Below are 71,124 nucleotides of genomic sequence, written 5' to 3'. Positions count from 1 at the left end.
GGGAAACCTGTGCAGGCCACAGAGGCCCTTCCCTCTGTGCTCACTGCCTTTTCTCCCAGGACAAGGGGAAAGAATGAATTTCTCTTTCAGCAACTCTCTCTTGAGGACAAGACTCTACCTCAACCTTCCATTTCTCCAGTACCTATCACAGGATCTGGTATATAGCAGGCTTCACAAATATTTCATGACTGATGAATAATACCTAATAATTCTATAGTGCTTTAGAGTTTACAGATGAACCCACTTAAATGTCAATTCCCTGATGCAGGTATAATTTGTACTTCTGTTTTTCAATGAAGACACTGAGTCTCAAAAAGATTATGAAAATCAGCCAATGGGGGAAGGAACTAACACTTATGGAGTGATGGGTTTTATCGTGCCTATTTTATGGGTAAAAAACTAAGGCTCAGAAAATCTAAGTAACCTGTTCAAGGTCATGTAAGCATTACCACAGTGCTAGAATGAGGCCAACTGACCTCAAATTCCATTGTTTTCCATTATATCAGGTCCTCTCTCAGATATTGGTTATCTAGGAACCCTCTTCCTCTCCTATCTTCATGTATAAGAACCCCACACACAGGGAAAGATGTTGTAAAATTATGTCTGAAGTAAAGGAAAAGGTGTATTCACTGGTCAGGGGTCCACAGCAAGCAAACCTTGAGACTTGTGTCCACCTGCACACCCTCCCTGCCTTGGGCCCACCTCTGAAGGCTGCTGGGGAGGGGAGCCTGCAGGCAGAGAAGGGTCTGTCCCCACTCCCAACACTAAGTCTCACCAACACTAAGTCTCTTTTCTGCTTTACTGGCCATCTTCAGGGTCAGGCTAATGTCACTCTTCCTCCCCCAAATGTTGGAGTCTTCGGAACCAGCACTTTGGGCCCTGTCTGTCCTGGCAAACAATCATAATACCAGGCAGTATTTAACCAGCACCCAACGTGCAGGCAGGCACTTTGCTTATTTGCTATAATCCTCATTTTATGAGGCAGGTATCACTACGATCTTCATTTTACAGATGAGGAATTGGGGCTTAAACCAGTTCAGTAAAATGGGGGAAGGAATATCCACCTCATAGATTTATTGAGAGAATTGTTAGCTGATATAGTGCTTAGAACAGTACCTAGCATAGCTTAAGTGACATCTAAATATTAGCTAACATTATTATCATTACCATAGCTGGCTTACAGAACCCTTCCCTTCTTTCTTCCTTCCTCAGATATTTCTTGCTCATTAATTCACTGCGCTGTGGTAGGCATTGGGAAAGTCAGTAAACAAGGTTTAGTTCCTGCCCCCAAGGAGCTTCCCACCTCACAGGGAAGACGGGCAAACAGATGACAGGTTATGTAAGCATTAAGCACTGGAGAAATTTTGACCCGTTGGGGAGCATCTAAAACCTAGGCTTGAGAGGGGGCTGCAGGGAAGATTTCCCAGAAGAAGTGACATCTAAGCTGAGTCAAAAATGATGAGCAGGAGTTAAGCAAGAGAAAAAGGGAGAGAGTGGGGAGGAGGTTTATTAGCAAGCACCTGGAGGTGAAAGACTGAGTGGGAGAATTCGAGAAACTCAAATGAAGTGTAAGAGCTACAGAGACATGATGAAGGGAATTTTTCTCTTGCTGTCCTTCTGCTTGGAACCTCCTCTCACCAGCTTTTCCTTCAAATTCCAATTTTGGCCGGAAGCCTGGCCTGAGCTCCCTCATTAGGTCAAATCCCCTCTGTCATGCTTTCACTGCATCCGATACCTCTCCTTTGAAGCATGATCCTGGTTACAGTGTCATAATCACATTGTGTAATTGATTGCTGCTTCCAGCTGAAGGGCATATAAGAGAAGGGACCCTGTCTGTTTTTACCTCCACCTCCTCAGCACCTAGCTCAGAAAACTGTCAATAAGTGTTGGTTCAATGAATGAATCGAGTCAGGAGAAGTACATAAAAGCCAGATCACAAAGGAGCTCTGGATCATAGTGTGAAAATGCCCTGCCTCCCCTTGAATGTCTCTCTTCAAGGAGATGTCTCCTCTATTCTGGGGCACTTTCCCTCTTGCTCCCTCTGGCAAATGACGCTTGGGTACTGGTGCTCCCTCGGGTGTGTAGGAGAATGGAATGTCACTGGTCACCATGTGGTTGCCGAAGTTGCTTACCCTATAGCTCAGAGGTCAGCTTAGCTGTCTTATCTTCTGGGGCTGATTCCCAGATGTGGCTTTTTCCACTCACTCACTCACTCTATGTCTACGGAGGGGAAGCTCAGGGGTGTGGCACCTCTGAAGGCTTTGCCTGTAACTGTGACTCATTACACAGCACAAGGCAGTTTATTTTCAGCTTTCCTCGGCAGTTTATTTTCTTATGCCAATCTCTTGTGATTTGAAGTAAAACATTATGCCCATCAGCAGAGCAATATGCTCAAAAATGAAATTCATAAGCCACACCATTACCACATAACCACACAGTTACCAAAAGAGAGTAACTTTTCACCAACAAGCGGGGAAGCATTTCTTCTTTCTACCATGAACACTTAATATAGGTCATTCACTGGCTGAGAGGGCATTGAGGGCGGACACCCAGCTCTTTCTCCACTTGTTCTTATCAGCAGCTACACAGGCTCTCTTAGAATGTGGGGATGGAGAATGCATGCGGCTTTATAAAGAACAGCCATAAGTGAACAGCTTGTCCAACTTCACCTGGGTTAAAACCTAAACAAGCACACTCATTGCTCACCCCAGGCTGAGTCCAGGCATGACATCCATTCCTGTCTGTCTGCTTTTTGCTTCCTTGGGTCTGGAATCCAATCTCCAGTTCTGGCCACTTGACTGGATTCCACTTTCATCATCTGTTCCCTACAAGATTCCTTGTCACTGACCCATTCTCTGACGGTGTCACATGCAGTCCTCAAAGCCTCTTCCCACCACCTCTGGTCTGACCTACCCTCAGAACCCTTTTTGGTCTAAGCGACTCAGGCTTGGGGCCAGGCCAGTTGAAGATCTCTTACTGCCTTCTCCACTGCCCAGGCTGACCCCACAGGAGATAAAACTAAAAAGCTGGCGAAAACTGACTTGACTAAATGAATTAAAAGTCATTCCTGAGCAGAGAGTCTCCTTCTCATAAAGTGTGACTTTGTCAACAAAAAGAACAGTTTCTCCTTTTCATTCAAAAAAATATTCACTTCTCATGTCTATAGATTTTTTGATATCTGAGATTTGGAATATACCCGAAGTGAATAAAAACGGGAATACAATGTTCAAGCATTTATTTCAATGTTATATAAATTCTAGGAATATGCTCTGCTTTTATCCGCATTCAAGAAAATAAGAGTTATTCAATTTCAGTAACTGAAGAATCTAAAGCACATCTTTGTTCATTGTCTGAATCTGCAGTTTAACCTGGCCCCAGAAGGCCTCCCTGTTTCTTTTCACAGAGTCTGCGGGTAGAGCCCCACAGTCGAAGCGAGTAAAACACGCAGTTGGTGTCAGGAAGTCAAGAGATCTGGCATCTCGAGGAGTCCAGGAAAGTTTTGGATTATTTCCTCTCGGGCTTTTCTTTCAGCTCTTCAGCAATCTCATTTAGAAGAGGGAAGTATAGTCCACTGCGTGGCTGGGCTACAAAGATTATGCGCCACTTTGGCTTTGCAATATTTATGAAATAGATCAAGATAAAAAAGCGAGACAAATTGTAAAGACTAAGAATTTGAATAAAACACAGAGTTTGCCAAGGACCCAGATGGCACATTTCATACGTCCCTTATCCCATTTTCTTCACAGTTAGACTTATTTTCAAAGCAAAGGAGTGAAGCGGATGGTCCAGATAGGGTCTGGGAAGTCATCCGTGTTGGTTGTCACCACCGTGCCAAAGCCCGGGGCGCTTCACTTCATTTCTAGTTTCCTGAATTCTCCCCATGCAGTCTTTCACCTCTGGGCTTTTGCTGTTAAGCCTCTCCCCTACCCTCACTGTGGCAAGAACTCTGCAGATGACCTTATACACAGAATCTCCCAAAATGAATGGAAAACGAGAACTACTTTTAATGATAACCGAATAAAGAAAATAGGAGAAAAGGTATGAAATATTCCTCATTTGCAAAACAGACACAAAATGGCCTTCTATAAAGTATTTTTATATCTATCATACTCCAGATACTATATAGCATCATGTGGATATAAGATATTATCATTGTTACTTATTTACATTATTACTTATTATACATTATTTTCCAGAGAAGGAAAAAAAAGAGAAAGAGAAAGCAGAAATGTAGGGGAAATTTTTTAAAGAGAAGAAAAATAACCAAGGAGGCTCAGAGAACGATAAATGGAAGTAGAAGCACAAAATCTTGACCCTGTTCTTCCCTGGTCTCCCCTGTTTCCTTCCCACTCTGATTCTGTCCGCAGTACGTCTCGGATGCTCCCGGGCTCCTCCAGATTCTCCCGCGGCTCCTGCTCTGCTAACAAGGGGGGCAGCTCTGTTGGATTTCCTTCCGCTCCTTCTGCGGCTTCTAAGACTCTATTTCACCCAGCAGACCTGCAAAGAACAGGAAGCAACTCCAACCAGTTGAAAGATCTGGCATTTGGGGGATTAGGGCTCCCCCTTCTGTTCTCAGGGTGCAGGTACCTGGGGCTCCGAATTTCCTCAGACAGAATTCTCCGCAGACAGAATCCACCGGCACACACCTCCCTTTCAGAGTCACCAAAAGCTATTTAGAGTAGTGCTTTTCAAACTTTAATGTGCCTAAGAATCACCTGTTCGAATACAGATTCTGACTCTGTAGGTCAAGTTGAGGCCAATATTCTGCACGTTTACCAAGCTCCCAGGTGATGCTGAGGCTGCTGGTCCTTGGGCCACCCTTGCAGTAGCCCGCATCAGAAGAGCTCCCGGGAGTGTCCGGGGATTTACTTCATGACTACAGCCCTTACACCAGAAAAGAGGCAGTCTACCTAGTCTTTAAACATATTTTTTTTACCTTCTTATGGGAAAAGCCTGTGTTTTCTTCAGAACTCAGGAGAAAAACATTGCATTAATTGTGCATTTTTAAGGTGACACCATTGTTTAAATATACCTTGTAAAGAAATAACTACAGAGTACAGAGTTCAAAAAAAAAAAAAAAAAAAAACCAACACACAGAAATGTAGGTTTTAGATTCTTAAAAGTCATAGTCTCCTCTCTATTATTAAAGGCCCTGCCTCAAATTCAATCTCTATTTTTTCACTGATCATTATGGGTGCCATGGTAAGATTTCTTTAATGATCTCTAATATATAGCTTCAAGCAAGTAATTCCCAAGGATGTACCTTATTCAAACAGGGACTGCTTCATTAACTTTTACTCTTTTTTCACTTACTCATTCATTTATTTACTCATTCAAGAATAAAATTGTGGCAAATATACCTCAATAAAGCTGTTAAAAATCTAAAACTGTGTTCCTACTGGATGCCAGGCAGTGGTCTAAGTGCTGGGCATGAGTGAATGACACAGGATCACATCCCTGTGCTGACAGAGTTGACATTCTTGAGAAGGGAGAGAGACAACAGACAAATATAATGGGGTATCTAGTGAGAGTGGTATGGAGACTAAGAAATCAGGGAAGGGAGAGAGGCAACAAGAGGGTGGAGGTTGGGGTTTGCTATTTTGCATCAGTGATCGGGGAAGGTCTCACAGATAAGATTATCAGGAGCGAGGGAAATGCAAATACCTGAGAAAGAAATAGTGCAGGCAGAGAGAAGAGCATGTGGGAAGCCCTTGAGGCTGGAGGGTGCCTGGAGTGGAGTGAGCACAGGAGAGAGTGGTCAGAGAGGCCATGGAGAGTCCCTGGACAGGAAGCAGCTGTGGCGTGGAGGCCTTGTCTAGCGCACAGATCACATAAGGCTTGCAGCTCATGGCAAAGGCTGTAGTTTACTTGTGAAATGGGAAACCAATGGTGGATGTGGAGGAGTGACACGTTCTGACTTTCAGACTTCTTTATTGTGAGGAGGCCACGGGTGGAAGCAGGGATCAGTGAGGGAGTTCTTGCTGAATGCAGGTGAAACAGTGGAGATGGACAGATCTCAGACAGCAGTTTTGACTATCTTCTTTTAGCCTTCTTTCAGCTTTCTAGGGGTTTCCATTCCTCTCTCTATCAAACATTTTTTCTGCGAGGGTGAAATAAAAGCCCTTCGGCTTGTAAGCTTATTAAAAGAGGAATCAAGGAATACTTCCTCACCTTCCCAGAAGTGCCTAGCACAATGCTGACTGACAACAGAAGAGAGAAAGTGAGAAACAATGACATGAAAATAATTTGAGATCTGTAGTTGTCTGTCGTCAAATAATGCAAAAATATAGTCCAAGTTTAAGTTTATAAGATAAGGCCATGGTTCTCTGTGCCTCTGTAACTGGTCCAAAAATGGTAGCTATAGTCATTATTATTAATATAATTATCAGTTATTGTCATCTGGGACCCTTATTCCTCAGAGATCTACATATAATTGGCTTTTTTCTATGTCAATTCCATCGCCTATGGAAGACCAAGCCCTCCTTCTAGATTTCTGCAACTAGCTGGACACTGGTCCAGTATATATATATACTGGAGAGGAAGATTGTCCCTGAGCTAACATCTGTGCCAATCTTCCTCTACTTTGTATGTGGGACGCCACCACAGCATCACGTGACGAGTGGTGTGTAGGTCCTGCGCCTGGGGTTCCAAACCTGCAAACCCCGGGCCGCCAGAGCAGAACAAAGAACTTAACCACTGCATCACCGGGCGGGCCCCAACACTGGACATCTTAAAACTCCTCTTTCCTAGATCCACATGTGCTGCTTCTGTGCTGAGACTATACTGTCTCATATGTAGTGTTTTGAGTGTTTTGAGTTTTCCAAAGAAACACGTACATATTGTGTTTGTGAACAATTTAGGCTTCATTGAAGAGTTCATAGAGGTAGCTAAAGAGGTATGAGTCACAGAAAAAATAAAACAAAACTTTTACCAGTCACTGAAGGCATTAGCATTCTTTAAATAATTTCCCACAAAATGTGGAGCTCCCTTGGTCCCCAAGTTCCCTCAGCCTCTTTCTATTTTGAGAAATCTTCACCTCACTTCTTTTCTCTCTTTTCCTAACTTTCAAGAACAAAATTAACCCACTAAGCAACAACAACAAAAATCCCTGCCTGGCCTCAGACAGAGCCAGTGCCCTGCTCCTCTGAGTCCTTGGCACCCCCAGAAACCAGGCAGGGTTAGAAGGGCTCCCCTCCAGCCTCAGACGTTTATTTAGGAAGTGTTCCCCCTGACAGAAATTCTGACCAGTAAGAGATTTTAAACACTCCTCTGGCTTAGGTGCTCGTCTTCCTGGCTGGCTTCAAAAGCCATGCCAGCTCATTTCTGTTTCTCCTCCTCTAAATTCAAAGACAAAATATTTATTTTTCTCCCATTCCTTTTCTTGTGACAGTCGTGGCTATTTCCTAAAGTTGCTATTTCTCCTTTAACTGGCTGGGCACAGCCAAGGTTCCAGAGTTCTTCCCGTATCCTACAGAGCCTAACACCCTGCCTGGATCCCAGTTTTCTTGAATAACCTCCTATTGTGACTATTTCAAGAGTTTTAGCTGTGGCCTGCTCAAAAGTCCCAATGAAGGCCCTGCTTAAACTGAGACCGTCTTTGATCTCTTTCTTTTTCCTTGTTACCAATTCTTTCTGTGTCTCCCATATGTCTATTTTCTCCTCTTTAAAACAAATTATTAGTATGTATCTTTTAATACATAGCTGTTTTTATTTTTTTCTCTATTAGAAAGTAATGGGATGATTTTTGAGTAGGGATTCTTTAGAGTTACATAATCAGGGAAAAGGAAAAATAAATCAATTCTTTAATATAATGCTATAATTGGTTACTAAAAATATAATATTTTAAAAACAAAAAATGTACAATGGATGACACATTTTAGCAAGGTCAAATATTCATATTATAAAAATATTAAGAGTATTTTAAAAGCAATGGTTATGAGCAACTAACAAATTTTTTAAAAGAAACTTTTCAGGGAGCATTTTTGCCTTTTTCAACCAAGAATAAAGGAATGAACATTTTCTATTTAACGTGTCATAATTTATCCTAAATGTCATTATATCACATACATGTTTTATCTCTACTTGGATGAGTTATCATTATGTAGATTACGGCAATGTAGATTACAGCAATGAAGATTACAGCAATGTAGATTACGGCAATTACACACATTGTAGATTACTTAAGAATGGACTAAAGTCAAAATTTTAAAATTCCAGAGTCTAAGAATATGTTAAAATTTTCTGCCACTTCTATTTTCAATTATATAATTTTTTATTGGCATTCACCTTTAACCCTGCCTTGCAATAATCACGCAGAAGCAGTGGTTTAAATGGTTAAGTGACCGGACTTTGAAGTCAGACTGCCTGGATTGGAATCCCAGCTCTGCCTCTTACTGGCTGCAGGGCCTTAGGTAAGTTATTAAACATCTCTATGCCTCAGTTTCTACATCTGTAAAATCGGTGTAAAATTAAAATAGTATATGAAACTATTAATAAACAGTGATTAAAACCATGTCTACGTCAGAGTAAGAGTTTAATAAATATTAATCCATATTAATTATGACCTTTCTGTGGTGCGTGTGGCACCTGCTTCGGCACTGTTAGTTGCCTACCCAATAGTCAGCCTACTGCTCTTCCTTGCTGGCAGAACCCATCTTCCATGACAGAGGTCAAAAATGCTGTTTTGATTATCACTTTTCCATGCCCCCCTCATGTTAGGGCACAAGTATGCGACCTGATCGCAGCCAATAATCTAAGGAGTAGTCCACAGGCAGGAGGGAGGCGGAGGAGAAGCAGGTGGGGGTGTTGAGCTGGTTTATAGAAAAGATTTTCCTCCTTGGAAAAAAGAGAAATGTCTAGGACAACCCTACTCTTTCCTCCTACTATAATGCCAGGAGCTGAAGGAGCCTCTGTGGCCATCAGGTGAACAGTGAGGAGGGCAGCCAAAAAGTGCTTTCAGCTTCTGGCTACAACTTGGGCTAAATTTGACAGTGTTTATTTAACTGGTCAAACATTCTAGACTTTTGCAGGTTATGGTAATTACTGGAATCATTTGTGGTTTAGAGGGAAAAGTAGATTCATATATGCTATTACTCTATTTAAAAAAGCTCCTGTCTGCAGACTACAACTTCTGTGGAAAATATATAGATGAAAAAAGATAATCAGATCCAGCAATCCCTCTCCCTAGTATTCACCCAGACCTGAAAACTTATGTCCACATAAAAACCTGCACATGGATGTTCATAGCAGTTTTATTCGTAATTGCCAAGGCTTGGAAATAACTGAGATGTCCTTCAGTAGGTGAATGGATAAACAAGCTGTGGAACATCCAGACAATGGAATATCATTCAACATTCAAAAGAAAGGAGCTATCGAGCCATGAAAAAACATGGAGGAACCTTGACTGCATATTACTAAGTGAAAGAAGCTAATCTGAAAAGGCTACATACTGTATGATTCCAACTATATGACATGCTGGAAAAGGCAAAACTATGGAGACAGTAAAAAGATCAGTGGTTGCTAGGAGTTTGGGAGGAGTGAGAGATGAAATAGACAAAACATAGAGGATTTTTAGGGCAGTGAAAGTACTCTGCAAGGTACCACAATGGTGACTCCATGTCATTATATATTTGTCCAAACCTGTCAAATGCACAACACTAAGAGTGAACCCTGATGTAAATAATGGACTCTGGGTGATCATGATGTGTCAATCTAGGTTCATCAACTGTAACAAATGTTCCATCTGGTGGGAGATGTTGATAATGGAGGAGGCTATGCATGTGTGGGGATAGGCATATATGGTATATCTCTGTACGTTCCCCTCAATTTTGCTGTGAACCTAAAAATGTTTCTTAAAAAAATGTCAAAAAGAAAAGAGAGAGATAATCATTCTTGATTTTATGTCATATGTTTTGAACCTTAAAACAATCATTGTTTACTAATACCTACCACTGATAAGGCACTTAAAATTTATCAGAGACAGGGCTCTGTGTTCTACAAATATGAAGCTGATCATCACAACAATTCTATCAGATAGGTAGAATTCTTCTTCTTTTTTTAAAAAAGAGAAACAAGGCTTAGAGAAGTAAAGTAACTTGCCCAAGACTTGTAGCTAGAAAACATGAATACAGGTTGGTACAGTTCCACAGCCCTTGCTGCTAATCACTACGTTATTGTAACAATCCATTTCAACCTCACCCAATGCCTATGCCCAGCCCAATTTCCAATGGTTTAGTTAGTTAGTGCAGAACTGGGATAGCTGCCTTTCTGGGTGGTTTCTGGTAAGCACCTCCTTTCAACAACAGGTGGCATGTTGCCCACGGCTATAGACTAAATGTCTGTGTTCTCTCAAACTTCATGTTAAAACCCTAATCCTCAGTGTGATGGTATTTGGAGATGAGGCCTTTGGGAGGCAGTTCGGTCATGAGGGTGGAGCCCCTATTATGGGATTAGTGCCTTCATGAGAAGAGACGTGAGAGAGCTTGCTTCCTGCCTCTCTCTCCTATGTGAGGATACAGCAAAAAAGGCATTCGTTCATCTGCAAACCAGGAAGAGGGCCCTCACCAGGCATATTGATCTTGGACTTGCCAGCCTCTGGAACTGTGAACAATAACTTTCTCTTGTTTAAGACACCCAGTCTATAGTATTTTTGTTATAGCAGCCCGAACTGACTAAGATACCTGCTAACACTATCTAGTAAAAGTAATGCCTGTCTGTTCCCTAAGACTTTGCTCAGTCCTTGTATGACTTAACCTGTGGACAACCATCCTTGTTGGTAAACAGAGTCCACCTAATTTTAAGACTTATACAAAACTACAGAAATTGAGAGAATGTAAAGGTGGCATATGTTTAGATTGTAGGTTATTAGAATAGAATGGAAAGTCGAGAAGTATACCCACACAAATACAGTCTAATCATTTTTAATAAAAGCACTAAGTTAATTCAATGTGGAAAAGAAAGTCCTTTAAATAAAAGGTGGAACAATTGGATATCTGTATACAACAAAGTAAAACTTAACCCCTACTTCATTCCTGACAAAAAATGAATTCAAGATGGATCGTACATTTAAATATAAAAGCTTAGAATTGTAAAACTTCTAGAAGAAAACATACAATATCTTCACAAATGTGGAATTGTGAAGCACAAAACTATAAAAGGAAAAATATTGATGAATTGGATTGTATCAACATTAAAATTTTTGCTCATCAAAAGACATCATTAAGAAAATGAATAGGCAAGATATAAACTGGGAGAAAATACCCATTAAACACATTCGACAAAAAGCTTTTTCTGAAAATATAAAGAACTTTATATAAAGAAAAATACAAATCAATAATAAAAAGACAACACAAAAATGGGCAAAAGACTTGAACAGCACTTCATAAAAGATAGACATATGGTCAATATGTATATTGCTCAACATCATTAGCTATCAGAGAAATGTAAATTAAAATCACAGTGAGATGCCACCTTACAACCACTGGCACTGTCATACATTGCTGGTATGAATGTATGGAAGTAGCATTTTCTTATAAAGTCAAGGATGTGTATATCCCGTGACCCAGCAATTCAACTTATAGGTAAGAAAATGAAAATATATGTGCAGGGCTGGCCCAGTGGCATAGTGGTTAAGTTTGAATGCTCTGCTTCAGTGCCTCGGGTTCGCAGGTTCAGATCCTGGGCACAGACCTACACATCATTCATCAACCAATGCTGTGGCAGCATCCCACATGCAAAATAGAGAATGATTGGCACAGATGTTAGCTCAGGGACAATCTTCCTCACCAAAAAAAAAAAAGAATGTTCATAGCAGCCTTATTCACAATAACCAAAACCTGCAAACAACCTAAATGTCTATCAACAGAACTGATAAACAAATTACAGTATATTTATACAACTGAATACTACTCAGCAACAAAAAGAATAAACTACTGACATATGCAACAACATGAAGAAATCTAAAAATACATATACTGAGTGAAAGGAGCCAGCCACAAAATATATATTGTATAGTTTATAGGAATTCCATTTATAGGAAGATCAAGAATAGGTAAAATTAGCCTCAAGTGACAAATTAGAAAGTGATTGCCTTGGTGTGTGTATGCGTGTGTGTGTGAGGGTGGTGAAGATAGTTTTGCTTAATGGACTGGAAAGGAATACAAATAAACTTTCTGGGTTCGTGTAAATGTTCTAGATCTTGTTTTAGGTAGTGGCTTCTTGGCTGTATATAGTCGTCAAAACTCATATTCTGAACATTTAATATCTGTGCACTTTATTGAATGTAAATTATACCTTGATTTAAAAATGGCCTGTAGTCATCAGGGATTAAGTATGTAGTTTGGGAGGCAAGCCTTTGATGAGAATGGCAGAAGTGAAGAATACAGGAATTGTGGGGTGGGTTTGCTATTTTTAACTGCACTAAGATGCTTAAAGAAAAATGTAATAAGCTCAGAGGTCCAGAGAGCTTCTATATTGCCTTAAAAAGGTATCTCTATGGTTTGCAAGGATGATATATCCAATCAACTATTAATCCTGTGCACAGCTGAATTACAAAGAAACCTGAATAAACAGACTCACCAGGTCTTTTAGGTGAACAATTAATGCACTGACTGAGAAGGAGTTGGATCTTGAGAATTATAATGGAGCTGTTTGGGTGGACTAGGATAATTGTATCATCTTGATAGACAGACCCTACAGAGCTTTTTGCTTTCTGAAGAACTCCTTCCTTGTCTTTTAAGGCTGGTCTTGTCTTCTCTGAAAATTCTGAAATAACTTCATCTCCTTACTCCTTGTAAGGAGTTGCTGATTCTTCTTATAATTCACTATTACTTCTGTATACCTCTAGACCAGCACCACCCAGTGGAAATACAATGTGAGCCACAAACGTAATTCAAAATTTTCTAGTAGCCACATTCAAAAGAGTAAAAAGAAATAGGCAAGATTAAATTTTATTAATATATCTTAACTCAATATATCCAAAGTATTATCATTTCAACATGTAATCATTATAAAAATTAAGACATTTTACATTCTTTTTCATATGCAAAATCGGTGTATATTCTGCACTTCCAACAAATCTCAATTCAGACTAGTCACATTTTAAACGTCCAAGAGACCTACTGGGTCTCCTGAGGCCAGGTCTGGAACTGGTCTAAGATCACTTTCACCATATTTATCGTTCAAATCCAAGAGGAGGAGAAATAGGCTCCACTTTCGATGTGTGTACAGCGATGAGAATTGTTTGGAGGCCATCTTTGGAAACAGTTAACCATGACACCAAACCATTTTTTAAATTGCTTTTTTATTTTGCTAAGTACTATTTGTATTCATCGGGTAACTTTAACCTATTATTTCATTGTTTGCTATTTTTACATTATAAGACATATTTGTCACCATGAGGAAGGGAAACACAATTTCCATCCAATACTGTATCGTGGCATCCTACAGACAAATGTACCACTAATGAATTCAATGTTTATTAGGCGCTTGATATTTTAAATGATTTATATCAGGGTCTGCACACTATGTCCTGTGGCCTCACCAATCCTGCTACCTATTGAGTTTTATTGGAGCACAGCCAAGCTCATGTGTTCACGTATCCTCCACGGCATCTTTTGTACAATAATGGCAGAGTTAAGTAGCTGTATGACAGAGACTGCACAGCCCACAAAATCTAAAATATTTACTATGTGGCCCTTTACAGAAAAAGTATGCTGGCCCCTGCTTTAAATTATGCAGAAATCTTTGGTGGATTGTTTCATAGGTGGTCAAATGTTTAATAATATTTGGAGAACTGGGGGTTTGGGGTTGGGCTGGAATGCATTATTTTTTCTCCTTTAAATAATAATGGAATAACGGATTTTTCTATCCAAAACTTGACTATCCAACCAGATTTCAGGAACAGTTAGATTCAGAGGATGAGGGATGCCATATTTACTTTACCTGGACAAGTCGGTTAAAATGGTCAACATGAGAATCATATATAATTATTTTCAAGAAGTCTGGCTTTGAGATTTTGTGAATGTTTCCTCTTGAATGTCTTATAAAGGTGGTTACACCTAATACCAATGCAATTTAATCAAACTAAGTATTTTTCCTAAAAGGAGCCTAACGTCCGTGTACAATTATTTCTAATTATGATAAGTTAGCAAGGTTAACTGGGATCCTAGGTTAGTGCTGGAAAAGGTCCTCAGAATTATGTTCCTTGCCCCAACTCCACCTGTCCCTTAACCAGCCAACACACCCCCAGCCCCACGCCTGGACCCACTATGAGAAGACTGGCCCAGAGAAGTTAGTTAGCCTGCTAGAGGTCATAATCCCTCATCAGTGCGAGTAGGTACTTAAATCCTCAGTCCCCTGGGCTTTTTAGCATTTGCATATATAGAACAGTTGAATGAATTTTTAACCCTCCGGAATTTTTTGCTGGACAATCACAGTTCTGGGCTGGAAAAAGCATTGCTGGACTCATCACTGGAAACTATTCCTTAGTAAAATCAATCAGGAGGTACACCATGGTTAACTGCTCGGTTGATAGTTGCTCTATCTGTGAACTTGATACGATGGCGTACGATTCTTAACATGAACATTAAGTTGAGGCGTTGGATAAAGTTTTTTACTTTTCCGAATAAAAATCTCGTCTTGTTCAGGAGTTTATAAACCATACAAGCTGGCTATAGCACAGATCCAAAGAATTTGAGACCCGAAAGGCGATCACCCTCAGGCTCCCTCACTTAACAGGAGCAAAGAGAGGCCCAGGGGAGGATCTCAGCTGAAGAGCAATCCCATACACCTAAAACGAGGTTTCTTGCAGTTGCCTTCGCCTTTTCAAATCTCCCCTTTAAAAAGCAAAGCCAGGGCTCTTCCAGGCGAAGTGTCAAAAAATTCGGAATCTATCTGCCTTATTTCCCTTTCTGGTTGAGCACAAGTAAGATTCTTGTTAACTACATACAGGCACTGCCCATTTCGTAAAACAAAAGGTTTGCAGAAGGAAAGTTTATCCGTAGAAGCAAGAGACAAAGCGCCTCTCCCAGGCCCCGCCCCCTCACTCCCGCCAATAGCAACAGGCGCCGGCGCTCACTTTCCCGACCCGGCCAATCGCCGCGCCGGAAGGGGCGGGGCGCCCGTTGCCAGAGAAGCCGCTCGCAGGTTACCAGCTCTGCTTTTGTTCCCGGTGCACTTTAGCGCGCCCCCTTCCACCGCAAGCAGGTCCAGGAATCCGCCTTCCTTCCTAGCTCTGCCCCCTGCACTGCCCCCCGCGTCCCGCTCCCTCCCGACCGACCAGGGCTGGAGAGCACAGGTACGCCCTCCGGGCTTTCGGCTAACGTTTGCGAAGCCTCAGCCCTTTCGGCCCCTCGGACCCCTTTCATAGCGGAGCGGCGGCGGGCTGACGTCACGGCGCCGTGCTGATGCAGCGGCGGGGGCGTAGGCGCGCCTTAGGCCGGGGGCGCGGTCTGTGTGGGAAGCTTGGGCTGCCCTTGGCCGGTTACGGGGGCGCCCCGCGGAGGCCCGGGGCGGGGCGTGGGTCCCGGAAGTGGAAGCCCTTCGCGCAGGCCCGGAGTACACCTCAGCCCCGCTCTGCCCACACCTTCCCCTTCCCCCACACCGACGGCCTGCTCTAGAACGAGGCCGCGGCGCCCGGACTCTTAGGAAGGGGGTGGTCCCTGGGGCGCAGGGCGGATCTTAGCCGAGGTGGGCTTGTTCAGAACCGAGCCCTGACCGAGCCGGCCCGGCGCCTGGCGGCATTCCTTTCCAAAGTAGCGAAATCGTGCTCTCGTACTCGGCCCACCACCTAATATCCTAGAGTGTGGTAGGCCCTGGGGCTCCATGTTTGAAGAATACTCCATAAAACCTCAGGAAATAACTCCTCCGGGCTCCTTCTAGGTTCCAGCCTCTATAGGAGACCCCTTCAGTCCTTGGCGGGAGGCCGACTTGGGTTCAGTCTTGGCTCTGCCAGTGAACCAGCTGTGTGGCCTTGGGCAGGTCACTTAACCTTGGCTTCAGTTCTGTAAAATGAGGACGATAATAGTCTCTTTGGAGAGGTTGTAATAAAAGAGATTAAGTAAACGCAGTGCTAGGTTTTGCGGATGGGTGGTCAGTTAAGCGGTGCTTGTTCACTGAGACGACCAAAGCCGGACTGGCTGATGTTGGGGTTGAAGTATTGCGGCGACAGGCATGGTCAGGTTCGGGTGTTAGTCAGTGAATGAGGTTCTTGGAATGGTTTTAAGCCCCGCTTGGTTAGTTGTGGTTAAAGGAACAAACCACAGAAAGGCTCTCTGCTTTTAGAATTAGTTTGATACCTTTCTGCTTGCAATAAGAATGTCATGCTCATGTTCGTAATAACAGCTGGATATCCATTTTTTGCTTCTCTTTCTCTCCTATTTTCACAATTGGTGTGTATTAATAACATAGTTTTTGTATCCCAGACCCCCAAAGGTATGAGCAAATGGCTTTGTTTCTATTGCTCTTATTCACTGTGCTTGGTCTGTGCAAATGAATGAGACCCAAGGAGTTGGGCATAGCTATAAGGTTGAAATAACATTTACCCACTGGGCACACTTCTGTTGGAGGTCAATGATTGTTTTCCCCTGGGCTTTGGTTTAGTAGTACTATCAATTTATGACTACGCTGAAGATGCTTTGTAACAATTCTGCAAAGAATATCTCTTGAAAGTGTTGTTTTGAAGATGAGAGTTGGTTCTATACGAATAACTCAGGTCTGCAGGTAATTTCAGGAATGGTGATTGACTCAAGATTTTTTTTTTTTTTTTAAAGAAATGAAAAATTTTAAAGAGAAGACCTGGTCGGAAAGCAGCCCCAATAGAGTGAGCCATAGGGGCCCTAAATTAAAAAAAATAAATAAACAAAAAACCCCACCTGTAAGTGCTTCTACTTCTTTCTGTTGAAACCTCACCACAGCTTTGGCTTGCAAAAATTATTCTCATTTTGTAGAAGAGAAAACCTAGGCTCCTTGTGGCTAAGGGTTGTCCATGTCAGGTGACTCATAAAGACTAAGAATGGATGAGTCTGGCCCAATATTCTTTCGTTTTAATATGCTGCCTCTGGATCATCAAGGTATGGTTAAATTATCTTCAGTCTGTCTATGCTCTGATTAAGAAGGAAGGAAGAAATATTTTTAAAAGGTTTTTTTCAAACTGGTCTAAGTTAATATTGGTACTTAAACGAATAAACTATTGTTATGTGGAATTTATATGGGGAGCAATCCATTCATATGGTCATGGGTAAATGAGGTGTTATATTTGATCACTTCTTTCAGTACTGATCTCTTTTTATTCTGGCATTTTATTTCTAATTCCTTCATTGTTTTTATCACCAGTGGAAACAGCATTTATTTGATTCCTTCAAAATTTTTTATAGGAAAAGAATGTTGAAATTTCATCTCTCTGGGACCCTAGTAACCAGTTTCGCTGCTTCTACCCTTCTCCTCTCCATATTCCTAGCCCATTCTCCAAACTAGCACTGGATTTATCTTTTAAAAATGCACTTCTGAGCTGTTATTCCTCTGCTTAACATTATTTAATGGTCTATCTTAACCTTTGGGAGAAAATTCAAGCTCTTGAGCTTGGCAGACAGTGACAGCTTTGAGAGTGTCCAGTCTCATCTTTTGCCTCTTGCACTTGCAAGTCATGTTCTTTCACAGTTCCTTGCTCTTGCTGGTCCTGTACCTCTACCTGGAGCGCCTTTTCCGGTTCCCTTTTGCCAAGCTCAAACTTGTTCTGCAAGACTCTACTGAGGTTCCACGTCCTCTGGGAAGTCTCCCAGAATCCTGCCAGTTGGCATTAGGTATGCTCTCCTGGTACCCCATGAGTCCCCTGTCACAGCCCCTTAGCACACTGAATTTTAGTGGTCTGTTCACCGTCTGCTCTCTTTAGAATAGTAGTCTGTGCCTTCAAGGAGCTCAGTCTTATTCATCCTCCATTTCCTTGCACAGAACAATTTTCATTTTTGGAATATAAATGGAATCTGTAAGAGTGTTGTTAAAACCTGACTGAATTGAAGCAAGTTTGTATGTTGTGTAGATTCTTATATTTATTTATATTTTAATATCTGATGACTTTTGGTTCAAAACTGAGTTTCACCACTTCCTTACTTGTAATCATGGGCAAGCTGCTTGACCTTTCTAAGACTTGGTTTCCCCATCCGTAGCTTTTAGATGTTAATAACAAACTCATAAGGCTTTTTGTGAGATGATGTTTATAAGGTCATTCCGTGCTCTCTTAATAAATGGCAGTTGTTGTCCTCATGTTGAAGGAAAGGACAATGCTTTATGTTTACGTGGTAAAGGATACTGACTGTGTGATTAGGCAATATTCTGAATGTCTTTGGTCCAGTCTTCTTCTGGGTGATTGTCCCAGTTTAAACAATAAATTATTTGGTCACCCTAAGTTGTCTGTTAGAACCGAACCTATGCCCTCACTGTGTTCGCTGAGTTTTGAGGGCAAAGGATGATGGGTATGATATTTGCCCCCACAGATTTAGTAGCAAGTTGACAAGAAAACTAAAATATGAGCATTTATGGAGTAATTAAATTCTCAACTGTGTGATGCTGAAAATACTATTAGATGTTTGGGGTTCTTGGTGCGCTGGAGCAATCAGGGGACTATTTTGGGCAGGAGGGGAACTTGGGCCTTGAAGTAGATATCCTGTATTTACGTATCAGTCACTTGCTGTCGACTTTTTTCTCCATATTATCCAATCTGCAACCGGCTTTTAAATTTAAATTTCTTTTTCTCTGTATTCATTGGAGAGAAGCTTTAGCTAATTATTTATCTAAGTTAACCTCTCTATATCAGAACATGTTTTTTCCAATTTTGGTAATTTTTACTTGTGAGATCTATTTTCCACCTGTGTTTTTTTTTTACTTTTTACCTATTTCCAAATTTTCTGTACAATTTTTTCATTTTGGAGTCTCAAAAGCCATACAGTTATTTCTCTAGTGAATTTTTGACTAGTGTCTGGAATAGTGAGAGGAGCGTGCAGCATTACTGCATCTGCTTTGTGTTCCTTGCTGAATATTTCATGATGAATTTCTCAGTAGAACTCTGTGCTTTTGTTTGAAGCCATAGGGAGCTAATTTTCCAAGAATTAGTGTTTGGCAAAACAAATTGAAACCTGTGAGATTCATATGCTTTTCTCTTCAGAGAGATTAATTTTAGATACATATTTGTCTGCAGCTGGTTAGTTTACTTAGAACAATCTAGGTGCTAAGGAGGGTCATGGACTGTGATCTTTCTTTTCTCTGACCATGGCCAGCATCATGGTCCCTGAACAGCCATCCCCCAAACGCTTGTTGTGGGCCAAAGTTGAACATAGTTTAGTGAGTGTAACGGGATCAGCATAAGCCCATGACCACTCTTGGAAGAAGCTTTAAGTACGTGCCTCTTGGGGAGGGAACTGGTAAAGTCATCTCTGTATAGGAAATTTAATTCTTTAAACATTTAAAGTATTTTAAAATTGGTCATCTTGGATTTGATCATTAAGTATGTGTGCGGAAAATGTGTCTTCGTTTCACCACTAGCAAGTTGTACAAAAATGTAATACATTTGTCAACTGGCAGTTTATTCTACATAATTGAAAACATTTTCTTGTGAAATATCTGCTTTTCCATACAAGAATACATTTTGCTGACTAAAATATAGCATTTTTTATAAAGGCAGGATTTTTTTAAGCTAAAGAAAATTATTACATTGTTCAGCACACATATGCTTTTGATTATAGTATTGTCACAACACGAAAATAGTACAGTGCCTTGAAACTTCTGAACAATCTTTATCATGGAAAATATTTCTAGATTGTAAGAATATGATTGCTAATAATTTCTATGGAAATATCTGAAACTTGATTTATATAGTGCTCTGCTTCGTGTTTTGAAGAATCACTAAAATCCCTGTTTTTCCACTTTGTTAATTTTATTTGTTTACCCTTTAAGATAAGACACAGTTACTTATTTTGGGTGATGAAGCAGAAAAATGTTGTATGATTTTATCTTGTGACAAACTTTTTAGAAGAATTGTATATGTAGCTGGCAGTAGTCCACAAAGGCAAGTTAGAACTGATTTAAAATACTGATACCAAATTGAGTCTTATCTCATAAAATATTTTCTACAAATTGAGGATCCTTATCCTCTCACAATGATTTTTGAGCTTTTATTCCAAATATAGGAGCCATTTTTCTTCTAATGATGAATCAAGGGATGACTAAAAAGCAGCAGTGTACATTCATCATATTCGTTAGCTGCTCTAAGCCTTGAGTCCTCTCCTTCAGGTATTGCTTAGCTCTTACAAGGCTTATAGGTGCTGAGGATTCAAATATCAGTAAGACATTCTTTATTGAGATTCTAGTGTACAGAAAGACAAATATTTAAACAACTGAATGGATGAAAGATAAATACCTGTCCCTCTCTGAGCGGGGTGGCTACTGCAGCTGAACCAATCAGTTCTCTCAATTGCAGTGACTTATCCAGACATCTTCTTTTTCACCCTTAGTTTTCCATTTGATTTTGTGTATCTGTATATTTTTAATTTTTCTAGACTACAGATAGCTCAAAATGTTATGTCCAAATAACGGATGTTACATGTTTGTAGTATTCAAGAAGATCATCCTAGATTATCTGTAGGTTATTCAGCAGTTCCTTTTGGACATGAGTTGCTGGTATTTCAAAAATATGAGCATACTTTTCATTGGCCTATATCCTAAATATTTGTCTCTGTAGTATATAGAACCTTCAGACAAAAATAAACACATTTTTACAGACACTTTGGAAGGTTTCTGAATTGCTAATTAAATGTTGTAAATAATTTTCAGCATCTACCTAAAGTATTGAAAATTCTTAAACATATGTATTTTATAATACAGAAATATGAAAATAAATTACAAAGAGGTAAAATAGCTCTGAAAAAAATGCCGGAAACTTTAAATATAACATTTAGTTTTGTAGAAACATGAAGTCAGGGAGACACATTACCATGTATTAGATTTGTGAAATACAGTCTTAATGATCGCTAAAGCTCTAATTCATTACTTAAAATGAAACAGTTTTGAAGAAATTCATAAACATTCATATTTTTTAAGTGACATCTCTAAGTTTGAGTGAAAACAATTAGATTATTTAGTAAAATTTAGAAGTAATATCATCTGTCTATTCATTATCACCAAAGACTATCCCAGATTGAGCTCAGAAATAGGAATAAGTGAATTTAAGTTTGAAAGGTTTACTTTCAAAAGAATATCCTATTTTCTTAGGGCTGGCCCCGTGGCCGAGTGGTTAAGTTCGCGCTCTCCGCTGCAGGCGGCCCAGTGCTTCGTTAGTTCGAATCCTGGGCGCGGACATGGCACTGCTCATCAGACCACGCTGAGGCAGCGTCCCACATGCCACAACTAGAAGAACCCACAACGAAGAATACACAACTATGTACCGGGGGGCTTTGGGGAGAAAAAGGAAAAAATAAAATCTTAAAAAAAAAAAAAAAAAAAAAGAATATCCTATTTTCTTTGTAGCTACTTTTGCCAGATATTTCCAAAAGTATGTTAAATTTCTACTGTTCTAGGCATAAGTAATGTACGTTTCCTATTGGATGGATCTATTGAAACTGAGGACCATAATCAACCCATAGTTTTAATATCCATTTTCTAGTCTGATTGGATTAAGGTAATACTATAATACTTCAAGAAATAGACTGATAATGGGGCTGGCCTAATGGCATAGTGGTTAAGTTTGCATGCTCTGCTTCAGTAGCCTGGGTTCGCGGGTTCGGATCCTGAGCTCAGACCTAGCACCACTCATCAAGCCACGCTGTGGTGGCATCCCACATAAAATAGAGGAAGACTGGCAGCAATCTTCCTTAAGCAAAAAAAGGACAAAAAAAAAAAAAACAAGAAATAGACTAATAAAAATTTCTACATTCTTGTGGTTATGTAGAAAATAGTGGGTCTTTTGTAAACTGTGTTTGGAAATTGTTGAATGGGTGTGCTATGCAATTTTGATACTAGTTTGCATTAATATCACAATGAATAGCAGTTATAATTTCAATTTTGTCTGTGAAATATTCTTTTAGACATCTTTAGGATCTTTATTTATAATGACAGAAAAAAAGAATCTTTACTGAAATAATGTTTAATTACTAAAATATTTCCTAGCTTTCAGCTTATGTGGAGAAGTTGTGGAAGCCACCTATGAATCCATTTGCTGAATTTATGGAGAAGCCCTCAAATGATGGAAGTCATTCAGAAGAACTGTTTTCCCATTTTAAAAGTAGACGAGAGAAAGAACATTTACCACAGCACGCCAGTGAAAGTCAAGTCTGCTGGTATTCTCAACAATAACAGGGGATATCTCATTTTCTGATTTCAGAGTTTCATGTTTTGTCCATATTGTAAATTGTTTGAATCAAATACAGCATTCTTTTGAGAATATCTTCTTCAAAGCTAATAATTCATATATTCATTTAATCTGATTACAAATATACTCGCTTAGCAGAATTTGACTAGTTTTTTTGAATCTTAATGAAAGCAATTAAAAATGAAAACCTTACCTATTAAGAATTTGTAATGTATAAAGGTTTTTACGGTAAATTAAACTATAAATACTTTGGAATATTGGAAATGTAGTTAATAAGTGATCAGTCACTGTCCTTTGGTGTATTGCTGTATAACAAATACCTATCATATTTTGCTTCTTTAGTATGGAGAATAACACTTGTTATTTATATGACTCATTGCCCCCAAAAATGCCAATCTTAAAATACCATTATTGTCAGTATGGATGGTGTAGTCCAGCTTCTGATTTAGCTTGTTATAAATGAAAATGATATTTTGTCATCTATAATCATTTTTGATGTTCTGCCCTTGGCTTTTAGTAATGGACTGGTGTCATTTATAGTCAATATTTTCTTAGGCCCATCACTTTAAGTCGGTGGTGTTTAAGAACCAAATCTAGTATTTGACATAACCACTCAGACGCCATCAATTGTTGATGAGCCATTATGTTCCATAAAGAAAGAAAAGAGCTGCCAATTAAAGACAAAATTATATCTTATCACTTGAAATTTTATTTATAAATCTTGAAAAAGCTCCTTCAAACATAATTACACATAGATTTTTAATCCAAATAACTCTGTACTTATATAAAAATAAAATGTGAGTGAAATAAATTAGTTAAGGTATTCTCAAAACTTCTTTATACTCAAAGTCCAACTCTTTGGAGTCATTCTTTGACTCAGAGTTGTCCTTGCTATTGAGTATTGGTGAGATGGCATTTCTCAGGAGCATCTTTAAATGAAATAAAACTTATCTATGCTGAGCTCTTAATTACAACATACAGCAAGCCTACATTGGAGTCTTGCTTCTGGAATGTTGCTAAACATTCCTACTTCACCAACTCCCTCAACCCCTCTCTAGGAGCCTTCGTTCCCAGGGCTTAGGAAGGTGCTGCTCCCTAGCCCTGGGATATCCTCCACAGCGTTGGATGACCATTCTGTGTGTTTTGGTTTTGTGCAGGAAAGACACGTCAGGACTGCCTCCTGACTGACAAAGATTGTAAGAAGCATCCTGATTTCAGGATGTAAAAATGTGGGCAAAAAAAAGAAATGTATCTTACAGTGTTACACAGTAGTGTCTAGGTAAAACGTAATCAAGAAGGCAAATACCAGTTTTGTTCTGAATGATAACGTATCCTAAAGTCGAATGTAAAGGACTTTTAGACACCTGGAGAGCTTTAGGTTTTTTTTGTTCCATTTGTTTAGCTTATTCGTTCTTCTAGAGGAAATTTTTTTGTGAAAAACAGTTAAGTTTCAAGAAAGGATTTGAGACTAAGATTTAGAAAAACAAATCTTTTCGGTTTGGAGTAAGGAAGAAGGAAGGAAAGAAAAAAATGCATATACACATTCAAACAAATCGTTTACCAACCAGACAAGGGATATTGAATAATTGTCAAATAGCATGTGAAACACTGCTATTGGGTTTGTGTTTTACATATTTTAAAATTTTAAAAACTGTTTTTCCATGTATAATAAGTGTAGAAAAAATGTGGATGTATGGAAAAAAATTCATACAGTTTCAGTGACAATTTACTGTTACATTTTGCACAACAGTTTATGGAACTGTAATATTTAGTCAAAGTATGCTATATTTGCATAAAAAGTATAACTAGTTTATATGTCAGATTTAACTTAAATTTTATTTGTGCATATGTAATTAGCCTAAAGCAGGACATCCTAAATGAAAAGACTGAATTGGAAGCAACATTTAAGGAAGCTGAGTTGGCAACCTTTTCTGTAGAATTACTTTTGCCGTTATTTAAGGACACTATTGAAGAGGTGAGTTTTGAAAATGTGAGTATTTGACTTGTGAACATCTGATAAAATGAAAAGCTTTTATAATACCCGGAATGCATTAACTGAGGTCTCATATCTTAAAGTAGTTAAGGCGGTACTGGTATTTTATACCGAAAAATGCAGATTTATCACTGTTCCTTAGTTCTGTGTCATTAACTGCAATTCTTTTCCTCAAAGGTGGTCTCAGGCAGGCACCTGATAAGAGGCTGAGCTGGAAACTGTGTACCTTGGTACTTGACTTATCTGGAGTTGAACTAGAGAGTCAACTTTTCTCGAGTGAATTTAAAACTAAAATATTCTGAGAAATGAAAATATCTATTTTCTGTAGTGTTATGCAGAATAGAAAACTGTATTCTAAAGTTTCATTGTACCAAAGTTTGAGTTGGGGACAAAAAATAGATTATATTCTATTCGTTTTATTAAAATAAGTGTCCAAAAAACATTGTAGGGTTTAAGCCCTTATTTTGATTTCATTTTACTTTAATGGACTATGTAACAGGTCCTCTTTACTATTGATAAACTTGGTAAAATTTACTATTTGCAAAAGAATGATTTTGTTACTAGGAAAAAGTATTCTTTGATAATAATAATATTATATTTTAGAGTGTCAATGCTATGTCTTACAATGTGTATGTGGTTCTTATGTTTTGTCAGGCTAATCTTTCTGCAGCCAATTTGAAGAAGTTTTCTAAACAGAAGAAAACATTAACGACAGAATTAGACACTTTTAAACATGTGAAACAAGCTTTAGAACATCTTCTTAGGAAGACAGAATACCAACACATAAGGAACACTAAGCACTAATTTAATAGTGATATTTGTCACTTGGAGGGTGTATTATTTCTCAAATTATAGAAGTTAAAATACTGGTAGATTTGAAATGGAAATAATTCTTGAATTTTTGTTTGAAATGACAATCTTAAACTAATCTCTACTTTTTAAATGTTTCATAAATAGTTCTACATGAGAACAGCATGTTTTTAATAGAAAATGTATTTTTATTCTCTATCTCAAAAACTTTCACTGTTTGTCATACTTCATTCAGCTGATTACAGTAGAATACTCTTAGAATTTAAGCTCTTGTGTACATTGTATTTATACATTCATATATTCTTTTTTGTAACAGTTTTATTGATTATAAACACATACTGTGCAATTCACCCATTTATAGTAGGCAATTCAGTCATTTTTAGAGTATTCATAGAATTCTGCAGCCATCACCACAATAAATTTTAGAGCATTTCCATCAGTACAAAAAGAAACACCACACCCTTTAGAAGTTCACCTCCCCTCCCCCCCCACCCTTCCTTTGCCCATTATCTACTTTCTGTCTCTATGGATTTCCCTATTCTGTACATTTCATATAAATGGAATCATATAGTATGTGGTTATTCATAACTTCCTTCTTTCATTTAGCATAATGTTTTCAAGATTCATCTGTGTTGTAGCACATAACAGTACCTCATTCCTCTTTATTACTGAACAATATTTTATTGTATGGGTATAACCGTTTATTTATCCATTCTTCAGTTGATGAACATTTCAGTTGCTTCTCCTTTTTGGCTATTATGAAAAAAGCTGCTGTGAACATTCATTTATAAGATGTATATACCCAAGAGAAATGAAAACATATATGTATGCCAAGTGATTCTGCTGTGTACCCTTACAGAGTCCAAGGATGGGTTTCGTGAAGTCCATGAGCCCTCTGAAATTGTGTGTACAATTTTGCATTATATGTACATGCATGTATGCTTTGGAGTGAAAGGAATTCTTAGCTTTTTCACATTCTCAAGCAGGAGTATGACCGTCAAAATGAATAAACGTTCTTCTGTGTTCTCATTTAAAATGTCAGAATGCTGTTATTGATTTGCTGTAATTCTTTAAAAAATTTCATATTACAAAATTTAGGTTGTTTTTAGTTTTTACCTATTTATAAACACTGTGAGCTTCCTTTGTATACAGTATTTTTGTGATTTTTATGTCATTAGCTTGTACTTTCTGAGGCATTTTTTAGAGATTAATTTAGTAAATTAAGTAATTTTGTAAATCATGGACAAAAAATGATTTGGAACACTTCGGCAAAAATCCTTCTGATGGTACACTTTATAAAAAATCTGAACTGTGCATAGTAGTTGTCCATATTAATTAATTTTTTTTTTTAAGATTGGCACCTGAGCTAACAACTGTTGCCAATCTTCTTCTTCTTTTTCTTTTCTTCTTCTTCTTCTCCCCAAAGCCCCCCCAGTACACAGTTGTATTCTTGTTGTGAGTGTGCCTCTGGTTGTGCTATGTGGGACGCCACCCCAGCATGGCCTGATGAGCAGTGCCTTGTCTGCGCCCAAGATCCGAACCGGTGAAACCCTGGGCCACCAAAGCAGAGTGTTCGAACTTAACCACTCTGCCATGGGGCTGGCCCCCATATTAATTTCTTAAGTGATGATTATTCCACTTCCTACTTTATGTAGAGAAATAAAATTTGTGAACACTGATTTGTAATATCTTTTTTTCACAGAGAGGGGACAGTTTATCCAGCATGTTAGAAAAGCTAACTGATAATGAAAGTGAGAACACTGTAAGTCTTTTCAAACTTTGTGTCTGTTCTTCTGACATTTTTTGTTTGTATGTTGCTTGGTTTTATAAAATTAGCCAGTATATCTAAGTTTGATATTTCTAAATTTTACATTATATTTGCTGAAGGATCTTAAGAACAAGATACTTGAAAAGGAGACCTATATCCAAGAACTTTCTTGTCTGTTTCAGAATGAAAAGGTAAGCAAGTTTTGAGCTTAATTCACCATATTTTCTTAATATTGACTCCCTTTTCCCCTTCTTTCCATCCTGGCCCCCATATCCTCAGAAATACAAACAGAAAGGTTTTTAGATTATTTGGATATTTTGCAAGTCTTCTGTATCAAACATCTAATTTTTTAAAGTTTTTTTTTTAAGAGTTTTATGGTGTTTCACTCAGCGTACTTGGCATAGATCACTATATATTAGGAACTGTGTAAATTTGTATCGTATTTTAATTTTAGTATAAATTGAGGAATTTCAGTGTTCGTAGGAGCATTTTAGACATACCCATAATATTACTTATGAGGATAATGAGGATAGATGGGACTTTTAAAAAGATAATTATCAGGAGCCATTAAATGAAAGGAGGGAGGAGAAAACATCCTGATAGTTTTATATAAAATACATTTGTAATGGGGGGGTAGTGGTTTATATAAAGTGGTACTTCGCTTTTTATCAGCTTTTTAGTCCGTGTCTAAATATGGGTAAAGTTAAAGATTGTGGAGAAATACATGAAATAACACTTTTTTGTTTTCTCTGTTTTAGGAAAATGCTTTGAAAGCAAACCGTTTTTCACAATCAGTAAAAGTAGTGCATGAACGACTACAGCTCCAAATTCATAAAAAGGAAGCAGAGAATGATAAATTAAAAGAACACATAAAGGTTGTAAAAATCCATCCATTTTAATACTTGAAGTGATAAAATTAATGAACAACTATAAAGCCTTTCCTTAATTCTGGAATTTGGTGGTTTTGAAAGAATTCAGTTTGAGTGTTGCCATGGGAAATACATATTTGAGGCAAATCTTAATTTTAAGATTTCTAGCCCATCTGAAGATTTGTCTCCAAATCCCAATATAAAAATGCTGTGTCTTTTTTTGTGCCAATCTAGGAAGGATTTGTAGAGCTTGAATTACTTAAAAAATCTTTCCCATTATATCGTTAATTTATGTTTATTGTGGAAAATTTGTAAAATATAAAAGAGAAAATTAAAATAACTTAAAAACACCGAAACCATTGTTAACATTTTGGTAGATAGTATTCCAGTCTTTTTTTTACATTCATACATACATATAAGTATTCTCACACATATTTAGTAAGCAGTCAATAAATGTTTATTATTTTTGTGTTTGTTACTAATGGTAACAACTTTAAAATCGGTTAACCTAGGGTTTTAGGTTAGTGTTTAGATAATCGAGTAATCTCTATGCTATACAGTTTTTTAGCAGTATAATTAAGAGGAATTTTTTGATTTAAATTGAGTGGTTTAAATATTCTTTTGGAAGTCTCACAGTCACTTTGGGAAAAGAATTTGAGGATGCTATGATATGACATAGGCTAATTGGACCCACTGTCATTTTTGCCAAAGGAAAAGAAGCATCGTTCCCATCTTTAGAAGATAAGTGTACAAAGACAAACCCCACTGTGTGTGAGGACTTCTGTGCTAAATTCTGTTTGCTTTTACACTCCTGGGTCATAGCAGATGTCTGCAACCTGCGGCACATGTTTCAAGACTGCACTTGGGGTGTTTTTTTTTTTCCCTTCAGTGACAAGAAACCCATCAAAGGGACGTTAAGCAGGCTTATGAGGGGGTGTAAATTTTGTCCTGTGTCCTCAACATGTGCTTCTAAGCACTTTCCCCCAGAGATTCCCTGTGTCCTTTGCATAGGTGTCCTGGGGCACAGCAGATAAATCAGAGTTGGTACTGCATTGCTCTGTTCTGTTAAAAGCAGGAGAATTCATGTGATTTAACATCTCAGATAATCATCTACTTACACAAGTACATCTTACTTACACAATTTTTAGTTATATCCTCAAACAGCAGTTAGGGAAGTTTTTGAAAAGAGTCTCCTCAATTTAAAAATGAAATATTAAATGATTTTTTAAAATTAAGTTTAACAGTTACTTTCTATATCCATGATAATTTGGAGAAAGAATATAAGGCTAAAATCCTAGGATTTTGTGATGACATTCTCCTGTCTAGTACTTTGAGTTGACATTCCTTTACAAAAATTCAACTGTTTATAAACGATTAAAAGAATTTGCATTAGGTTACTGATATTTTTCTACATTCCCTCTAACATACACCCTTTGGAATTTAAGGCATTAAGTAATTGGGGGTCAGAATTTAGTTCTTTGATTTAGGTTTAACAAGTTATTTTTTAGAGTACAAACACAATGAACTCAGTTTGGCAACATAAATCCAGTTTTTTAATATTGTTGAGTCAGTGCATTATATTGGGTCTTGTAAAAATTTAAATTACATTAGGATTCTCTGAGAACTATTCCCAAGATACTTTGAACCACTTTTTCTCTCTTTATAATATATTCTCTCTTTATAATATAGCAATCATAATTAGAATATTTTCACATTTTAGAAGATATAGAGAATACTTATCTTCTAACATGCAGCGTATATAGTTCTTTGTAAATAGGAAAAGGCAAATAGTTGACTTTAAATAGGTGCCCATTCATTTGGCAAATGACTGTGAGGGATTAATTATTTTGAAACTTTAAAAATAATTTGATAGTTTCAGTACACTCCCTAATAGTCCTAAAGTGTGGGATTTGATAAATCTAGTGAGAAAGTGTTACTAGAACCTTGTTCAGAAAAATTTACTTCACCTTTGGTGTTTAAAAAGGTTTTTTTAAGGTGTAGCAGTCATTCACTGTGTGATGGTGACACCCTGTGGTTGTGTGGAGGAATGACAGCTGTATTTCCTGTGGGTCTTCATTTCTCTTAAGTAGGATTACTGTACTGCTCTTATTTGGTTTTCCCCAACTACTTATTAAAGTGTTTCCTGGGATATTTTTAGTTAGGATAGGTTTTTAAAGACAATTTAAGAATGTTTTGCTTCTTTTCCTAGTCTACCTAATCACTTTTCAAAGAGATCAAGTCTTTAAATCTTATTTAAGATGTACTTCTTAATCTCAATTTTAGTGGAAGTTAAGTTGCATAGTTTTTGTTCATCATAGAATTAAGTAGAAAAGCACCCTATCTTTTACTGTGACTTCTTTGACTTTTTTCTTAATTAAAATGGTTGTTCAGTGAATGGGAGACTAAAACCTAAATTCTGTAGTAATTTTACGTTCTTTTCAGTATATACACAACTTTCAAAAAAATGTAAAAGCATTAAAATCTTAAATCTTTAAGTTCTTAGATACTTAATAGTCAAATATTTTAATTACAAAGTCTTAAAATAATTTGAAATAAAAACATGAGAGTTATCACACTAAATCATGTCTGTCATCTACCCATCCTAATATTCTGTCTCTTGTTATGTCACCAAGAGACAAGTCAAGGAAACAGTCATGCCAATGAACACCATGAAACACAGTTGGTACAAATATGCCCTCAAACATCTTTTTACCCTTACTCACTCTTATGGATGAGGGAGTCATTCATTTATCTAAACCTGTTTGGTCTTAGAATAACAACTTCTACAAACTTACTACTCATTGGGTAAATCAGTATTTTTTATTTTATTTTATTTTTAATTTTATTTTTTTGAGGAAGATTAGCCCTGAGCTAACATCTGTGCCCATCTTTCTCTACTTTATATGTGGGACGCCTGCCACAGCATGGCTTGATAAGCCGTGCATACATCCGCATCCATGGTCCGAACCAGCAAACCCTGGGCTGCAGAAGCAGAGCGTGCAAACTTAACTGCTGCGCCACTGGGCCAGCCCCTAAAGCAGTATTTTTATTGTCCTTGATGTAACTCTTTCAAGTGTCAAGGCGTGTCTCTTAATTCTAGTAAATTAAAATTTGGTAAATAAGTCTATGTTTCTCTCATCTATACCCTTCATGATCTATAGTTTTATGCTACCTCCTTTAAGCCTTTATCATTCAAACTAGAGTCCTAATATTTTTGAGGTGCAACCGACTCCTTTGAGCTTTGTGTACCTGTTGTTTGAATTGTCTGGCTAAGTTATGGTTTTTTGATTTGCAATACTAGTACTATATAATATTCTAGATCTGAAATTTGTGTAAGTCCTAGTTAATCACAAAAGTTTTAGGGAAGTTAGTGTTTGTACCATAATGACCAACATCTATAATACAAGTAGCATTAGTTTTATGTAGGCTTATATATTTTAAATTTGTGTTCTATAACTGGTTACAGATAAACAATGGTGAAATCATCTGTCATCACTGTTTTGCTTTTTAGTAATCTTATGATTACTCCTTTTGATAAAATCTGTGTTAAACCTTATTTACATATCTTTACAATGTTTACATAAACATTGGAGTTCTAAAATAATTTAATTGCTGCCGATATTTTTTTAGAGCTTAGAAACCAAGATAGCTGAATGGAACTTGCAATTGAGAAAAAGTAAGCATGAGACTGTAGCAATGAAAGATTCAAGTAAGCAAAAAGCAGTAGCTCTAAAAAGAGCATCTAAAATTTACAAACAAAGGCTTGACCATTTTACTGGAGACATTGAAAACCTTACTTCCCAGATTAGAGATCAGGTAAGTATATACATTCTTTCTTAAATGACTATTTTATGTATTTACTTTGTGTAGTTTATGTCATGATGCTTAATGTAATAGTTTTATTCTTCTCTTAATACTATTAATACTAGAAAAACTTTACTCATACTTTTTGTTTTAGTCTTTATTTTGAAAGATTACATAAAATGTCAAATTTGCATATTGAATTATATCAACATTTCCTTGGGAACTTCACTTAAAGGTTATGTGAAGTGTGTCACAAAGCTTCTGTGGCCAAGGGTAACAGTGTACACAGATTCCCCTTGGAAGTTTACAGTGCGCATTAGCATGTGAAGGGCCCTGAGAGGGCCTTCAGTAGAGCAGTATAATGAAGGGTATTGAACTCGGAGTTTCCCACCACTTATTTAACCACAGAACTCTTCTTTCACCCACAAAGCAACTCTTGGAACTGGTTCTGAGCAACACTGAAATGCTGATTTATGTTATTGGGTCATATGCCTTCATTCAGTAATTCATTTCATTAAACTCTGTAACGCATTTAAAACCATACGATGACGTAAACACACCATGTGAAAGTTATCTTCGAGTGTAGTACAAAGTTGGAAAATGGACTTAGTGCTTTGTTGTTGTTGACAAATTATTATATTTATTCAATTAGCAATTAGTAAAATATTTACTGTTTTTAATGTCTCATTGGTATCCCACCTCTTAAGAACCAGTGTTCAGGCTTATAGAATTATTAGAGGCTTTTAGAAGTGAAAACAGACTTGCATAAACACTTGTGTAAACAAAACAACTTAATATTTTATAAGCTCCTGTTAACATTTTAAGGCCTTAATATTTAACCTACGTTCAGAAGAATTTAACTAGATAAAAGAATTGAAGACTAAGTTCAAAATCTAGAAGGTTGTGTACCTAGGTTATAGCACTACGCCTGAAAATAGTCTTGAGTGGTAAAAACTAATCGAGTCAGCATTCTTGGGATTTTCCTCTTTAAATAGTGTCATGTCATCCATGCCCCAGATCATGGTCTGGGAAGGCTCCTCCACTTGTTTACCTCGTGACATTGGGTAAGGTACTTAACCTCTCTAAGTGTCAGTTTCCTTGTCTAATAATAGGTGATAATAATATTGTCTATCTTATATGACTGTAGGCAGGAATAATTGAGAAAATATATGTCAAAGCACAGTGCCTGGCCATACTACATTTTTCCTATATTGGCCTCCTTTCTATTCCTCTGATCCATGGAGTTTGTTTTCATTGTTTTGTTTGCTGTTGCCTCTGACTGCGATGTTCTTCTCAGCTCACAATAGCTGGTTCTTTTTTAAATCATTCAGATGTCTTTTTAATTGATACCTCTTCCTAGTGGCCTTCCTTGACCAGTCCTTTTGAAGTAGTCCCACAACAATTAATTATATCAGTGTATCAAGTTTTCTTCATAGCATCCACTTTATAGGTAAAATTTATTTTCTTCCACTTTTTCTCTAATTTTATTGAGATATTCATAAAATTTCTAAATATCTTAATTTATATTAGAATTGCACAACTTACACTTCATAGTGTATATTAGAATTCATTTACATAAAATATGAAAACAGAATACTAGTCTTCGATATATCAAAAATGTTACTGTGGAAAAAATGTAAACAGAAAATGTCTTGCACATAGTAATACTCAATAAATGCTTGATCAGTGAGTGTCTGAATGATGAAGGAAAGAAGGAGGCACCCAGTGAGTGTTAAGTGTTGTCATTACTACTTCTGGGTCTTCTGGTTAGTGATTATGGGCACTGTTGCCATTCCAGTGAGTCTAATTTTTGGTAGAATGTAGATAGGGGACATAATGGCCACAGCTCACCAGGTGGATTTGCAAAGAGTAGATTCATTTCACAATTAGTTATTTATTGAGTGTCTGCTTTATGCCAGGCATTATTCAAGGCCCTAGTAATGAACAAACCAGATAAAAATCTCTGCCTCTTGGAGCTCACATTCAAAGTGGATAAGCAACCACTACCACTTTCATCTCTTTGCTGACAGAAACAGTGTTTGAAGGCCGACAGGGTGACCTCTACAAAACAGGTTGACATCATTAAAACAAAGATAAATAAGGCTGCATTATTAGATGCTGTGGAAGTGTGGAATTGCAGGTGGCTTCTATGTATGCCATAGAGGGCTTCTTTCTCCTCTGATGCTTATGTCGTTGCTAGCATCTTCTATATAGAGAATGCAAAATGAAAAGTTCAGTAAATAGGGAATTATCTTCATTAATTATGAAACATTGTTTGAAAATAGTTACTTCAACATCCTTAAAATGTTAAGTTGGAACTGCCACTATGTGCCTATAAAATGAGTAATATAAATATGTTGTTATTAAAGTTTGCTTTAAAACTTCCATATATTCAGAACTGTACACTGAAGTTTTCTTTAACAAAAGTTCCATACTTTGTAGGATGAGTGTTTCCTTGTTTATATTGTATTTGTGTTTAGGGCCCTGAACAAAGCCGAAGTGTTACTCAATTATAAGATGAGTACTTGATGTATTTTTTAGGAAGCCAAGTTGTCTGAAACAATCTCAGCTTCCAATGCCTGGAAAAGTCATTATGAGAAAATTGTAGTAGAAAAAACTGAATTGGAAGTTCAGATCGAAACAGTGAAAAAGTAAGAAAAAAATTTAAAATCCTTTTACTGTTTACTAAGAAGTGTTTTCAGTTCTTTCCTCTTCGAGTGGTTTGTATTTTGGTTCTTCCGATTACATGTGGTAAAGGTATTGTCTATATGATTTGACATTTTTAATTCTATAAACTTTTCTTACTCTAAAAATACAATAAAAATGATTACCAGTTGAAAGTACTCACATTCTGAAATTTTGGACTTTTAGGTTAGTATTTGGTATGAGTATGTGTCATCTATTTACAGTAAATGTTAATAACTTTGTCTTAAAATGGAAGTGATATTTCTCTACTGAACAAGAATGTCTAAGTAAGAATATATAACATAGTTTAGAATAAAAGCGTAAATGTTTTCAAAATCCTTAAAGTTATTGTTCCTTAAAGTGCCTTAAATACATAACAAAGAAAATCAATGAGTAAAAATACATATACTTTACGCTTTGAAATTTATTAATAATAAGCTAATAATAATGAAACCTGAATATTTGCTTTTAAATGTTTTATCTTCTGTATATTCTCTTCAGTTTTATTATTGAAAACTAGCATATACAATTTGCTTCTAAGATTAGTTATTGTCTCACTTGATCCTTTTATTTAACCTTGTTCCTGAAATTGTGCATATGTTTGTGCACATGTGTGAATGAGAGACAGACAGACATCCCTGTGGATGAGAGACAGACAGACAGACATACCTGTGGATGAGTTTAGATGTTTTATTGAATAGCAAAGAGAATGTTGTGTAAATTTTCATTGGCATCATCAATGAGTAATTATTTCTAATCAAAGTTACTCAAGTAACCGTATAGATTACTGCTTCCTATTTCACTTGTTCTATGAGTTCTATTAACTTTTGAAACAGTGCACCCTAACAAAATAATTTCAGAAACACACTTAAAATGTGTAAGTTGAATGAAAACTTCTATGACTTTTATAAAATATATCGTTTCTTTTATAAAGGCAAATCAGTACTCTTTTGGAAGACCTGAAGAAAATGGAAGACGATGGAAAAAATTCATGTGAAGAAATTCTTAGAAAACTTCAGTCAATTGAAGATGAAAATGAAACTCTGAATCTTGAGAATACAAAATTAAAGGTACTTTGTGTCTGCATGTGTGTGCATGATTGTGTAATGACAACCTAGTACTTAGTAAAAGTAGCTTCAAATAACAGCATGTTTAGAAAAGTGCTCTTATATCATTTTGTCTTTTATGTTTCTCAGAGTATTAGAGTATCATTATAACAGGTAACTTCTAAAACTTTATATGTACATGCCTGTGTATGCACATGAATACACACATTTGTAACTAGATTTTTAAATGTTTATAGTTGTATACACAGATACATTTTCAAATTACTTTCAGCAGCATTAAGTAAGATTTATGAAGTTGAACAACTGTACCTCAATGCAAAAAAAATTATTGACTCCAATTTTAGCAGTTAAGTGAATCATCCACAGTTACATTAACTTTAATGCATGAGATTATTTCTAGGTGTCATCGTTACAATAGAATATAACCTCAGGCCTGATCTGTTTGAAACCAGAAAGTATGTTCTTGGCTGCTTCATAACCAGAAAGAATTTTCCAATTTAGCCAAATCCAAGGGGTGATTGGTTTGTATGTGTACCAGAGAAAAGATGGGGGAGAGACTTTCATACTTTCTGAGAAAAAAGATAAATTTGAGTTTTCAATCAGCGATACAAGTAACCAGGTGAGACTTTACTAAAGTCTCATGGCATCATTTTCAGTCCCATAATACTCTTTTTGGCAGATAGTAAATAGAAGACGGAAAAGAATCTGTTTATGTAAAAGATGGCCAGAGTCGACAGTTCAAAGCTGATAGGGCATCACAGAACCTAGCCTCTTTTTACCTCTCTACTCTGCCATTCCTAGGTTGTGACCCCCATCCTCATGATCCAAAATGGCTGCTGGAGCTCTCGCCAATAATAGTCAAGTTTCAAGCAACAAGATGGAGGGGAAAAAAGATGGATTATCTCCCTCTTTTTTTCCATCTCCTCTCTTTTAGGGAAACTTCTGAAAATTCCATACCACTCGATTCTTCTACTTGTGACGCATGTGGCCCCAGCTTGCTGCAAGGGAGACTAGGGAATATAGTCTTCTAGTTATCCTGAGCTCTAGCCAAATATGAGTGTTCATTATTTCCTGCATTTTGTTCATGTTTTCCTCTATCTATTCCTATAATTTTACTATTCTTACGGTGTAGAATGCTATTTTTCTCAGTATCTAAATCCTTTTTCTTTAAAGTTCAGCTCAAATGCTGCTTCCCCACAAAGTCTTCTCAAATAGGGTGAGTCTCTCCTTATAAACTCCCATCTTTGTAGGCACAGGATGCCAGGGAAGGTGTGACATACATTTAGCTCTCAATGAATATTTATTGACTGAATCCTTAAAATGTTTTATCCAGGAAGAGGAAGCAATTTTATTTATTATGTTTATTTTCTTAATTTCCTTGATATCCTTCAAAGAGAAAAGATTAGAAGGATATCTTATTAATTATAAGTCTAGTTTTTAATCACATGTTAATGGAATTATTTTAAATCACATAGATATAAAAATCATTGAGTTAAAGTTTACATCTTATCATGTTGTATTAATTCAGAAACATGTATTTTTAATGCATTATTCTATGGATTTTGTTTAAGGAAAAAATCTAGATATGTTTTGCATATGTTATTTACAATGTAAAATTGCCTAGATGGTCTAATTTGTTACTTTTAATTACTTTAGATTAATTTTAGATTTTAAAGTTACAGATGAAAAAAAAACTAGCTGATATTGCTTCCAAGGCCCAGTGACCTCCTTTATTAAAACGAAAAAAGTTTATTTGGAGGGTTATAAAGTTCTATTTGTTGATTATAGAAAGTTGGAGAAACAGAAAATCACAAAGGAAAAGTAAAAAATCACCTGTAACTTCACAACTGAAAGATAACTAAAGTGACTATTTTAGCATATATATAACTTTTGGGATTTTGGACTACTTCCAATTTTTGCTAATAAAGAAAAATGTGAATAGTTTCTTTGAGTCTTCTTGCATATCTGAGGATAAACTTCTAGAAGTAGAATTATATGGTCAAAAAGGAGACCCATTCTTAATGTTGCTGGTATATATTTCCAAATTACCTATCATAAATGGGTCCCTATACTTTTTCCCATACTAGGCAATTTTGAAACAAATCTCTCCACATTTGATAGTTGACCTCATCTAATGTTGGGCTTTAAATATCATCTGTACCCTGTGGGCTCTCAAATTTCTGTCTCTTAGCCTAGACGTTGCCCTGAATTCCAGACATATATTTTACTGCCTACTTGGATATTTAATAGGTGTCTCAAAGTTACCATGTCCAAAATAGAGCTCCTGTATGCCCCCACATGGTTCATGCTACAGTTTCCTCATCTCAGTTAATGGCAGTCATCCTTTCTATTACTTGATGTCATCCTTCACTCCTTTCTCTTACACACTCTTCCAGTCTGTCAGCAAATCGCCTTCAAATATATCCAGAAGTTGACCACCTCTCTCCAGGACCACTGCCGTTACATTACCCTGGTTCAAGCCACCATCTCTCGTCGTCACAGTGACTTTTGAACTCTTCCCTTTGCTTCTGCCCTTGCCCCTGCAGTTAGCGTTCAGTTTAGCACCAGAGTAGTTCCTATAAAAATGTTAGTCAGACGTGTCACTGCTCTGCTCAACCCCCCAGTGATATCTTAGTTAATAGAGTAAACATCTCCAAGGCATTGCACCATCTGGCTTTCCTTTTCCTCTCTGACCTCACCTTGCGCTCTCCCCTTTGTTTTCTCCCTTCTGCCACACAGGCCTTCTTGCTGTTTTCTCCTAATGGCTGGGCCTTCCCCACCATTGCCTTTGTCTACAGGAATTCTCTCCTCTCAAAGAGCCATGCTTCCTTTCGCTGTTTGCTCCAAAGTCTCTTTCTCAGGAGGCCTCCCTGGCCCAGCCCCAGCTTGTCATTCCTAGCCTGCTTTCATGTATGATATATTTTATTTCTTATTCTTGTTTTTTGTCCATCTATCCCTTGTTTTTTCTGCCTATGCATGAAGTATGTAAGCTCCATGAAGGAAGGAATTTTTGCTCTTTTCTCACTACTAGAAAATATCCAGTGCCTAGAGCATTTTTTAATAACTAGTAAATATATTTCTTTATGTATTCATTGATCCTTTACATTTCTGCCTTTTTTAATTACTTACTAATTATCTTTTGTATGTCTGTTTTCTTAATATATAAGAACTTGCTGTATATTATATTTTGTCATAATTTGTTACTTTTTTCACATTTTGATTGCTTCAGACTTTCTGAGGGGGCTATGAAATTTTTGACATATTTTTTTTCTTTTATGGCATCTGTTGGGAGTCTCTCACATTTTTGCACATCTTGCAAGCAGAGGCACTGACTGCCTATAAGCCAGACTGTCTTTTCAAGGGTGTTTCTATAATGAACATCCTTGGAAGGTAGCAATGCTTCATTCTACTGCAGGATAGGTGTGCTTTGCCGGCTGTTTTAAGAGATCTGGGTTCCCTAAACTCAGGGTTGCTCTTCTGTAATCTATCTGACTGCATGTACAGGTATCATCTGGCCCTCTTTGTGTTGCCCTGTGGGAACTGGGGCTTAGGAGACTAACACACATTCTGACATCTGGCTACTGCTATTGCAGTGAGTAATAAAGTCCTGTGTCTCTGACCCAGAAGTCTCATATCTTCTGCTAGCATCCAAGAAACTGCGCTAGGCTAACATAAACTTGGAGAGTAAAATCTCAGACACGTACAGTTCTTGGTATCTTCTTTTGGCTTTATGCCTAATAGGGTTTTTGCTATCCTAAACTCAAATAAAATTTTACCTGGATCTTCTGTGAAAATTTTTAAAGCTTTATTTTTTATATTTAACAAATATAAAAAAATAATGTTGGGTAGAGGCAAATAATCTATTTTTTGCCTAGTAAACAGTTGTCTTATTACCATTATTTACTGATCCATATTCTCCCCATTGATTTAAAAATCCAACCCTTGTCATATACTAAATATAATTTTAGTGTGTGTATTTTTCTTTTTCTGTTCCATCGATCTCTGTATTCTTATTTAGTATTTTAATAATTTTAGTTCTTTATACATTTTAATATATAATACATACTGAGATTCTCCATTTAGTATTCTTTTCAAATTTTTATTAATCTTTTCTATTTATTTTTCCATATGAATTTTAAATTAATTTTGTCATATTCCCTCTTCCTCCAACTGTTATCTTTTGGTTGAAATTGCATTAAAGTTTTATTGATTTAGAAAAAAATCTTATCTGTCAATAGTATTGAGTCTTCCCATCCAGAAACATGGTCTTCCTATTTTCCAAGTCTTTTTTCTTTTCTTTTTTTTTTTTGGTGAGGAAGATCGTCCCTGAGCTAACATCTATGCCAGTCTTCCTCTATTTTGTGTGGGGGATGCCACCACAGCATGGCTTGATAAGCAGTGTGTAGGTCCATGCCTGGGATCAGAACCCACAGACCCTGGGCCACTGGAGCGGAGTGCACAAACTTAACCACTACACCACCGGGCCAGCCCCCCAACTCTTTTTTTGTCAGTAAATTTTAAAAGTTTCAAAAACACATTTCTTGAATAATTCTTATTAACGTTGTTCATAGGTATTACTTTTTGAAATTCTTTTTTTAGATTAGTAATTGTATACAGTCAAAAAAAGTATTTTATGATTTTGTTGATAAATGAGTTATGTTTTCATAATCCTATAGCAAGAAGTACAAATGAGTTCTAATGATTTATAAAATCTATTTATATATTCTTTGCTAGACTACACTTGCTGCTTTGAAGGACGAGATCGTTTCTGTTGAAAATGAACTCGTAGAATTGCAAGAAGTAGAAAAACAACAGAAAACTCTTATTGAAGTGTATAAAACTCAGGTGACCATTGCATTTGTTTTAACATTTGTTAAATTTAGTAGACAATTTAAAATACCACATTTGTTTATGATCTAAATAAACAGAAATAAAGAAAAGTAGAGCTATTATTTTGTGATAGACTGTGATATGTCCCAAATATTTCTTAATGTTCCAAATACTTTTATAAATAGATGATTCTGCTGTTCCTTGATTCAAACATTGTCTGTGTATGTATTGGATATTCCTAAAAGTAGATCTAAAATTAATTATGTAGGTGTAATGTAAACCTTATGCATAATCTCATTAATCTTGGTTAAAGTTGTTATCTTCTATATTTAATGGTATTGTTTTGGAACAGTGACTCCCTTCTAGGGTCATTAAAGCCCCATGTGCCCTATTTCCCAATAAATAAGGAAAGTATAATTCAGATTTACTCACATGAAAGACCTGAAAAAGAACATATGACAATACAGATGGAATAGAACATGTGTTCAATGTTAATTTATAGAAAAGCTTATATTTTGGAAATATAGTGTTCAAGAAAAACTTCATGAGAAAGATGAGACTCTTGCAGGTCCTTAAATGATGGGTAACAAACTAGTCAATAAAGAGCTAGTCAATAAACTAGTCAATAAATAAAACTTTATTGGGAGAGAGTGTTTGAATTACAGAATAATGAACTAAAGGTAAAAACATAAGGTGGGCATAGTGTAGGTAAATAGGAAGGGGCTGCATCTGGATGGTTTAGATGGGAAAATGGAGTTGAGACCTCCAGTTGGAATATTGCAGTCATCAGGAGGTAAGAATGGAGACTGTGGTGGACTGTGGGACGTGTTAACGAGAACGTTATCTGGGTGTTCCAGCTGGTCGTTTGGGTTTAATCCTTTGGCAAGAATTCTGTGGATGAGTTACCATATTATAGGCTCTGGGCCTTGTATAAAGTGCTCTGTCAGATATTTTTTGAGCAGATTTTGATATGGAAGATAAAATAATTGCTATAGGAGCTAGTTTGGTATGGGAGTCTGATTCTTTAAAGTGACATTGACCTGCAAATGAAGATCTCTAATATTCAGAGTTCCAGTGAAGAGTCTAGAAGTATTGATGGGAAAAGACAGGTTAATCATAAAAGGATTGTGGATTAGCATAGAGCATTGAGTGATTCCCATATTTAAAGAAGGGATAACGTTATATAAACATAAGGAAGGTATTGATAGAGAACTAATTATTTGTTTAAAATTGAAAATTCAAATTTTTGGCTTTTTATTTCGTTATGGTCCTAATAATGAAATAATACATCTTACTCTAATAATATATTTTATTTTCAGATACAAAAGTTGCAAGAAGCAGCTGAAATGGTGAAAAGCAGATGTGAAAATTTACTACATGAAAATAAGCTAATAACAAAAAACAAAAGTAAAAAATTAGAGAAGGTGAGTTTGACGTTTAAATAATAGTATTTTGTTTATATGTTTTGTATTTTATGCATATTACACAAATTCTTTCATTTTTGTCAGTTTATCTCATTTAGAACTAGGAATTATCTGTTGTCAATCTCTGTAGGAGGTTGTTTTCTGAGGAAATAATGTTTCTTCCAGGCTTGAAATGTTGTTTGTTTGTGTGAATGTTTTTTACTTTTTTTCTTAATATTTGGAAAATAGCATAAATGTTTAATTTTTGTGATACAAGAGCAGAGTTAAATAACCATAAGTATGCAAACTTGAGTACCTGTCATTTTTAATCTCACCTTTTTTCCTAGTAGTAAATCTTTTGTGTCTAAAAAACCAAGTATTCTCTGCTAAATGTTTTTGTGGAAGAAAAATAGCATCATTTAAAAAAACCCAGTATCGTTTCCTTTTTTCACCCTATTGCAACAGAATGAGGGGAAGGCCAGTATTGGCAGGTTATGATGTTTTTGTGAATATTTTTAAGTTTTTAAATGAAACCGTATCCTTTTTTGGGTCTTTTCATGTTTTGGTAAGGAAGCAGTGAAAGTCGTCGGATGCTAACTCCCGGCCGGAGAGGTCAGGGGATGTCACTGGACAGTTCTGACTGAGTGTAATGAGGTGGCTGTCTCTGGGTCGTCCTCGTGTCTTGGGGTTAAGAAGTCCAAGTGAGGCACCAGCGAAGAAGAGATCGGCGGGAGCAGGCGTTCTGCTGGTTAAACAAAGCTAAAGAGCCCATCAAACATGCAACTTACTGCTTTCTGAGAATTTCTCTTCACCTCTTCTTAGCAGACCAGAGGAGGCATCATTTCATGCCTCTTGATCCCTTTTTCTCAGAAGACATACCAGTGCAAATGTCCCTTTTCTGCTAGGCAGCACTGTAAATAAAAGCCTATTAAGAGACCTGTTGAAAGCAGATGGGGCAGGAGCCTGTGTTTTTTAAATACTTTGAGGTCACAATATTTTCTTACTGATTTTAAACCAGAAAGGTCATTTTTTAAAATGAAGCCTTCCTCTCCTTTTTCCGCTCCTTTAAGTCCTGGTTTTCTCGCAGGTTCTTAGGTGCTGGGAGACTCAGAGGGATGCTTTGTCCTAGTTGTGTCTTTGGGATCAAGAATGCCAGATGTTGCACAGTAGCTCTAGGTGTTAGAGTCTAGCTCTCGTTTTTCCTCTCCATGAGCATGCTGAATGCCATATGTCTGGTAATTTTTTAATTAACAGCACAAGCATTTCTTAGTGTTGTTTCTTGTCACATCTCCACAAAAGTGCCACGTTGAGAAACTGCAGCAACCAAAGAGATTAATATAGATAAAATTAGAGAGATTTGTTCATAGTAACATTAATGATCAAATTACATCTATTGATGCCTGATGATATTAGCCGTCTTGAAATAATATACAGTAAACCCCACTGATTTGGTCTAAGATGAGTGTAGCAAGGCTACTGTAATTGAAATACCTGAGTTACAAGGTTGAATGATAAAAAGGGACAATTACTTTAGAATGATGGCTGGACAGTAGAAAACTGCCATACCAGCTTTATTAGTAACATCTATGCTTGAATATAAAAGACAGGATTCAAAAAGTTTGCTTTCCTGGGGCCGGCCCAGTGGCATAATGATTAAGTTCGTGCTCTCTGCTCCAGTGACCTAGCGTTCACTGGTTCGGATCCTGGGCATTGACCTGTGCACAGCTCATTGAGCCAGGCTTTGACAGGTGTCGCACATATAAAATAGAGGAAGATGGGCACAGATGTTAGTTCAGGGCCACTCTTCCTCAGCAAAAAAAGGAGGATTGGCAGCGGATGTTAGCTCAGGGCTAATCTTCCTCAAAAAAAGAAGAAAAAAAGTTTGCTTTCCTCAGTAGGTTAAACATTCTCCCTGCAAGCTAATATTACTATATTCATTTGCTTAACACACTTTTTGAAAACTGAAGTTCACCCCACTTTTGAGTTATATGTTCTTATTTAGCAGAGTCTAATTTAATGTTTATTCATATTTATTTAGTTGAATCTTTTTGTTTAAAAACATTATACCTAAAATACTTATTATATTACAGTCATATCTAGTGTTTAAGATAGTAGAAATGTTAATGCTGAATGTGTGATCTTGCACTTGTTTCCTTAATGCCACAACTCAGATGAGAGGCCAGATGGAGTCTCATCTGAAGGAGTTAGAGTGCATCCGCGATTCCTTGACGACGGCGGAGCAGAGGCTTCGGGAGTGTCAGGAGAGTCTGCAGCACTACCAGGGGAGATGTGCAGACCAGGCCCACACCGTTAGGGAGCTGCAGGGCCAGGTGTCCAGCTGTCGTTCTGATTTTTGCTAGAGGTGGTAAAGAAATGTTTAGGAATGATTTCACCAGTTGAGGGCACTCATGTCAGGGGTTGATTTTTTTACTCTCATCTAAATCAGTTGATAAAATAGCAGTTTCATGCAGATACTCTAATAATATTTTGCAATCTAGTATTTTATGGTGAAAAACTGGTAAATAAAATCGCTGGTTTAGTTTCTCCATACAAATCTATATTTAGAGACTTGAGGACAGGGCAATAGCATGAAAGAAGTGATACTGTGTTTACATATGTATTTTTTTATGTCAAGATAAGGTAAATTAATATAATTTACCTTACAAAAATTAGAATTTATTTTGATTAGAATTGTGCCATCAAGTTTATTTGGATTATTATTTGAACAAAAATTACGTTTTTCAACATAACACTTTTTTACTTCATCAAAATAGGGATCCTGGGTGCCCTGTTAGTCACCACATAGCCATCTCCTAATTCAATGCCTAGCACATAGTAAGCACTGAATAAGTACTTTTTTAGTTAATTACTTTTTCCCAAAGAAGCGCGCCCAAGGATGGTAGTCAGTCTTTTTGTTCATTTACAAAACAATTTAAGGACTGATTCCGTGTCGCTTACAAAACATACTCTGGATTTTAATTTGGAATTATATCCTGTTTTTAAAAACATGGAAATAAAATTTTACTGAATTTAAATTCCTGAGAAGAGATTTTTCTAGGAAAATGTCAAATTACATAGATAACCTAAATTACTAATTGAAATTATGAGAAAAAATTTTTTTATTTTCAAAGATGTTTAAAAACTATTTATGTATAGCTTTTGAAGCAATGGGAAGAATATTGTCTCAGTATGGACAAGTGTGTCTTTGGTTGATTTACTTGTTTATTTTATTTTGCTTCTCACAAATATGGTTTTTACTCATAGTTACAACTTCACCGATATTCAATTATCAATCCCTATCTTTAGGTGAAACGGAAAACTATAAGAGAAACCCTAATAAGTATCTAACAATAGGAGATTAATATTGTTTAAAACCTTCACATTGACTTACTAAATCCCCTTTTTCAATAAAACATTGTTCAGAATGTTTTAATTGCCATCTTTCGTCTTTCAAAAAAAATTTTAGTAGATGATTTTCCATGAGGCAACATAGTTTTTTCAACTTAACCAAGAATTTAAGAACTTATGCCTTAACAATGTAATATTTCTTGGTGTCTCTCTGTGTAGGAGTAATAATAATAATATTTATATTCTCTTGTTTTTTAACAACATATATAGATTTCTTTGAAAGTTGATTATAAAGAAAACAACCAAGGAAACCTTTTTTTTCTCTTTTAGGTTGATGGAAATCACAATCTTCTGACAAAGCTTTCTCTGGAAGAGGAAAATTATCTTATTCAGTTGAAGTGTGAAAATCTTAAACAGTAAGTATTAAAGTGACTTAAAATTGGTGTTACACTTTTCTCTATATGCACAATAATTTTAAAATATATGTTTTTTGTGAAAAGAAAATTAGAACAGATGGATGCGGAAAATAAAGAGCTTGAAAAGAAGCTGGCAAACCAAGAAGAATGTCTAAAGCAAAGCAATCTTAAGTTTAAAGAGAAATCTGCAGAATATACAGCATTGGCCAGACAGCTGGAAGCTGCTTTAGAAGAAGGAAGACAAAAGGTACAGATGGCCTTTATTTAGAAACTTTTTAATTAGTTTACCGAAGAGTCATCTTTTTAAACAGACAATATCTCATCTTGCGAAACCTACAGTTATTGTTTTTATCCTGATGACAGGGTGAAGGGAGCAATTACATTTTTGTTTTTTTACCTACTTTTCCCTTTTGGAGCTAAATAGATATATTACTGGTCCAGAGTTACTTCACCAGATAAATGATGATGTGTCAGGGTAAAGGGCAGAGATGGAAAACACTTTAAAGGAGTTCCCCCCTCTTTTATAAAAACAAAGTGAATGTGCAAGTTATTGAACCTTTTGGCTTTGATCAGGATCTGGTGAGCTGTAAAGCTCAGCTCCCTTTTCTTTTGGCAAATACTATTGCTTGAATAAATATTTGCAAGAATTAAATTCCAGTTAAATCCATTTGGTTAGCATTTAATAAATATCTCACTGTGTGTCAGGCACTCTGCTAGTGCTTGAGACGCAAAGACGAGTAAGCCCTGGCCTCAGTTCTCAGGACACTCACAGTTCAGTAGGGAGATAACATGCGGACAGACGTCATCCAGCACGTCGGTGCTACAGTAGAGGGAGGGTACAGGGTACACCAGAGGGCATGGTTAGTTCAACCTGGGGGTGAGGGGAAATGATTCAGGAAGATCTCAAAGAAGAGGTAAATTTGTCAAATGATTTGAAAATGTAATCTTGACGTGAGGTGGGCTTTGGAGTCCAACAGGAACTGGATTTGAATTACGGCTCTGACACATTATACCCTGACCCAGGACAAATTACTTCTCTAAACTTTAGTTTCTTAATTGGAAAATGGGGATGATGAGTCTTCTCATAGGATTGATGATGCTAAAAAGAGATCATCTATCCCCTGATGACTGTTAGGTGTGTGTCTCCACCCCAGACTTTTCTCTCCCCTGAAATCTAGACTCATATATTCTCCTGCTTACTTGACATCTCCACTTAACATAGGCATCTCAAACTTAACATGTCCAACACCCAACTCTGAATCTTTTCCTCTAAACTCTCTTTCACCTATGGTCTTTCCCATGCCTGTTAATGGCAATTTCACAAGAGTCAGATAAAATCTGATACCTTGAAATGTGCCTCCTTACATCACAAGTGTCATATGTGTATATTTTGATTTTTTTAACTCTGGGAAACCAATTTAAATAGACTTTCAAAGACACATCATTGAATAAAAGCTAAGTAGTAAAATACACTGCCAGTGGTAGAAATGTAATCCAGATTTCTCAGCTCCACAAACCTTTGGGAGGAAAATAAGAGTGACTTTACCCCGACTTCAGCCTAAGTGGACTTTGGAAATGCTAAGTGCTCTCAGATTTCCTCTTGAAAGTGTTTGGAGTCCCCAGAGATGTGTCTGCCCTCTCCTTTCTCTCCTGCTACAGTGGAATTTTAGTTCCCACCACATGAGGAGTGCCGTCACTACACTGTCACCACTGTCCACACTGAGGGACATTGACATGGGCACGGGTATTTGTCCCGAGGGCTCTTTCTCCCACAGTTTCAGATCCTGCTAACATCTCTCACTCACAATCGCCCTTGGAATTTGTGCACAAGAAATCTCTGTAAATCACTTTAGAATAACTTAGAACTGAGTCCAAAGAAGTTAGAAGACAATCCTTCCCACTAGCTCCTTGTTGCCTCCACTCTTGTTCTTGTGGCTCCAACCCAGCATTCCTACAGATAGGCTCACACACATCTGAATCTTTGGAGGAGCATGGCTGAGCCAGACTTTCTGCTAAACAAAGCAGTCAGAAAAATATGAAAACTCGAATTCAGTCCACTTTGGAGGTGAATGAATGAAAAACCAATCTCTTTTGTGTGTGTGTATGTGAAGCGTATATATCACCTGCCCTGCCCCCAAGTCTTTCCATCCAAGTCTATAATCAGCATTGAATGAGAACTTTGTATTTTCTGCCACTGCTTTAGACACCATGGTGAATATAAATACTGTAAAACATGGCAATTGGTCTCAGTGGGATATAAAAATATAGTATTGGAGAAGACACCTACCTGGCACAGAGCAGTGCAAATGCGTACATCTCTTCCATCTCAAGCTAGTTTTGCAGCTACTTATACTCCAAAGAGAAGTATCCGTACTTCTATGTGCTTCCTCAAGATGGAGCATCTTTAAACATTTTCTAATTAAATTATCTAATATCCAATTAATGTGTGTTTGGAAAAAAGAGGCCCAGTATAACTATGTCAAGTCTTTAAATCATACTTTAAAGAAAGCACATTTAGTTATTTTACTCTTTTAATGAAAATTACAGGTTTCTGAAGAAATAGAGAAAATGTCATCTAGAGAGAGGGCTTTACAAATTAAAATATTAGATCTGGAAACTGAGCTTAGAAAGAAAAATGAAGAACAAAAACAACTTGTTTGCAAAATGAACAGTGTAAGTATTAGTATGGCTTAATGTGTTTTCATAAAAAATAAGTTAGCATTTAACATTCTTACCATGTAGTTTAGTTAAACAGTTAAAATACGAAGTGAGGGGAATCAGAGCTATTGCTTTACTCATAGTATTAAAAATAGCAAATAATATAAATCATAAAAAATAAAAATGTCAGGATTATGTCAAAGAATTATCCTGCATCCTTGATTGCTTCTGTTACATTTCCCCCAAAGTCTTGTCAGGCCCTTCCCCTGCATATTACTTTTGCATGACAGCTGCTTAATGAAAATTACAGATATAATCTACTTATTTTCTTTCTCTTATGAACTTTTCAATTTTGAAGATAAACACAATTTAAACTATTATTATGAGTTAGATTTTGATATCTCTCTGGAATAATGAATATTATATTTTAGGAAGTAGTAAGTTGGTATTAAGTAAATACTCAGTATTATTATATCTGCATATGAGATGGATGCTTTGGTCCATTCAGCCATGAAATGAGAATACCAAATTGGCTGTGTTTAATTAGTCTTCTAATGTTTTTTCCTAAATATTCATGAAATAGTCAATTGGCATAAGATACAATGAAATCCAGCACTAGTTGTGACTAAATTACTTAAAACTATCTACTTAACAGTGACGTAGAATATAATTATACTTTATTTTTTCCAGGAGCCAGAGATTCCATGAAAACTATTTTTTTCATTCCTAAGTGTCTTAAAAGTTGAAAACCAGGTTCAAAAGTTAAATGATTTTTGGCGTGCAACATTAGTTTAATATTTACCATCAAAAGATCCATGGCAGTTTAATCAGAACAAAACATTTCTCACTTTTAATTTAGCACAGGCCTTCCCTTTATTTCTAAACTTTTTTTTTTTTACTCACCATCACAGTTTCTCATGTTGTAAAGTATGTGTGATGTTCTTTGTGTAATTAAGCCTCTGAAAAAATAAAATAAATTTACTAAGATCACGTGGGTTTTGCTATAGTGTTACCAGTACTTTGCCAAAGCTACCAAAATATGTAGGTTTCAGATTTGGTGTTTTATTAAACCTGATAATTTTTACAATAGTAAAAATCTAGAATTCTAAGCATAGATTTAGGCATTGCTGGAAAATGAGTTCATGTGTTCTGTCCATTCCAGGGAACAGCTAGCTCAGTGAGCAGTTCAGTATTTATTTTGTATACATGCCTTAGCCCAGTTGTGCGATAAGCACTCTGAGGGCCTGTCTCATAGCTGATTGTAGCCTGGTGTCTGCCCACAGTAGCAGGCCTCTTCAGATTTTCTGCCCAGGTGCCCCAGTGGGGGCCAGAGTGGATGCACAGACCCAAGAGTGACCTCAGCAGCTTAACCCAGGCCAGCCTTCCTGAAGCCTGAAATGTCTTTGGAGTCATGTATTATGCTAAAGTCCATATAGGTTTTGCATTCTGCCCTACAATATGTGTGTTTGATTAATATTTTTCCCTCCAAATTGTTGAGTAAAATTGATGTTTCACAGAGATTCACTATATTAATTCTGTGACTGTGTGTAGCCCGGCCTAGCACATTGCTTCATACCACCCCCTTCCCCCGAGGGGCATCACTCAGTTTCAGAACCTATCAGGTATCACTCAACACCTGAGAGAAGGAAATAAGGTGCCTACATTTCATTTGGAAGCCAGATGATATTTTCAGCCTGTCTTTATCTAAAGTATGATTTTCAGTGAACAGATCTACTTGGGAATTTAAATGCAACTGAATATTTTAAAAAATATATTAAGTTTTTACTTTTTCCTCGAATGAAGAACACCTTTAATATTGAGTTCTTTTTATTTTTCTAAGAATTCTTTCTTAGAATTTTATAATTCTAAGAATTCTAAAAATAAAATGTTCATATTATCAAAACTAGAAGTCTGTCCATTTTTAAAACAGGGAAGTCATTTTTATGGTATAGAATATGAATTTTTAGGCAGAGGAAATGGCAAAAACTAGTATTAAAATGTCTTGTTAAATAGTGGAAACTATGACAGTTTAAAATAAACACATTTGTTAAGTTAATCATGTTAAATATGTAATAATTTGGGGCTAAGTGAATGTGCATTACCACAGACTAGATCACGTGTCTGTCACTAAATAGATCACTAGGTAGCCGTGGATGCACTTTAGTTTTGTGGGTTTAAAGACAAGTGAACTGTAAGATAAGTTAATGAACACATCAGATGTCAGGATTCTTTGAAAAAATTAAAAATCATGTATTAAATTATTTTATATATAAGGGGGCTGGCCCCGTGGCCGAGTGGTTAAGTTCGCGCGCTCCGCTGCAGGCGGCCCAGTGTTTCGTTGGTTCGAATCCTGGGCGCGGACATGGCACTGCTCGTCAGACCACGCTGAGGCAGCGTCCCATGTGCCACAACTAGAAGAACCCACAACGAAGAATATACAACTATGTACCGGGGGGCTTTGGGGAGAAAAAGGAAATAATAAAAAAAAAAAATCTTTAAAAAAAAAAAAATTATTTTATATATAAATTTTATATTATGACTCTGTTCTTTGCTAGAATGTCATTACTGATTATCTTTATTTCTTTTTTTTATTTAGAAAGCACAACATCAGGAAGTATGTTTGAAAGAAATAGAACAGACTCTTGAAAAGTCGGAGAATCAAAATGAGAGTATTAAGAATTATTTACAGTTTCTTAAAACTTCTTATGTAACAATGTTTGGATAAATTGTTGAACTTATTTTCTATAAGCAATGAGTTTTTACTATGAGTCTAAAAAGTGATCAGGTAAAAAATAAACAAGTATACTATCTGTTGTTACACTTGATGATTTATGAGTGGTAGTGTTAGAGTTTTTATATAAAGATTTTGAAACATACTTTATTATCCACTGGAAACTTTAAAACAAGATAGATGTTAGTATTCCTTTTTGCTGGATAATTTTCACTTGGCTCTGGTTTAATTCCTATTTAAATTATTTTGGTTTTTAGAATATTTTTCACATACACACAAAAGAAGCCCGAATCATTCTTTGTGACTGTCTGCAGCCACCATTCAAATGAATTTGTAATAAATCTAGGCCAATTATGACCCAAATACACGATCGTAAATAATGTATATAATTGTTTTTCATTGTGGTGCTATATAGATATAATAAAGGCAAATATTCTGGATATTAATTTTTAATAATGGTATAATTACATACTTTATAAAGATACCAAATGTCTCAATGTACTTACTCTTGTTTCAAGTATATGCTAAGATGCCATTATAATTTCTGTGAGGTTTTAAATATAGAATTTGAAGTCATAGCTATTAAATGCCAACTGATGGTGACAGATGAAAATATATTGGCATGCATTGTTTCTTTATAAAGGATAGGCATTCACACTCTCCTGTGAATTCATAGTATCTTTGTTCTTCATTTTATATTAGTGATTATCTGATGTAATTAGTGTAGATGTTCTAAAGCTCCTGAGTTAACTAAAAGCTTAAGGGGGAACACCTGGTCCCAGCCCTTCCACGGCCAACTCATATGAGATGATCAAAATAAGCACTCCTAATACCAAGAAGCTTTAGGATAAGGTCTTTATTATTGGGATGATATAGATAGAGAAGATACCATGAACTTGTTCCCTGTAATCTCCCATCCTATGCTGTGTGCCAAGGCAGGATACCCTAGAAGGCAATGGATGTAGTTGATAAGGGGTCAAGTAATAGTGACTCCTCTTGGACAATGGCTGAGAGCTGTTTATTCAAAGGAACACTCAGGTCTCAAAAGATTGTTCAAGAGAGAAGTTGTGTACTACACAGTCCAGCCTATGAACAAAACCCAGTCTCCCCAAGATGTTTGATCCTCTTCTCCGATCAAAAATGGGGGCCTGCTTTTCTCTGGTTCCCTCACTGTGAAGACTGCTATATCATCTGTAGGGGCCTACTTTCCAATGACCCATGTGCTTCATAGTATTTTTCTTAAAATAGCAAAATAATAATGTAAGGAACTGGCCACATTTTTTTTCTGCCCAATGATTGCTAGCTAACAATATTAGTGTTACTGTGGTTTTTGTTTTTAAATCATAGTACTTGTAGTACTGAAACACATACATTCTTGACCCTTGTGGTCCTTTCTTCATCTCCTAAGGCGAAAGGAGCCTTAACAAATACTCACGTGACAGGAAACAGGTTCCTGAGTATTGCTTACTAGACTGTGAGCTCCTTGAGGACAGAACTGTGTCTGACTCATATTTCTATCTCAGCCCCTACACAATACCTGGTATATAGTAGGGACTCAATTGATGTTTGGGGATAAATGAATAGAAGTTGAAAGATGCAGGTATTCGTATTCTTGTTTTAGATAGGAAAAAATGTAAGCACAGAGGGATTAACTACCATGGCTATGGTATAGAAGTCGGCATTTGGAAGGCAACTGTGCTCACACTGTACCACCAGTGCTGCACTAAAGTGGGCATTTGAACTCATGCCTTCTGACTCCAAAATGAAAGTTCTGTGTACCAGGCTGTTTTCTTGTTGCAAGCAGTGGCAGCAGCAGCCCAGCAGCAACATTGCTGTTGTTTATTGAGTCCTCGCTACTTGCCAGACAAAGTTCTGAGGATGGTACATGTATTAACCCATGTAGTCTTTACACTTGATGAGACAGCTGCTATTAATTCCATTTACTTTTCAGGAAACCAAAACACAGCCCAAGGTCACACAGCTAGTAAGTGGCAGTCGTCCAGAGCCTCTGCTCTTAACTCTGACCATACTACTTTCATATATGTTTCATAAATAAAGATATTGGTTACTTTTAACAATCATGCATTTACCTCATCTACGAATACTTTCTCTTTTTTAATATTTTTAATGTTTATTGCAGTAATTTGTGTATATGGCATTTAAAAATTGGAACTTGCAATGTTTTAGATAGACTGTGGAAAGAAAAGGCTATCACAAAGTCCCTAAGGTTGGCACTGAGATGCTAGAGACATGGGACAACAAAGGGAGTTTGCTAGACCCTAGAAGAACTTTAACAGTCCCTGTGCTTACTGTTTCCATGTGGACATTAAGCACAGACGTAGGGCTCTTCTGGGGTGTGAACCAACTCAGCCCAGAGTCAGTGCCCTGGTGTCCCTGAGGAGTGTCTCCATTTCCAGCTTTCCACCATCCCAGAAAGCCCTTGTCCCACAGTACTAAAGTCTGGCAGGATTTTCCTTCTATCCTTGACATTCAGAGCCTCATGACTTTCTTAAGTTCTAAAAGTTTTCTTCCATTATTTATGTGATTATTACTTCTCTACATATTCCTTTCCTTCTCATTTGGTCCCCTGGATCTGACCTCTGTGCAACTTGCCTTTGCCCTCGGGGTGCCTGTCATAGGGTTTCTTGTGAGATATTTCTTCCACCTGACTTTTCTGACCACTAATGTGGTTCTCAAGGGCAGTCATTCTCTTTTTCTGTTGGATATTGAATTTATAATTAAGAAATCATATTTTTTAGTTCCTAAAAGTGTTGGGGTTTGTGGGATTTTTTTGTTTTTGCTTTTTTGGGGGGTTTTATTTTTGAGGAAGATTAGCCCTGAGCTAACTGCTGCCAATCCTCCTCTTTTTGCTGAGGAAGACTGGCCCTGAGCTAACATCCTGCCCATCTTCCTCTACTTTATATGTGGGACGCCTGCCACAGCATGGCTTTTGCCAAGCGGTCCCATCTCCGCACCCGGGATCCGAACCGGCGAACCCCAGGCCAACGAGAAGCGGAACGTGCGCACTTAACTGCTGCGCCACCGGGCTCGTCCTCAATTTTTTTGTCTTTTAGAACTGAAATTCCATTATATTTTCATTAAAATTCTCTTCCATTCTTCTTCCATTGGTTCTGCTTCACTAGGCATCTCCTGTTTCTGTTCTGCTGACAGTCTTTCTTTCCAAACCCCATACGTGAGTGTTGATTTTCCTTCTCTCCCCATGGTCGTGGTTCCCTCACTACCTGCCAGCCGCCTGGCACATTTCTTGGGCAGTAGCAGGCCAAGTGGTGAAAGGTACGAGGGCTTCAGTTCTTGTGCGCCTGGACCTGTTACCCTCTGCTGAAGTGCTTGCTATGAGAACCCACTCTGCTCCCAGACTTTTTCAGTCACAAGCAGCCGCTCTTTTCCAACTACAAAGATTGGAAACACTTCATTCCACTGGAGAACCTGCTTCAAGGTTTTCTGGCATCAGCAAGTTTGTCGTAGCAAAAAACAAGTAAAGTCTCTTTGGAGGGGAACCCAGGGAGCATCTGTACCTTGAATGAGGGGGAGCAGTTTAAAGAATTAGTTCAGTCTGTATCTACTGGCTTGAGATTGTCCATGATGTTTATTTTTAGGTGAAGAAAAGTCACAGAATTTTGTATTTGTTATGGTTCACCTTTTGTAATGAAAACAAGCATCTCTCTATTTGTGTATGTAAGTTCACATATGTTGGTATGATCATGGAGAAAGGGAAGCCTACATACTGTGGTAGGGATGGGGTAAATAGTAAAAACTTCTCAATTATTTTGATGAGTTTCTCTGCTTTCAATTTTTTTTTCTAATCTGATAATAAAAAATGTTAAAAGGTTGGAGGACAGGCATGAGAGGTGTAGGGAGTGGAAGAGTAGGATTGGTGAGAGGTCGTGGTCTGAGAATGAAATATTGGAATTTGATTTTCAGAGGTGGAGTGGTTGCGGACAAGGAAAAAGTCAAGAGAAGTGTGCTGGAGGTAGAGATGGAGGTCACTGGAGTCCAGGAGCTTGAGTCCCTGAGAAGGCTTGGATGTTGAAGCTATCTAGGATGTGGAAGGAATTGGGATAGAGCTGAGGAACAAGCATCCTGGTTAAGTGTGAGCATAGGAGTAGATGAGTGTGATAAGGAATGAAGTTTTGAAACTATCAATGGTTTCTGATTGCATTTAGAGTAAAATCCAAAGTCCTCACCATGACCCTCAAGGCCCTGCGTGTTCTGGCCCTCACATCCATGGCCTCAAGGCCCTGCCCACCTCTTCCCTGCCCTCTCATACCGCTCCCCTCACCCACTATGCCCAGTTGTACCTGGTTTCCTGAGAACGAGTTCATTCCTTTCATTTTTCGCATCTCAAAATGCTCTTTCCCCTACTCATGGCCTAACTAAATCCTACTCATTATCTTGTGTACCTTCCTCTTCTTTTCTTTCATAATTGGCAATTAGTTATTTGTGTGATTATTTGTTTCATGTTTGTCTCGGGAGATTTTAACCCCATGAGGATTTACTGTTCTGGAGCCTGTTAGCTACCACATAGCAGGCATTAAGTACAAATTTATTGGATGGATAGATGGAGGGATGGTGATATTGCCATTAGTTCTGAGCTTCCAAGTAGGGAGAGGGGATTTGCCTAAGAAAGGTAGGGAAATAGAGAGTCTGGGAGAATGAGTAGCTTTCACTCCTGAGGGCTGTGCGGGAAACAGTTTCCTGGGTGAAGGGTTGGGTTTCCTTTCAGGTGGAGTTGGAGACTGAAGAGATGCAGGGTGCAGGGGACCTGTTTATAATCAGCCGGCTTCCAGATGCCACAGTGGGAAACAGGAGGGAGCTGGCTTTGGGAGTGGATCAGGAAGGTAGAATGGGTTACTTTACAGCTGTTGGCTTCAGATGGTTTAAGAGGAATTTCCCTTTTTTTTCTTATCTAAAGAATTAATAAAAATCTCATGTGTTGTCTTCTTTTCGTTTGATCCAGTTGAATTGGGGAAGTTGCTTAAATCCTAAGTGTAACTTAGTGTCTTTGATATATTTCACATTACAACTAGTTGTGGTACTTTCAGACAACACTTCCACAGAAGAAAAAATAAATATTAAAAATAAATAACTTTTCTTCTTACATTTAATTTATGATTTCCTTAAAATTGTAAAGTTTAGACTTTTAAAAATAGCTCAAGTATCTTGCTTGTTTTCTTCTTTGGCATAGTTTGGGGTGGGGTTGGAGGGAGGAAGAACTGTTAGGAGCCCTCTATAGCTAGTTTGTTGTTATTAGATGGAGTTAATATTGACAACAGATTGCAGTTAAAACTATAAAAATTAAACCGGTGATTAACTATCATACAATATTTGATTAGAAACATTTTGATTATACACTGTGACTGCTTTTTGCAAGCTTAAAGTTTATTTTTTGCAACATTTTTGTAAAAAGAAAACATTATTTCCTATCTTTTTTAAAAAAAAGGAGCTCAATTTTTTTTAAAAAAAGAACTAAATGGAAAGGACATCTAAACCCAAGGTGGTAAGACATATGTAAATGATCTTTAAGAAAAAATAATTTCATTTTAAAAATTAATGAAAACTTCTTGAATGTCACCTGAATGTAATACTATCTAAAACTTTATTTTTAAGAGATTTGTTCTTACTTCTACAGACAAGCACAGTTAATTACCTTAAAACTTTATCAATTTTGATTTCTACACTACAAGTCTAACGTGGTTTTTGCTATTTTAACTTGTCTTATTCGACAAATTATATTTTAGCCTTTCTGATAGTGTTCGTGAAGTTGAACGCTATTAGAAGCTGAAGCATTTCAAGAAATAAGAATTTTAATTTCAGGGGCTGGCTCCATGGCTGAGTGGTTAAGTTCGTGCGCTCCGCTGCAGTGGCCCAGGGTTCGGATCCTGGGCAGGGACATGGCACTGCTAGTCAGGCCACGTTGAGGCGGCGTCCCACATCCCACAACTGGAACGACCTGCAACTAGGATATACAGCTATGTACAGGGGGGCGGCGGGGAGGGGAGTTGGGGAGATAAAGCAGGAAAAAAAAAAAAGATTGACAACAGTTGTTAGCTCAGGTGCCAATCTTTGAAAAAAAAAAGAATTTTAATTTCAGATGAGCTGACTCATGTTTAAACACCAAGCATAACACTTGAGAGTACAGTAGACACAAAGATTTCTGTACTTTCTTTCTCCTGCCAACATATAAAGAGCTCTTACAAATTAGTAAAATATGAATGCCCATCAGATAAAATGGCGAAAAGATAAAAACAGGCAACTCAGAAGAATTACTAATGGCTAATAAACATGTTTACAAGATGTTCAGATTAATTAGTAGAGAAATGTAAATGAAAATTAATCTCTTTTTGTTCTTAAACAATTTTAAGAGGTAATTCCTAGTATTGAAAAGATGGGATAAAATGAGAATTCTCACACACTGAATGGGATTCATTGTTCTATTATCTCTGGATACACCATCGTGCATTAATTATTGCTCCACTGTTGGATAGTTAGGTTGTTTCCATATTTTCTGTGTTATAAATTTTTCTGCAGTGAATATCATGCACAATTCCTTGTCTGCATCTAATTATTACTTTAGGATAAATGCATAGATGCGAATTATTATGTCAAATGCCATGAAAAATTTCAAGGTTCTTGAAACACAGACTTGTTCATGCCATTTGCTACAGTAATTTGCAACTTAGGAATTTATCCTAAAGCAATAATTAGATGCTGGCAGGAACTACTTCTGTTATGCCACTCCATTGCTTAGCCAATGCCTGGCACCTAGTAAGAACAATTAAATCTTGTCATTCTACATTCAAATGAATATCAATTTGGTCAAGTCATCTCACAATTTTAGTTATAAGTAACATAGGAATGTGAACATGCTTTAAAATTATAAGGAGTTCTGAAATTGTAAATATTAGTATTTGTTAATAATTTTAAAAGTGCTGTATTTTTATTTCTCATTAATATTTAGTTGATGGTAGTTCAGATAATACCAGAAGCTGATGTTTATTCTCTATTATTTGTAGCTGATGTTACATCTCTATTTATTTGATTATCCATTTGTATTCAATCTCTTATGTTGTTAAGAGTCAGGTCCTAGTTAGTATAGAATGATTTCCGATATTAATCTTTGTTGGAGATAGATATATAAAATATTTTCTACTTCTCTGTGGGTTGCCTTTTCACTTTCTTAATTGTGACTTTTGATGATGAGAGTTCCTAATTTTAATATTGTTTTATAATTCTCCAAAGAAATAGAATAGATATGGTATTGGCTCATGTGATTATGGAGTCTGAGAAGTCCCATGATCTATCTACAGGCTGGAGTCCCAGGAAAGCTGGTGATGTTCTTTGAAGGCCTGAAAGCCAGTGTTATAGATTCTAGTCTGATCTGAAAGCCAGGAGTGCTGAGGGCAGGGGAAGATTGATGTCCCAGCTCAGCAGTCAGGCAGAGAGCCAGTGAATCCTCTCTTCCTCCGCCTATTTTTTTCTTTTTTTTGGTGAGGAAGATGGGCCCTGAGCTAACATCTGTGCCAGTCTTCTTCTGTTTTATATGTGGGATGCCATCACAGCATGGCTTGATGAGCAGTGCTAGGTCTGAGCCTGGGATCCAAACCCATGAGCCCTGGGCCACCAATGCGGAGTGCACGAACTTAACCAGTACACCACTGGGACAGCCCCTTCCTCCACCTTTTCTTGTTCTATTCAGGCCCTCAATGGATTGGATGATGCCCACTCACATTGGGAAGGGCAATCTGCTTTACTTAGTCTACCAGTTCAAATGCTAATCTCTTCTAGAAACACCTTCACAGACACACTCAGAAATAATGTTTAATCAGATATCTGTGCATCCTGTGATCTAGTCAAGTTGGCACATAAAATTAACTTGTAAATACAGTCCATTTTATCAATTGTTTCCTTTCTGATTAGCACCTTTTGTGTCCTATTTCAGAAATCTTTGCCTCCTCCAAGCTGACGAAGAGGGTCTCCTGTGTTTTCTTCTAAAAGCTTTATTGTTTTACCTTTCATATTTCAACCTGCAATCCATCTTGTATAGATTTTGGGAGAAGTTCGAAGTAGGAGATAAGATTTTTTTTTCATATGGCTCTCCAACTGACCTGGCAACATTTATTGAAAATCATTTCATTCATATCAAATTCATTCCCACTGTACTGCAGTGGCACCTTTGTCATGAGGCAGATAAGTCAGATGTCTAAATCAGATGTGTGGTTTCTTTTTGAACTCTATTCTGTTCCATTGTTCAATTTTTTTTTATCTTTTCACCAATACCACTCTGTCCTCTAGCTTTGTTCTTGAAAATTGCTTTAGCTGTTCTTGGTTCTTTTTATTTCAATGTAAATTTTAGATTCGGCTTGTCATTGTCCACCTAATAAGTTAAACCTTGGGGCTTTTGATTGGGATCGTGTTGAACTTAAAGATCTATATAGATCAGTTTGGGAGAGATGACTGACATCTTTACTCTTTGTGAATATTGTGTATCCTTCCATTTATTTAGAATTTTTAGAAAAATTTCAGTAATGTTTTGTAGTTTTCAATGAAATGCTTTGTACATATTTTGTAAGTTCTAGGTTTTGATTTTTTCAATGCTCCTATTAATGGTACTTTTTACATTTCATTTTCTGTGTGTTTGTTGTTATACAGCAATAGAGTTAATTTTTGTATACTCACCTTGTATTCAGATATATTGATGAAATTATTTAATCCTAATAGTTTATATGTTCTTTTGGATTTTCTATGTACACATGTCACTTTCAAATAAAGACACTCTTATTTCTCCTTTTCAATTCTTATGCATTTCTCTTTCTTCCTTATTGCACTGGATAGAACTTCCCGTACAATTTTGAATAGAAATCGCAAGAGCAGATATTGTCTTATTTGAAATCTTAGGGAGAGTTTTCAGTAATTTACTGTTAAATATGATGTTTGCTGTAGGTTGTTGTAGATATTTTACCAGATTAAGCAATGTCCTTCTATTCATACTTTGCTAAGAGTTTTCATAATGAATGGATGCTAGATTTTATGAAATGCTATTTAGCACATCTATCAAAATAATTATGTGATTTTTCCCTCTTTTAGGTAAACAGTGTGAGTTGAGTTAGAATAATTGATTTCAAGTATTAAACCACCTTTAGACTTAAGAAATAAACCCCATTTGGTCATCTATATTATCCTTTGTGTATATTACTGGATTAAACTTGCTAATATTTTGTTTAGGCTTTTTACATCTATGCTCATGTGAGAGATTGGAGTGTAATTTTTTTTTCTTAAAAGTGTCCTTGCCATGTTTTGGTTATTGAGGTTATGCTGATCTCATAAAAAACGTTGAGAAACATTTCCTCTTCTATTCTCTAGAAGGATTTATATAATAATAATGTTATTTCTTACTTAAAGGTTTGGACAAGAATCACTAGAAAGGCCTGGGTTTTTATTTTGTGTGTGTGTTGGGAGGAGGTTTCTTAACAGTTTTCATTTCCTCAATGAATATTGGACTATTCCAATTTTTCATTTTTTCTGTCAGTTTTGGTAGCAGTATTCTTTAAGGAATTTGTCAATTTTGTCTAACTTTTCAAAGTTATTGGCATAAAGTTGTTCAAAATCTCTTGCCTTTTTAACATCTTTAAAATATGTAGTGATGTCCTCCTTTTCTTTCTGGATATTGATAATTTGTGTTTTCTATATTTTTCTTAAGGAATGTATTCATCTTCAAATAACTTTTGATGTTGCTTTTCTCTGTGTTTGAGTGTTATTTCATTTGTTTTAACTCTTATCTTTGATATTCCCTTCTCATTTATTTTGGCCTGGTGTTTTTGTTCTTTTTCTAGCTTCTTAGGTGAAATCTTAGCACACTGATTTTCAGTGTTTTTCCTTTTCTCATATATATGAAATTTCCCCCTATGCAGTGGTTATCCCACAAGGTTTGGTATATCATATCTTCATTATCCTTCAGTTCAAAATATTTTTAGATTTCTGTTTTGATTTAATATTTAATCCATGGATTATTTATGAATGCATTTCTAATTTCCAGGCAGTTGGGTATTTTCTAATTATCTATCTTATTTCCTAACACTTGGAGATTTTTCAGATTTCTTTCTGCTGTTAGTTTCAAGTCTAGTTCTTTTGTGATCAGAGAATATACCTTACATGGTTTAAATCCTTTGAAATTTGTTGATATTTGTTTCAGGTCAAATTAGATGATAGTATTTTTCAAGTCTTCTATATCCTTACTATTTTTTGTCTACTTGTTTCAGTTACTGAAAGAGTAGCATTGAAGACCCCAACTATAATTGGGAATTTTCCTATTTTCCCTTTCAGTTTGATCAGTTTTTGCTTTATATATATATATATATATATATATATATATATTTTTTTTTTTTTTTTTTTAAAGACTGGTACCTGGGCTAACAACTGTTGCCAATCTTTTTTTTTTTTTCTCCTTTATCTCCCCAAACCCCCCCCCCCCCCACCGTACACAGTTGTATATCTTAGTTGCAAGTCCTTCTAGTTGTGGGATGTTGCTTTCGATATTTTTAAACTCTGTTGTTAGGTATATATATAATTAGGATTGTGATGTCTTGGTGAATTGACCCTTCAACATTATATAATGTCTGTCTTTATCTCTGGTACCACTTCTTATTCTGAAGTCTACTTTGTTTCATAGTAATAGAGCCATTCCAGCTTTCTTTTAATTAGTGATTGAATGCTATAAATTTTACTTTTAATACTTTTACTTTAGTCTATCTATGCCTTTATACTTAAAGCAGTTTTTTTTGTAGACAGCAGTCTGACAGTGTCTGAGTTTTAATTGGGGTATTTAGACCCTTCACATTTAATGTAATAATATGGTGTTGAACTTAAATTTACCATCTTGCTAAGTGTTTCCTGATTGTCCCGTTTGTTATTTTATTTTCCTTTTTCCGTCTTTTATGCCATCTTTTTGATTAACTAAATATTGTTTTATTATTTAATTTTTATCTCCACTATTGGCTTGTTAGTTATATTTTCCTTTTGTTTTTATTTTTAGTGTTGCTCTAGGGTTTAAAATATACATCTTCAAGTCATCACAGGCTACCTTCAAGTAATAACACACCACTTCACATACAGTCTAAGAACTTTACAATGCTATAATTTCATTGCCTCTCTCCCATCCTTTTTCCTATTGTTGTTATAACATTTTACTCCTATATGTGCTATAAACCTCAGAATACACTGTTACTATTTTTGCTTTGACAATTATTGACAGTGATTAAAAATGAGAAGAAAAATGTGTTTCACATTTACCCTTATTCTTACCATTTCTCATACTCTTTATTTCCTTTTTAGATACATTTTATCAGTTGGTATCCTACTCCTTATGTTGGAAAAACTTCTTTTAATGTGTTTTTCAGTGTAAGTCTACTGGAAATAAATTCTCCCACTTATGTTTTTTCTGGAAAAACTATTTAGTCTTCATTTTGAAAGATATTTTCACTTAGCATAGAATTTTAGGTTGACTTTTGTTTTTCTTTCATTTCTCTAACATATGTCATTGTCTTCTGATTTCCATAGCTTCTGACAAGAAGTATGATGTCAATCCTATCTTTGTCCCTCTATATTATAGTTTTTCTTTGTTCTCGACACCACCACCACTACCTTCAAGATTTTTTCTTTATCTTTGATTTTCTGCAGTTTAACTGTGATTTAGCTAGGTTTTCCCTTTTTATTTTCTTTATCATCTTTAGAGTTATTTGAGCTTCTTAGATCGTGGAGGTGTTTTGGCTTTCATTAATTCTCCAAGAATTCAGAAAATCCTCAGCCATTTCATTTTCAAGTGTTTCTCCTGCCTTCTTCTCTCTCTCTTCCTTCTGAGACTCTAATTTCATGTATCTTAGACCTTTTGATATTGTCCCACAGCTCTTGGATGCTCTGTTTTCTCTTTTTCATTCTCTGTCTCTGTCTCTCTCCTTGTCTTGCCTATTTCCTTTTTTTCTTTGTTTCAGTCTGGATAATTTCTGTTGATCTAACTTCCAGTTCACTGCTTCTTTCCTTAGTTGGGTCTAATCTATTAATAAACCCATCGAAGAGATTCTTTATCTCTGATATCACACTTTTTATTTCTAACATTTCTATTTAACTTTTTATAGTTTCCATTTGTCTGAAATGCCCATTTGTTAATGCATATTGTGAACATTTTGTAACTAGTTCCTTTAACAAATTAATCATAGTTAATTTTATGTCCGATAATGCCAACATCTAGGTCATCACTGGATCTAGTTTTGTTGCATTATCTCTTGACAATGAATTGTTTTTAGTCTTGCTTTTTTGCACATCTTATAATTTTTGAATGAATGATGTATGTTATGGATAGACAAATAGTAGACATATCCATAGTATTTATGCCATAATTGGGTACAACTCTTCTGTCAGGCCATTAGTGTGGAGGGATAAATCAATGTACTCAGTAGTTGAGCTTGGTTTGAGTTTCCTTGCTGTGATAGTTACCTTCAGAGCCCACATATTTCAAATCTCTCCAGCAGTTGCCTTGTTTATTGTGTGATTTGGGGGTGCCAAACAATGTTTCTCAGTATTCTGCTCTCCACTCAATTTTCAGCAGTCCCTACACATCTGAAACATAGAGGAGGTCATTCTCCACTCTCTAGTCCCTCCCCCCACAGGCTATTGTTTGCTATTCAGTGGTAGGCTTGTGATGGAGCAAGAGGCTGTCTCAGTTTTGCTGGTTCTGCCTCAGTTCTTCAGCAGTCCTTTACCTTGGGGCTCACAGTGGAGCAGATTATCAGTGTTCCTTTTCTTCTCTTCACATGGCAGCCAAATTCTGCTTTTTACCTGTGTGTATTGGAGGATAGGGTCCCTAAAGCAGGAGAGCAATTTTCTCTACCTTTCCCAGTAGTATCAAATCTCTGAATAGTAAAAATATGTAAACATATCCCATATTATTGTATATTTTTCTATTTCTCATTTTAATTCTGTCATTTTTCCCTGTATCTATTTTGACCTATGTTATTATGTGTGTACAAATTTAGAATTGTTATATTTTCCTATGGGTTGGCTCCTCTTATCATTATTAAATGTCTTTCTTTATCTCTAATAATGCTTCTTGCCTTAAAATCTATGTTGTCTGATATTAATATAGTCATACCAGCTTTCATTTATTTAGTGTTTACTAGTATATTTTTTCATCCTTTTACTTCCAACCATTCTATGGCTTTATATTTTTTTTTGTAAGCCACAAAATATATTTTGTTTGTTTGCTTATTGCTTTTTCAGTTTAATAATCCTCATCTGAATATTTTAGCTTATTTACATTTACTAGTAATTTCCAATATAGTTGGGTTTATATTGATCTTCTTTTTTTCTATTTGATCCACTTTTTTTATGTTCCTTTTTCTCTCCTTTGATTCCTCTTCTAGACCAAATATTTTATTCCAAATTTCCTTTTATTAAAAAGGCTGTGGAAGCTAAGGATGATTTGTTTTTCACCCGAGAGGCTCTACCCTTTTGCTGTTAAGCAGACTGAATGAGGATGGGCTGGTCGCCTTAATTCAATCAGCTGATTTGAGGCTAGGTTATTATTATTATTATTATTTTTTTTTAAAGATTGACACCTGAGCTAACAACAGTTACCAATCTTCTTTTTTTCCTAAAGATTGGCACCTGAGCTAACAACTGTTGCCAATCTATTTTTTTTTTCTTTCTGCTTTTTCTCCCCAAATTCCCCCAGTACATAGTTGTATATTTTAATTGTGGGTCCTTCTAGTTGTGGCATGTGGGACGCTGCCTCAACGTGACCTGATGAGCGGTGCCATGTCGACGCCCAGGATCTGAACCAGCGAAACCCTGGGCTGCCGCAGCAGAGCACACAAACTTAACCACTCGGCCGTGGGGCCAGCCCCTCGGTTATTATTTTGATAACATTCAGTCCACTTCTGGTCATCCCTTTTCCAATGGCATTTCTCTTTTGGACTTGGAACTGAGGGTCTGATGGATCCTTTTGTCTCCAGCATTGAATAACTACAGGTAATTCTGCTCTGTTCTTCACAGGCTTTTAGGTTAAGATTTTAGCCAATTGCCTCACATGGGCTCTAAAGTTCAAAAAATGGCTTGATGAGGAAACATGCTATATGTTTGAGACCGTTCAGTCTCCAATTTTTTCCTCTGACCACCAAAAAGCTCTACTGGTTTCTCTGACCCCCAGAAGCAGTCTTCTGCCAAAGGCCAAGCTTGAATTCTCAACTACTAGCCATGTCCAGCATTGGTAACTGTCCCCTCAGAAAATGTGGCTGCTAGATGCTGAACATACAAAGATGATTAAGACCTATTTCCTTCCCTTACAACGGTGACTCCTAACCTTTTTAAAACCATGACACAGATAGAAAATAATATTTTTTATGTCAAACTATACCAGGCAGAGGAGGATGCTTATTGCCAGAAGTTTCTGGCCCAGAGCTCTAGTCAACATAGTCTTGACCAGATCACTCCACTTTACAAGTGGAGAAGATCAGTATCTCCACATTTATATCTCATTTGTGGCACTGGTTGGGTGGGACCCTTTGCCTTAAGAAATTCATGCTATGCTGGCATTTCCTCTTATATTTTAGCCTTTCTCTTGTGAAAGATTCTGTGAATATTTTCTCATGCTCTTTGGGGGAGAACTTGTGCTGACTCCAGATGCCTTGAGATCTGAGATGATAGGTAGGTGGGCCAGAATCCCTGTACCCTTTCTCAGTCTGGGTCTCTATTCCGTGACTCATCTAGACTACCCTCAACCTGTTGCATAGAAGCAGAAATTTGTGTCTTGTTAGCCTATTTACCACCTCAGTTTCTCTTCTGTTTTCTCTCTGTGTATTACATAGTTTTTCTTATCAAGAGGAACACATAATTTGCAGTGTAGTTTGGCTTTGAAATAGCTGAGATAAAGTTATCATTTGCAACAAGAAAATGACTGAAGCAAAATGGTATGTATAGTTGAGTTTATGCTTATTTGTAATTTTATTAACTTTTTTTATTCTAAGCCTGAGGGTAACTTTCTTAGTATTTTATAGCTGGTAAATGCATATTCTCTGTACAGTTCTCAGAAAATCTCTTGGTTAATAAAAAGTGTAAACTTATGTCTAGTTCACAAACATATGTTTTATTTAATTTGTAAGTAACTGAACCAATAATAAATTGAGAGTTTACTGTGAGCTCAGGGATGCTGTAGAAGATTATTGGAATATGTTCACATATTAGAGTTTAATTGATTCAACGTGATGTCCTTTTATGGTATGATAAATATGTAGAGAGAGAAATGGCCTATGATTATGGCATTAATTCCTTCTATGATTAGATTATAATTGGACAAGGTAATCACCGTAAATACTCAAGTTGGGGTAACTGGAATGGCCAGGACAGCAAGATTCCCTAAGCTGACTTGCAATCATCAGGTTGCTGCTGGTGGTGGGAGCCTTACAAATGATAGGCTGCTGCACGTATGTTAGTGGTGAGAATTAGGCAAACAGAACTGTTTAATGAGGCTAAGCCATAGGAAATGATAAAGGCTGTGGCCCCCATAATAAAACTTTGTGAGGCTGTAACAACTTCCTAATCCTAAACAGTTCAGAAATGGATTAGCAAATCCCAAATCACTAAAAGCAAAAGGATCCAGTTATGATTCTTTATCCAACAGCTAATAATGAAGTGATTCTGTAATCACATACTTAGTTAATGACTTTGGGATTCCCAATAGAGACATTTTTACTAAAATAAACAAATAATCAAATTACCTATCATATGTTAATGATTAAAAAATTCATAAGAGAATAAAGAATGGGTGTATTGTAAGATAAGTTAAAGCACGTTTAATGTTTAACGATTATTAAGGCAATGGGGAGAGAGTATAAAACAGAGTTCCTTACTCTAGTTCTCAGTTAATTTAAGTATTTGTATCTATCAGTATAAGTTCTATAGTTTTCTTCAAACTGCTAACATATATTTCTTTGTAAAATTATTTCTAAGTATTTTGGATTTTTTGTGTAGCTATCGGGAATTGTTAGCTTCTAACAAGTGATTAATAGTATGTCTGAATGCCATAATTTTTATCTTGTATTTAATCACAATGCTAATTAATTCTGTTAGTTTTCCAATTGATTCTCTTGCCTTTTCTAGATAGGCAGTATAAGATTGTAATTAGCAATATTAATAGTTAACATTGTACTTTTATAAAGTATCATTCATGTTTAAAATGTCTTTTTACAAATGACTTATTCATATCAGGATCCAAACAAGTTCCACGTTGCACTTGGTGGACATGTCTCCTGAAACTATAACTGTTTCCCTTCCTTTATTTTTATGACATTTATTAATGGAATAAACTGGATTGGTTGCCCTATAGAATTTCTACAATCTGTATTTCGGTGATTATATCTTCATAGCATTATTTAACATGTTTCTCCACCTCCTGTGTTTCCTATAAACCAGTAGTTATGTCCAAAATCTTAACTGAATTCGGTTCTAAATCTTTGGCAAGAATACTTCATTAGTGATGGTGTATACTTTCAATTGCATCACATTAGGAGCAATATAATGTCTGGCTGTCCTACTATTAATGTTAAAATGGATCAGTGGATTCAGGTGATGTCAGATTGATTCATTCATTAAAAAGAATAACAGGGCCTGGCCCGGTGGCGTAGTGGTTAAGTTCGCATGCAGTGCTTCAGCGGCCTTGGGTTCGTGGGTTCAGATCCCTCACGTGGACCTACGCACAGCACATCAAGCCATACTGTGGCCATGTCCCACATACAAAATAGAGGAAGACTGGCAACAGATGTTAGCTCAGGCCCAATCTTCCTCGCCAAAAAAAAAAAGAATTATATCAACTTTTTACTAAATGCTTTTAAGCAGTCATTGATGATCATTGTCAAGATCTATTATTTCATTAGGGAATCTCAAAGTAGTGATTTTCTAATTCTATTATTCTTCTGAATTTATTCATTACTACCTTTCTATAAAAAACTTTACTTCATCATCTGTTTAATTATCCTGACATAGCTGAAATGCTTGATTCAATTTTGTGTGTGTGTGTGTGTGAGGAAGATTCTCTCTGAGCCAATCTTCCTCCACTTTGTATATGGGATGCCTCCAAAGTATGGCTGACAAGTGGAGTAGATCTGTGCCCAGGATCCAAACTCTGGGCCGCTGAAGCAGAGTGTGCAGAACTATAACCACTCGACCACGAAGCTAGCGCCTTGATTCATTGTTTGGAATGATGAGTGAGAGCCTAACTGCCTCCAAAAGTGACAAAGAAGGTTTTTTGGGTTTTCTGGTGTATTCTTACAGACACATAGATTATATATATATGTCTATTTTAACCCATTGCAGTAATTTATTTTTATTATGTTTAACTAATGAAAGATTCTAATGCTTTCAATTTATATCTGGCCACTTCCCATAAGAGAGAGCGAGGTGTGTGGGGGTGTGGAGGTGTGTGGTTTGCATTTTTTGGTTTGTATTTTTCTTTCTTTTTTGGCATTCATTATTTCATTTATTTATTTATTGTTAATTTTCATTCTTTTTTATTTATTGCAGTAACATTGGATTGTAACATTATATAACTTTCAGGTGTACATCATAATATATTTTGAATTCTGTGTAGATTATATCATGTTCACCAGCCAAAGAATAATTACAATCCATCACCACACATGTGAGCCTAATCACCCCTTTCACCCTCCTCCCTCCCCCTTCCCCTCTGGTAACCACCAACCCAATCTCTGTTACCATGTGTTTGGTTGTTGTTGTTGTTATCTTCTACTTATGAATGAGGTCATATGGTATTTGACTTTCTCCCTCTGACTTATTTCACTTAGCGTAATCCCCTCAAGGCCCATCCATGTTGTCAGAAATGGCCATATTTCATCATTTCTTATGGCTGAGTAGTATTCCATTGTATATATACCACACCTTCTTTATCCATTCATCCCTTGACGGACACCTAGGTTGCTTCAAAGTCTTGGGTATTGTGAACAAGGCTATGATGAGCATAGGGGTGTGTGTATCTTTATGCATTTGTGTTTTTAAGTTCTTTGGATAAATACCCAGCAGTGGGATAGGTGGATCATATGGTAGATCTATTCTTAATTTCCTGAGGAAACTCCATACTGTTTTCCTGCACCAGTTTGCACTCCCACCAGCAGTGTATGAGAGTTCCCTTCCCTCCACATCCTCTCCAATACTTGTTGTTTCCTGCCTTGTTAATTATAGCCATTCTAACCAGAGTGAGGTGATATCTCACTGTAGTTTTGATTTGCATTTCCCTGATAGTTAATACTGTTGAACATCTTTTCATGTGCCTGTTGGCCATCCGTATATCTTCTTTGGAGAAATCTCTGTTCAGATTTTTTGCCCATTTTTTAATTGTGTTGTTGGCTTTTTGTTATTGAGACATATGAGTTCTTTGTATATTTTGGATATTAACCCCTTATCAGACATATGGTTTGCAAATATCTTCTCCCAGTTGTTAGGTTGTCTTTTCATTTTGTTGATGGTTTCCTTTGCTGTGCAGAAGCTTTTTAGTTTGATGTAGTTGCATTGGTTTATTTTTTTCTTTTGTTTCCCTTGCCTGGTCAGACATGGTACTTGAAAATATGCTGCTAAGACTGATGTCAAAGAGTGTACTGTCTATGTTTTCTTCTAGAAGTTTCATGGTTTCAGGTCTTACATTCAGTTCTTTAATCCATTTTGAGTTGATTTTTGTGCATGATGTAAGATAATGGTCTACTTTCATTCTTTTGCATGTGGCTGTCCAGTTTTCTCAACACCATTTATTGAAGAGACTCTCCTTTCTCCATTGTATGCTCTTCACTCCCTTGTCAAAAGTTAACTGTCCATAGATGTGTGGATTTATTTCTGGGCTCTTGATTCTGTTCCATTGATCTGTATGTTTGTTTTTGTGCTGGTACCATGCTGTTTTGATTACTATAACTTTGTAGTATATTTTGAAATCAGGGAGTGTGATACCTCCAGCTTTGTTCTTTTTCCTCAGGATTCCTTTGGCTATTCAGAATCTTTTGTTGTTCCATATAAATTTTAGGATTCTTTGTCCTATTTCTGTGAAAAATATTGTTGTAACTTTGATAGGGGTTGTACTGAATCTATAGATTGCTTTAGGAAGCATGGATATTTTAACTATGTTCGTTCTTCCAATCCAAGAGCACAGAATATCTTTCCATTTCTTCATGTCTTCTTCAATTTATTTCCACAATGTTTTATAGTTTTAAGTGTGCAGATCTTTCACCTCTTTGGTTAAGTTTATTCATAGGTATTTTATTCCTTTTTTTAATTTTGCAATTGTAAATTGGATTGTATTCTTAATTTCTCTTTGCTGTTAGTGTATAGAAATGCAACTGATTTTTGTATATTGATTTTGCATCCTGCAACTTGACTTTATTATTATTATTTATATTATTTATATTATTAATATATTATTTATATTTCTAAAAGTTTTTTGGTGGATTCTTTAGGGTTTTCTATATATAAAATCATGTCATCTGCAAACAGTGACAGTTTCACTTCCTTTCCAATTTGAGCCCCTTTTATTTATTTTTATTGCCTGATTGCTCTGGCTAAGACTTCTAATACTATGTTAAATAAGAGTGGCAACAGTAGGCATCCTTGTCTTGTTCCTGTTCTCAGAGGGATAGCTCTCAGTTTTCCTCATTGAGAATGATATTTGCTGTGGGTTTGTCATATATGGCCTTTATTATGTTGAAGTATTTTCCTTCTATACCCACTGTATCTAGAGTTTTTAAATAAGGTTAAAAGACAAAAGTACTAAAATTACTTATTTCAATGATGAGGGTAATGGATAGACACACACAAAATAAGAGATCAGGTATGATATCAAAAACATAAAATGTGGGAGGAGAAGAGTAAAAGAATAGAACTTTTAGAAAGATGTCATGCTAAAGAGACTATCCACTCAATATAGATCACTATATATATATATAATATTATATAGGAACCTCATGATAATCACAAACCAGAAACCTATAATAAGTAAACAAATAAGTAAGAGGAAATAAATCAAACATATTACTAAAGAAAGCCATCAAATCACAGGGGAAGAGAGCAAGAGAAGAAGAAAGGAACAGAGAAGAACTACTAAATCATCCAGGGAAAAAAGTGACAAAATGGCAATAAATACATACTTATCATTAGCTACTTTAAATGTCAATAGACTAAATGCTCCAATCAAAAGGCATAGGGTGGCCAATTGGATAAAAAAACAAGACCCATGTATATGCTGCATACAAGAGACACACTTCACACCTAAAGACACTCACAAACTGAAAGTGAAAGGATGGAAAAAGATATTCCATGAAAATGGCA

General features: G+C 36.5%; 1 protein-coding gene across 14 annotated transcripts; it reads left to right on the top strand.

Annotated features, from left to right (window-relative positions):
* The first annotated feature begins 14,975 nt into the window (after positions 1 to 14,975).
* Positions 14,976 to 50,815, top strand: ODF2L (outer dense fiber of sperm tails 2 like). 14 transcript variants are annotated; one of them, XM_014831115.3, is made up of 16 exons: positions 14,976 to 15,295; positions 22,153 to 22,322; positions 24,212 to 24,329; positions 26,860 to 26,919; positions 27,045 to 27,116; positions 27,684 to 27,800; positions 31,425 to 31,610; positions 34,140 to 34,249; positions 35,218 to 35,353; positions 40,085 to 40,195; positions 41,500 to 41,604; positions 43,755 to 43,913; positions 45,262 to 45,347; positions 45,432 to 45,594; positions 47,895 to 48,020; positions 50,602 to 50,815. In XM_014831115.3, exons 2-16 carry the CDS (start codon positions 22,189 to 22,191, stop codon positions 50,728 to 50,730), a joined length of 1,812 nt encoding a protein of 603 aa, XP_014686601.3. In that variant the 5' UTR covers positions 14,976 to 15,295; positions 22,153 to 22,188; the 3' UTR covers positions 50,731 to 50,815. The 14 variants fall into 14 exon arrangements, with proteins under 14 accessions (XP_014686601.3, XP_070342856.1, XP_070342859.1 ...); XM_044749155.2 differs by lacking the exon at positions 14,976 to 15,295 and adding an exon at positions 15,585 to 15,687; XM_044749158.2 differs by lacking the exon at positions 14,976 to 15,295 and adding an exon at positions 15,600 to 16,719.
* The last annotated feature ends 20,309 nt before the right edge of the window (positions 50,816 to 71,124 follow it).

This window comes from Equus asinus, chromosome 16, assembly GCF_041296235.1.
Source record: "Equus asinus isolate D_3611 breed Donkey chromosome 16, EquAss-T2T_v2, whole genome shotgun sequence".
Classification (NCBI taxonomy): domain Eukaryota; kingdom Metazoa; phylum Chordata; class Mammalia; order Perissodactyla; family Equidae; genus Equus; species Equus asinus.
Note: the sequence above shows the minus strand (reverse complement) of the source record. Positions and strands in the feature narration are given on the sequence as shown.

Coding starts and splice junctions, on each gene's coding strand:
- ODF2L (XM_014831114.3), top strand. CDS start 17,016: ATGAGTCTGGCCCAATATTCTTTCGTTTTAATATGCTGCCTCTGGATC. Junction 22,323..24,211: donor AGTGAAAGTCAAGTCTGCTG/GTATTCTCAACA, acceptor ATATGTAATTAG/CCTAAAGCAGGACATCCTAA. Junction 43,914..45,261: donor TTAGGGAGCTGCAGGGCCAG/GTGTCCAGCTGT, acceptor TTTCTCTTTTAG/GTTGATGGAAATCACAATCT.